The sequence below is a fragment of the Trematomus bernacchii genome, unplaced genomic scaffold, assembly GCF_902827165.1.
Source record: "Trematomus bernacchii unplaced genomic scaffold, fTreBer1.1, whole genome shotgun sequence".
NCBI classification, from domain to species: domain Eukaryota; kingdom Metazoa; phylum Chordata; class Actinopteri; order Perciformes; family Nototheniidae; genus Trematomus; species Trematomus bernacchii.
In genome coordinates, this window is record NW_022987720.1 from 22,959,859 (window position 1) to 23,018,500 (window position 58,642).

The following is a 58,642-nucleotide window of genomic DNA, read 5'->3' on the forward strand; positions in this document are numbered from 1 at the left end:
TCTCTCCTCTCCTCACTCAGTATCAGGGTTAGTCAAAATGATGGACACGTTCGATTCCTGTTTTGGCTAGTGTGCCGTAGATGGGTTTCATTCCATTTCAAAGTGCTGTTTGACGCCGCACACTGCCACTCCAACATCCAATCACAGAGCTTGAGGACTAATCACGGGGTATGTCAAGCAAAGCACATGGTGTAGTCCCAAACGATAGCTGAGGATTCTGGGTAGTGTAGTGTCTTCTGCCATCCTAAACTCCGAAAAAATATTTGTTTCTCCGAATCGAAGGGGAAAATACAAAAGCATTGTACACAATTTAAACCAATCAATGTTGTGTAATTAACAAGGATAATCTGGTGTTTTTGAGTTGATGAGTAGTGCAGATATCACTGTAAAATCAATCGACAGTAAAGAGAATACTTACTTCCGGGTGTAAAATCCTCCGTTATCCAATGGGAATGGACGCTCACATTGCCTTTAACTGCCGCCGACATGGACCGATGCGGTGCTTCCCTGAGCGTCAAATACCGCCGCCGATGGGAATACATTGCAATCAGTTGAAAGCTCTTGCGTCCGTTTATGAAGCTGAAGGAGACTCGGCGCGTCACTACTGCACGCCATAGGACCCTGACCAAGCGTCGATCCTGGACGTTTAGGGAGTGAGAGTGTGTTGCAGCAGGAGGCCAGAGAAAGAGAGACTTATTTCAGATACAGACGAAGAAGATGCATCACATGTGCACTAAATGATGTGCAGGCCTGAGTAATCATGCAAGAAAAACAACAATGTACTTGTTTTGTTTAACAGTTACTGTAAGGTGCAGGCATCTTGCATCGAAAGGCCGGCAGTCAAATAGTCCGATTTCCTTTACTAAACACTTTTTTAAGATTTTTTATTTTTTTTTAAATAATTAGTAAGGACTAAGAAGAAGAAACCAAGACAATCAAATTCACCAACGAGATGGCGGATCGATGTATTATTTTATTATTAGGTTTGTTAATAGAAAATGAGTAGGTTAACTCAATGCTGTATAGTTCTAGTAATCTTCCCTGTCCCAAACTCACCTCTAAAGAAGTACGTTTTAACACATCATGGTGAACATTTAAGTTAATTATGTGATGGATTTTTCTTTGGAGAGGCAATGTTATGTTATGTATAATAGGCAAATAATAACATTTTTAGTTAAATCCTTTCTTTTATTTACATGATTTAATCGAAATCTTAATCGTTTAAGTTGTGGGTTTCTACTCAATCTGCTTTTTGCACAAAACACAAACTCTTAGGAACCCTGACTCTGTAATTGGTATAGTCCGCCCCTCTGCCTAATACACAACTCTCAAACATATCCTGCAATGATTCAGAGAAATAATTGTCCTCCACCGGCAAACAGGTATATGTGTGGGCTGACATTTGAAGGCTCAGCGCTGTAATACCATGTGGCAGGTTGTGGAGTCAGAGTCAGCAGTGAGCTGGCTAAGTCCCCAGCGGGAGGCAGTCTTTATCGAAGTCAATGGCTGGGCTGTCTGAGGAAAAAAGGTTTCATTAGCATAACCCTGCAGGGGTCTGTGCTACAGGTAAGAAACAGAGGAGGGAAGAAGAAGAGAGTGCAGAGAGGAAAATTGGAAAAGCAGATTAAGTAGAACGATCGTGTGTTGTTTGAAATATGCAGATGACGACAATGACAGTGATGATGATGATGATGCAGGTGACAGCTATGATCACAGTGGTTATCTAGGTGACTAGGATGACATTGTCAATGAGTAATTTCAAAAAGCCATGCTGATTGCTGCATGACATGAACACTAAGATGAAACAGCATTTCAGTGAGCCTCCACTTTGTTTTGGAGAGTTAGTTTAAAGGGGACTTCTCAGGAAAAACACTCACTTGTTCCGTTTTTAAACTCATACATCTGGGTATCTGGAGTGTCCACCAACCCACAAGCTGTGAAATAAGAAAGCCTACTCAAGTTTTGTGGGCTGCCCCAGTCAGAAAACATGATTCTGCGGGCCAATGGATTTGGCTCCACTTCCTATATGTCGCACGCAAGTTCATTAAATACCTTCCCTTAGCTGAGCATGTCCAACACTTTTTTAGTGACCCAGGCTTAAAGACACAGCCATGAAAACGTATTGTTTCATACCAAGGGAAAATACAAGTATATTCATACAGACAGTATGAAGATATATGTGTTTTCTGAACCTTTAAGCTTGTAAACATGTTCTAGTAGAAACCTATAATATAAGTTTGGACCCAAAAACGAATAGGTAGTAGGTCCCCTTGACCACTGAATTTTGAGGGGGGGGCTTTAATTTAGCTTTTGCAGGCACTAAATGTATACAAATGTTATATTATGTGTGGCCTGGACAGTGCATACAAGTGTGCTTCATAAAGCAATAGTCAGATTGGTCAAAAAATCAGTTTAGAAGCTGTAATGAAACATCACGTTTTTTTTTTTTAAATCTCTCTTTCAGACTGGACTTGAGGATGTAAATGCTGTTGTCAAGCCAGAGATGAAAATGTAATGTTGTCGCCAAGCCAGAAGATGTTGGGTTCTTCCTTCCACCCTGCAATTGAAACTCCAGTCGTATTCATGGTGGCTTGACAGCAGCACACAATAGACATGGTAATGGCTGGGTACATTCTGACGCACACACACTCACCCTCACAAAATAGGAACGTATACAGACTTACAATGAGACCACAGGCTTTCAGTGAACCACAACATAAAGATCATCATTTTGACTCTGCCTTCCCTTCCACAGGAAACTGCAGACACTGATTATATGCCATTTGCTTGTGTATGTACTGTGTGTGTGTGGCGGGACCAGTGAAGAATTTATAGATTACATTTCTGAGGTTAACATATCAAAACCTTTTGATTTTGACTACCCGTTCTCCATTGGTTCCCATATCACCCAGACACACTGGGTAACTGGTAAAGGGATCTTCATTTGTAAACTCATTGGAGTTACATTTAATATAATGCTATTGTCATCTGAAGAAAGTTTGGATATTGCTTGTTTGTTGAAGTTTATAATACTCTATATATTCTGTTGTGAAATGTGTGAACAATAAAATGGTTCCATAAGAAGTCCTTTATATTAAATTATGGGTACCACTTTACAATAAGAGTACCCTTATAAAGGGTTTACAAATAGTTTGTTATTCATTTATTAATTAGGTTGTGAACACTTTATAAATCATGAATAAGCTTTATAAGACATGAGATAAACAGGGCAACTGTGACCGGTTGCTTGCTAAATAGTGAGCCCACATTTATCTGTACTGCTAAGCCTTATATTGGCAACTTAGCATACTTCGTCTTCTTCATCAGCCAGCATCCTTGGTATCTGTTGCTCACCGAGTTGATTCTCGCTAAGTAGCCAATATAAAGCTTAGTCATCTTGCCAAATAGTGAGCCTGTGTTGACGTATGAAAACTATGTTAGAACTGGTTTATAAATGGTTCTTAATAATTAATAAAGTGTTTACAACCTAATTCATAACCTAATTATAAACCCTTTATGAATCCTTTATAAGGGTAGTCATATTGTAAAGTGGTACCAAATTATCAATACTGCATTCACACGCCACCACAAGCAACATATGAGCCTGCGTTACCATTCATTATTAGTCCTCTGTGTTATCGCTCTGAAACTTTTTTTTTAGAATTTACCGCCGCAGTCATTGAGCAGAAACCCTTCTGTTTATATTCCCTGAAATGATAACATCACCTATTCATGACGGTTCCCTTGAGAAACATGCAGCACACAAAAAAAGGTAGAACAGTCTGTAAATTACAATGGAGGAGAGTCTTCCCAGAGGAGTATCTTTACTTCACACGGTGTCAGAGCATGTGCAGGAAGAGATACGATTGAAATACAGTCATTTTAAAGACTCCTTTTATGAATTATAAATCAATTGCTGAGATGACATTCATTTCTTGTGAAAGCTTTAGACTACTCTTATTGAAGTAGCAAGTGTATTCTGATGGGAGTAATTAAGTGTGACATTTGATTCTGATTAGATATTTATTTCTATTCTGATCATTAGTGAAACTAAAAGCTCCAGCACAGCTAATGAGGCGAATTGTGCTTTTGCTCTCAAACTCCTGGTCTCTCTGGTATGATTAGAGAAAGCATACGATTTCTTCAATTCATATTATACTTTAATTTGAATATTCTCAATATTCAGGAATGGGTGAGTAGACAGCTGTTTGCCCTCAAAATGATCCGACACCATACTGAAAAAGCCCCAGAATATATAATAAAAAACAAATGGTTGTCATGTGTCATAATCTCAGCATCATGGGACTTCTATTTCAGTTATACGCTTCTGCAACAAATCCTTTAGTTAGAGATGCGTGTTTTGAAATAAAGAAACAAAATCTAATTTGAAATGGACCTCCTTATATTAGACTGAGACATGCCGTAGTTATTCGAGTGCCAGACAAGAGACACAGTTTGTCGTCAACCACTAATATCCCACTCCTGTTCCACTAATAGAAGCTGCAGAGTGCCGTCACATGATTGAAACTCATCTTAAAAGATTTATTCCCATCAGTATGGGATATCCTAGATATTTAAAGTTGACACCTGATGAAGCTGTTGACACACTGCCGTAGCACAGCAGGGGCTTGAACCATAGTCATGTTATTGTGAATTTAACCATGTGATCACTGAATTCAGGCAAAATATGTTTAGCACAGGGGAAATACATATTATTTATTCATGGTATTGATAACAGGGATGTATATAGAGAAACAGAATGGATATAGATAGAGATTGGAAGACCAGAAGGTGACCTAAAGGGACAAATTGTTTTATTATGTCAGCTGAGTTAGCCCGAAGCCTCAAAGTCATCAGATTGGAATCCCCAGCCAAATGTTATCGATGTGAAGCTTCCTGATAAAATGCAGATCTCTTCAGTGTTAATGAGGTTTGAGAGCCTCAGGTCCTCACTCACAAAGGGGATATTGATTTGAGTATATATTGAGTCAGAGAGTTTGACGGAGAATATAAATCTTGATAATAGATGTGGCCAAGTAGCTAAGGCGCTAGACTAGCAATCCTTTGGGGTGGGTTTCACTGGTGGGTTCAGATTCTGCCCAACAAAGATAACATATGCATTTTTTAATGTGTTTTTTTTTACATTGTCTATTGTTGTACAGATTAAACCAATATGATAAAACATGTTTTATAGTGAGCTTTTTTAGAGGTGCAGGTAGGTGGATTTTTGTCCATCTTTGGACTTGGCCAGGCCAACTGTTTCCAGTCGCTTTGTTGAGCTAAGCTAACTAGCTGTAGCTTTATATTTAGCATACACTTGGTATTAATCTTCACATTTAACTCTAAGCCAGAAAGACATATTAGCAGGTTTTCTCCAAAATATCAACATGTTCCTTTAATATGTGTAGCAAAGAGCTGAGTTAGCTGAGCCACATTTAGCGTCTCAGCCTGTTTTATTTGTGATTTGTAATTGTGAACTAATAAATCCTTTATTCAAACCCTTTCTTTGTTAATTCCCAAATGTAGTTTAATTATTTATCCCTGTTGTGTTTTACATATAAACAGTGAAAGTAAATACAATCCAACAGAGGTGTTGGTTGGTTTGAAAGTGTGAAAGCCTTCCCACTAACCGTAGGTTTGTCCTTATAGGACTGAAATAGATAGTGCACCAGCCAAACTAAGAGGACATTTGATGCAGCGCGCTAAGAATAAGGACATGAGTCAACAGCACTGTTCCTAATGCGAGGGACAACGGGACCCATTTAACCAGAGACCAGATCAAAGTTGGAAAAGAGGGAGGACGGCTTTAATACATCATCATATACCTGTTTATTTGTATAATTAGCAGCAAATATGTTAAAGAGGATATATATTGATGTTTTGCACTGCATAAATATATTGGATCGTTGACCATTATATCGATATGAAGCGATCCAGATAAATGATTGATAGAGCCCTGGCTAAAAGCCTTTTTACATACTTCCTGTTCTCTAGTTTTAACAATTCCCAGTGTCTAGGGAATTTTAAAAATAAGAAAGTCAATCTGTTTATCACCCTTAACATCTTAAATGAGTTTAACCTGTGCTATTCTTTCCAAAGCTGTCTTTAAAGCCCAGGCTGAGGTTATTGGTGATCTTTGAGAAGCAAGTCTCTGTGTTTGGCGCATATTTCATGAGGCATTGCACAACAATCTCTTTTAAAAAGCAGGTCAGGCTCATCTGAGAACATCCACACACCCTGAAGACACACATACACATACACACACATACACATAAACACACCACACACTGGAGCACCACCACACCCACCTTCTCACAGCTCATCTCCTCTCCCCAGTTTCAGGTCTCCCTTTACAGTCACTGATAGGTCAGCGGAGCGCATGTTCCACTAAAGATAGTAACACACAAATCACTTAGCAATCTTATTGTCAGAGAGGCTGTGTGAAACACTGGCCTCACAGGTTTTCTAACAGACAGTGGAAATGTGGAAAAAGTCGCATTAACAAACTCACACACACAGGAATGCTTCTTAAACACACAACAGTCCACAAACACACAATCATAAAAAGCAAACACTCATAAACAATGTTTTCTCTAGTGAACTGTCTACTCCTCACTCATTCTCAAGCTCTTGCTGTGTGTCTATTCTCAAATGTGTTTGACCGTCTCTACTCGTGGTCAGCTTAAGTTTTGGGTTGAGGCTTGAGAGAAAAACAAAGGTCAATGTAAGCAGACTGTGTCCTTATAAGTCTGGATGTGGGCTGTTTGCACATAATCAGCCTCCTACAACACACACACAAAAGGTAAAACCGTTTAAGGCGCCCCTGCTTGTGTGTATGGGTGTTATTTTTGGATTGGTAAAGAAACTTGTATACGAGTATATGCCTTTCCTTTTAGTTTCCATAATAACAAACTAAGTAAAATGAGTGCCAGTGTAACTAACACTGTGGAGCAACAGAGAAGATGTGACAGTGTTATTATGTATATGTGGGAAAGTGATGTTCAGTCACGTCGTGCTTTTCCAACCGTTTTTTTTTTTTTTACCATTGTAGAGTGCTTTGGCCTTTGAGAAGCGTGAACCTAATCCGCATTGCATTGTTTCACCACTACCTTAAAGAACCAGTATGTAGTGGTTAAGTGAACTACAGTAAAGCATAAATTGAATATAATATGCATAACTATGTGTGTAATAGTATATAATCATCTGAAGCAATTTGGTGTTCATTACCTTAGAATGAGCCCTTAAGATTTATATACAGTATGTATTGGTTCCTGTCCACTGAGTTCTCTACGTTGCACCGTCATGTTTCTATAGGGAGGGTATTGAGGTTACTAAAAGGCACCGTAGTTAATTTGTCATGCTTTTAAATCTGCGTTGACGACAGGTGCTGCCGAATTTGTGTCGCTTCTAAGGTAAGGATCTGAGCAAGGCAATTTCCTGAAAGGGTTAGAAGACGGTGCAACAGTTATCTTGTTACGGCAAGTTTCTGGAGGGGTATTCAGTTGTTTGCGATGTGCAACCCCAGTGCTTAATGCTGCAAAATCCTATACACTTTCCCTCTAGACAACAAGCTTCCAGCAGTCACACGGGCACAATTTTAACCTTATTCTTTACTTACACAGTGCGCAGAATGGGGCGCAACATTAACTAGGAAATGTCTTTGTTTGTAACAAGGTTTTACATGTCTTGAACAGTATCTTGTAAACAGCAGTATGAGGATACAGCATACACCTAAATACGATTTTCCTCCTTATCCTTAATTTCTCCCAACAACCTTGTTTATCTTGTAAGTGTAGTCTGTGACTCACTACCATTGCACCTGCTGCCACATTAATCTCACAGCTACACCATCAGATTTTGGGAACACATATTTCAACACCTCCCCCGCTCGGTCACTATTCCCACTCTGTGCCCTCTGTCATGAGCCTCGCCGTGTTCTTGCCGTCTGCCTCGCTCTCTCCCTCTCTCTCAAATGACATGCTGTGCCAAGTGTAAGTGATTCAGCTGACTCACAGGCAGTGTGCGTTGCCAACCAACACCCTCCTCACTCCCAATACAGAGGGTTAGAATACAGAACAAGGCAGGGAAAAAGACTGAAAAGATGGACGAGATATATTTATTTGATAGAAACCTTCATATAGCATAACGCATCATATACAGTACATCCCAGGAGAAGACCAGACCCAGGGATCCATCAGTATGAAACATGTGAAATCATATAAATGTAAAATACAATGAAGAACTTTATATTACTTTTTCCTATCTCTAAGCCTCTGTTTTCATACTGAAACTGCAGTCTGACAGAAATGGCGACAACTTAATAATTTGCTCCCAGAGAACACCAGACTGAGTCACTCCTCCAATTACAACTGGTTAGAAAGTAAAACACAGGAGCACATCAAGGTAGGAGAGAGCTCCCGTGGGGTATACCACCGCCCCGCTTTTTACACAAAGACACACACGTATTTCACACGAGAATACACAACCTACCACCTGAACTAGAGACCAATTTCTGCAAGAGAAAACAGGGTCACCTTTTTGAGTTTGTTTTACCTTCCAGCTATTTAAGTGGATTTTGTTAAGCAAACTTTTCTGCATGAAATTGTGTGCTTTTGCCTTGAGTCTTTCTCAGGCTGTTTTTCAGTGTGCAAACAGTGGTTAGAATGGCTGCAGTCAGATGTATAATGTGTATTGTTATGATGAATACTTACTGGGGCAAATGAATGGTGTGCATTCTGTACTTAGCTAATGCCCTGGTATCAAGAACAGATCTAGCCAGCATGGGACACTGGTCGTCACAGGCCTCATTAGCTCCAGGGACAAGGTGGTCACCCCAAGAACACACGCATATTTACAACCTGTGTGTGTGTGTGTGTGTGTGAGAAATATTGAAGGTGGATATTAATCATTTCTATTATGCATAAGCGGTCATTTGGTCTGAGGTGACCCAAGGTTATCTGGGCTTCTCTGCTGTGGTAGGCCCACTTCAGCATCACACCTTTAAACAGACACTCACATTCATTCACACACATCTTGTCCCATTGTTACAGCACCTGCATTGAATTGCCTTTAAAATGTATATGATATCAGTAAGGGACATATTACCAAACTGTAGTAGTCATAATTAAAAATAAAAACTTTACCCCCCCTTGAACCCTAATATTGTAGGAGGCGGTTGACTGTCAGATACAGGTATACTAGGGGTATAATCACGTTTCATCACACAGCAATATTATTCTTTGGAAAAGACAAATGTCTGTGCAAAAAATAGACAATGCAACGATAAGATCTTAAGTCAGGTGCCTGTAAATGATATGAAAGTGTATCCTTATGCCAATTTGAAACAGTCCGTCACATTTATATTTACTCCAAACCTAATGTGATTTGATAATCCAATTACTTGGCTTGGAAAGAAGGGCAATTTGCCATAAGGAATTTAAAAAAATAATGGTGTATCTTAAAGGTAATAATATAATATGTATCAATGTATTAATACTGCATTGAGGATATTTAATCATTCATTCATCGTTATACCCCCAATTCATACAGTGTGCAGGTGTTGGTAAAGGTCAAATACCTTCAATAAATTGAGTGAAATCATCAAAGAGGCCTTTGTTTTACTGATGTTCTAGCAGATTCAATTAATAGTCTGATAGATTTGGATATCTTGCTTCTCAATTTACAGACATCTCTGAAAATGTTAGCATATAATATATTTATATATGTCCTTTATTATTTATAGAGAGGAATGTTAATTTCAATCTCATACTTGAATGGGTTTTTTTATTGCACATGCAGATCAGATCACAAATTGCAAACTCCATGCCCTTAACTATCCAGCTCAGCCAATACCAACCCAGACAACCCACAAACTGGAAGCTTACCATCAAACCGATACCAGCCCTAAACTTCACCACCCCTGATCCACCCAAGCTCCACCACTCCCCCGCCCCAAACGTCCCTCCCCACCCTCTCGGTTTATAATCAGAGTTGCCTAGCTAAGCAGAGTGAAAGCACAGGAAAGACAGTGGGGGCCGGTGCTCGTCCCCCATTCAGCGCAGTCGGAGGGCCGGGCCGGGCCCCCAAAAGCTCAGATTACATCCCACATAATGAGAGACCTGGCTCAGCAGGCTCTGCCTCTCTTTCTCTCTCTCTCTCACTCACACAGAGAGAGACAGACCCACTGTGGCATTATTGCTGAAGTCCTGTTCTGCTCTGTTCTTCTCTCTGGTTACTACACTGACAACTGCCAGCACAGCTGCTTTACTTGTCACTGTATGGCCCAGGGAAATAGACGCAAACCTGGTCTGTGTGTGTGTGAGAGTCTGAGTGTGTTTTGGTAGAGAGAGTCTGGTGCTTATTACTAAGGCCACATGCACACCAATGTGGCTAAATTGCAAACTCCATCTTTTGTTTTTAGTCTTTACCCTCAATCCACACTAAGCCAGCAGTTTCCACTTTCCAAACAACAAAGCTTTGCAAATGTTCCAAGAGTTGCTTATTTTTTTCACAATGACCTTAAACACAATACAGGTGATAGAATAATTGTGATTTGATTCACTGCCTCAGCAGTTACTCTTCCGCTTGGTTAGCAGGTAGCTGACAGGTCAATAATAGATATTTGTAGAGAACCAAAAGCTATAAAATAAAGAACACCTTAACTGACATTGGCTTTGAAATAAATACAAGAACCATTGAAGGGGACATTGGCTCTGCAGTAGGCCTAACCCAAGTAAAAGGTAAAAAAGAAGAACTTTAAACAGTCTCAAAATACAAGGCAAGCTAAATAAATGCAGTTCTTACAACCACTGCTGCACCCTTAATAGCATAGCATAGAACCACCTATAATCAAAAAGTATTCGTTAACCATATTATGGTTTGGTGATTCATTTCAATTTATTCTGAGGGTGACTTAAGTATCGGTTCCAAGTCGTAAATAGATGTTTAATTATTTTTTACTAGATTGGGGTGCTAGACCCTGAATGTCTCTACCAAAATGGAAGGCAATTAATTAAATCGTTATTGAGATATTTAAACCTGAACGAGGGCCATACAGACCAACATAGCTATGAAGAGGCCACACTGCTAACAAGGATAAAAAGACCAAAACAAGTAAATTAGACCTTATTGTTAAGTTTGTTTTAATGTTCAATTGTTTCATGGGTTCACAACAGCTGAGGGACAACAACAAAAAAACACACAGATAAATCTAAAAAACAATTTGAATTTGGCTGAAAAGTGAATAGTCTGTCCTCTTTGAACCCCGTTAGCTAGGGTCCTTACAAAACCATGCTTGAAACATGGCCTTCTCTGGAAGCTTCAGTATGTGGAGTGCTGTGACAAAGCCTGGCTCCTTCGCAAAACACACACATCATTCAGTACACAAATCACAGCCTACTCACCCACATGACGTGTGGGCCGGCATTGTGTTTATTGCTCGGTGCTTTGGTAGCACCAAGGCCATTAGCATTGTGAGGAGCTGCATTGGGGCACAGTGAGCTTGTGTGAGTGTCCGGGCGTGTCGGTGCTTCAGTGTATGTGCCTATATGTGCCGAGGGGCAGGAGCTTATGTTTGTAAATAGAACAATATCACATCTCAGCGAGTGGATGTGTGTTTTTTCAAAGCATCCACCTCCATGTGTTATCCCTCAGGAGCTGTGTCAGTGTTTATGTGTACGTGTAATAAAGGAGTGAGTGAGGTCACAGACTTTCGCTACACAGGCTCCCAGCCCAAGGTTTACTAGAGTACAAGCAGCCTTTGTAAAGGCCATGTGTGGACTGCTCTGTGCTGCACTTACAATGGATCTGAGAGAGAGAGAGGCTTGGAGAGAAAGAAAGAGAGAGAGGCTTTAACAACTTTATCGATTAGCAGAAAAGGGTTCCACCTCATGCCCCGACAGGAAAACAACAGCACCTAGAGGACATCCATCTTATTCTTTTGAGATAATGATTTTCTTTGAACGCCACATAATGTGACATGCGTTTGCACGGTTCTGTTACCCCAGGGTTGCTTATTTCTACACTTGTTTTCACTGTGTATGTTTGTTTTATGTTGAAGTTACAAGTGTTGCTGTGTGTCTTATCATTTTGTTACATCTGTACATCTTTGTGCACGTGAATATATCTCAGCAATGAGCCTTTGTTGTTGTGTGCATAAATATGAGTAGGTGTGTGTGTTCGTGCTTTGTCTCGTTTCAACCACGCCGCAGGAAAGGAAACGTCAAGCGTATGCCGAGCAGGAGATATGCACAGAGCCTGGTCAGGGTTTTGATATAACCTGCTCCAGGGGACCGCTCTCATGAATTGATAGGACAAAGCTACAGTATCAACAGCCCATAAGTCAGACTTACAGCAACCGTGTGAATGCAAATAGCACAGCAGGACCATTTTATGCCAGGGATTCACAGGGGTGGCTGAGTATATCACAATAAAGCCCGGCCGGTGGAAGTGTGCCCACGGGTTGAAGGACATGGTGTGTGTGTGCATGTTTATGTGTGCATGTATATGAGATTAATGTGAGGGGCAAATGAGGGTGAGGAAGTGGACTAATCTATTGGAGGTAATGCTTTTGTGTGATTCATGTTTTGTCTGTAGCGTGTTTCTATATAAAGTATCTGTATGCGTAAGTGTTTTCTCCCACATAACAAGTATCCAATGAATGTGTGGGGGGACAAAGGTCAGCCACCCCCTCTCTCTTTAAATGTTTAGAACAGTCTGATGGACAGAATGACTCGCCAACCCAATAATACACTCCGCACCTGCCACTAAGGGTGTCACACGCAAATGGCTTTTAAAAAAAAAAAAAATACAAAAATTATTCCTGCTAAAATGAGGTGAATTACGTAAATGTTTACAATCACATGACAGTTTGCAGGGTTTTGATGTGGATATCATTTTTTAAATTTATTTTAGGAAATACATTTTGGGGTCAAGTAAACCTGTAAATTACTTGGGTAATGCCAAACAAGCTCCAACACGATTTCCTTGCTTTTTTTCCTTGGCAATCCCACATTTTAATCTCTGTTATCCAAAAATGCAAGGACATTAAATACTTAAGGTTACATTATGGCCTTACAGACTTTTAAATACCTGGTGGTGAGGCCATTATAGGAGACGTTTCGTGGACATCTCTACTTTCAGACAGAAAGCCTATCAAAGTCAACCAAGGCCATTTCATCAAAATGCAGTAAATAATTGAGGAATATGCAATATAAAACATATTTATTTATTTATTGGTAGAGGCCGGGATTGAAAGCAACATGTAAAAACTGACTGAAAGGGATTGCATCACTGCAGACAGTCATGTCAAAATAGGCAGACAGCTCGACGGGTTTTTAAAGAAAAATAAATGAAAGGATGCCCGCTTTGTCATCTTTTATAACTGTTGCAAGATTCCTCGTCTGTCTATAATTTAATCCACAAACTTTTTCACCCTTTGCTCAAAGTGGAGCTCCAGTTGTCATGGAAACAGATCTTACGTAGCGGTATATCCGCGAGGAAAACTTTCGATTGTGATCCCCCTCCGGCCTGCTGCGGCCTATTCAAGCAGCCCATTAATGGCCACTTGGCAGGTGCTGTCCACTTTGGGACATCATTAAGAAGTGTCACATCATACCTCCGGAGGCGTGTGGTGCAGTGGGTTGTGCGTCGGTGTTCGGATCAGGGGGTCACAGGTTCAAACCCCACTGCAGTCAGCATGTCGTTGTGTCCCTGGGCAAGACACTTCACCCCAAAATTGCTCCTGTGGGGATTGTCCACAGTATTGAGTATGTAAGTCGCTTTGGATAAAAGCGTCTAACAAGTAACATGCAATGTAATGTAAATACCTCATTGGTACAGAACTGCACTTTCTATCAGTCTTACCCAATTATTATACTCCAGTCTGTCTTCATTGTGCTCCCAGTTTCTCTTACCCAACACACACAGGCTCACTCTGAGCTTGTGTCTTGGTGCAGGACGCGCCGAGGTCAGAAGTCAAGTGTCATGTGATTCGGATGTTTAATACACACTGACATGCTGCCTAAGCTGCTCAGGACGAAGCATGGGGTCATGGGAACTGACACCATACAAGCCTTCATTAGAGGTGAGCTGCACGTGAGGATTTCAGCTATAGCCAGATTAGAGGTATTTGCCTTGCAGCCACACACCCATATATATATATACACCATATATATATATATATATTATATATATATTATATATATATATGTGGTATATTATATATATACACATATATATATATCTATATATCTCTCTATATATATATATATATATCTCTATATATCTATATATGTGTCTCTCTATCTCTCTCTATCTATCTCTATATATCATGTGTGTCTATCTCTATATCTCTCTCTCTCTCTGTGTCTCTCTCTCTTCTCTATCTCTCTCTCCTCTCTATCTATATCTATCTATCCTCTCTTCTCCATCTCTCTCTCTCTCTCTATCTCTCCTCCTATCTCCTCTATCTCTATCTTATCTCTCTCTCCCTCATATACATATATATATATATATATATATATATATATATATATATATATGTAAACACACACATATCCCTTACAATGGGCCATCTGTAGAGAACGTCATTGATCGTCCCTGTTACCTGATTTCTAATAAAGCCCCTCTCTAAACAAATCTGAAAGGACAAATTATTTACGAGCTTCTCTTCCACACAGCTGCTTATATGTTCAAAGCAAGTTCCTATCTGTGCTCTCTTTCTGCACGAAATGCTTTCGACTCATATGGTAATACAGCAACTGGCAAAAGGGGTTTATAGCTTTCCTGTCATCAAACACAGAGGGAGCCTTTCCATACCAAACAATAAAAGCAATGATTAATATTCATACTCTCTCATGGCGGGGAGGCACAAACTGTGGGGAAAAGGACTGCCTGCAATCCAAAAATAGTTAGACTGCAACTTCTATCTCGCTCTCTGTCTGTGACAGGCCCAGGCATTTCAAGTTGTGAACACTCATGCAATGCTTCTCTACAAATAAGATCAGACACCCAAAGCGTATTAGTTATGATATGCATTACGTTGTGTGAATGCGTGTGCGGAAAAGGAACAACCCTGTTTTAAATGTACTAAATTGAAGCTCAATGTTGCATTAAAAACCCCACATGAGATGAATCAAAGGTCATGATGTTATGCTTTAGGCTAATAGATTATGTTCTGATTATAAAACAGTATTGTAAACTGTGTACAATATGATGCAAAGTATCTATTCATGGAATAGTCTAGGTGCAATGACTAACCTAGGCAACCTATCTGACGCAAGTATTTCCACCCCATGCCCCCCCATTTGCCTAAACTAGGGTCTCAATGAGTCATGTATTATGTAAGGGCCAGCATTACTCAGATTCATAGAATGCTAAGATGGTAACGAACATTCGGTAGGTATAAGATAACTTCCCCCTCCCACAGAGTTGTGTTAAAGTTTATTTTGAAAGCACTTTAAACAACAGCTTGATGTTATCTTCCAGAGCAGGCAGCTGTTTTTTGTTTGTTTTTTTTTAAGCTATGAAAACTCACCGTACCCTATCTTCTCAGCACCAAATGGGAATGCATTTAAACTAACCAATAACATATTTTACCTGCATTCCTCTCACCCCATTAAAAAGCCCCTTTAGTTTGCCACATTCAGTATCTTTGGAAACTGTCGCTTAGCTTTCAAAATAAAAAAACTGACCATAGATCAACCACTCGGAAGTCAAACTGACTTTCTCTGTCGTCAACTCATCATGATCGACAGTAGTGTAGCACTCCCTCCAGTGTCTGCAAAGCCTAATAGCATTTCAGTGTAGACTAACATCCGCTGGCCTCTCCGCGGTTGCCACAGCAACAGGCTGTGAGGTCATTGTGACTGTGAGCAGAGAGAGGGCTATTTAAAGGGACTGAATAGCCATGTGGACTGTGTCAATGAGGAAGGGTCTGGTATATTTCTACATGAACAAAAACAGGCTGGGTTATGTTGTGAATTTACCAGTGCATGGGCTCAGAAAATCATTTGATGATCATTTTATTTCTATGTAAAGTATAATTAAGCAATAGAGTAATAACACTGGGCTACGAGGTCCATGTGAGGTGTACACAGTTATGTTGGTCAACAACCAACCTGATGCTTTTTACAATGTTACTGTGCATGTCATACGCCATCCAGTGTCAGGACTGTGTAACAGTGACTAATGTTTTGTTTACAAGTCGGAGAAAATGTAAAGTTTTTATTTGGTCGATTTTGTTGCATAGAAAATGATTATAAATAGATAATTGTTATTTTATCCAATAATGATTTTGCTTATTCATTCAAGTGATGAAGGCTGAGAAAGAAAATATTTTTGACACATTCTTGGACTGGGTCTTTGACATTGTCTATGAAACAGGACAAGAGGTGGCATCTTGCTTTGTGTGACAAACCACTCGCATATTTAAGTATATGTGTTTCCAAAAGGTTGATTTATAGTAGTACAGTATGTAGGCTGTACACAGAGCCTACGCCGTAGCCCGCAAGAGCGAAATGTAAACCTTTATACTACTGTTAACTGAATTAAGCTGCTCCTATACTGTCACATATTAAGCAGTAATGTGTTTGTGGTAAACACTTGTAACGTAATGTGTGTTTGCTGTGCAAATCATCACAAGCAATGAATGAGACAGTCATTATGAGTTCATTTGCAAGCTACAATAACAGTGAGAAGGTCATTTCTCTCTATGTCTCTCAAGGTCCTTTGTCACATAACATCATCCATTTTTATTTTAAAACACTCATAGAAGTATTGAATAGATGCTTTGTCCTTCCATTCGTCTCCCAGAGGACTCTCTTTATTTTTTCCCCCATCTAGCTGCAGATAATTCAAATCAGTCACAGCAACAGTAGACTGATATTTCTTGTTCCACTCCTGACAGCAGCTGATCCCTACTGCCATTCTCCTGGGTCACACTAGGGCAACAGTCCTCATCCAAAATCAGAAACAAAGTGAAGTCCCAGAGTGCATCTATGTTCTGTTGGTTTGGGATTAGAACATTTTGTGCCAAGCATCCCTTTATCCCGACCCCCTCCCTCTCTCTGTGTCTTTTTTTGGCCACTCCTGGCCCTGTATTTCATGCTGTGTCACTTCAGTTTGGATGTTCTAGTTTTTTGTGTCTCTCATTCTTGTTTATAAATAATGCCTCGAGTGTAAAACGAGTGTCTTCATTTGCTCCTGCGGGCTAAAACCAAATATCTGTATTTTAATTTCTGTCTAAATTCAAACTGATTTGTTCACAAACAGAGGAAACGAACAAGGAAAAGGTGTGTGCATAATACATTTAGTATTTGCATGACATGAATCAAGACCAGGCTGGTGGGCGACATCTTATTAAAGAGACTGTCTGCCTGCATACATTGGCAGCACATCTATATTCCACAAACAGAAAGGCATAGTTTGGGGGTGGGGAGCCATTTCAATGCATTGTTTTACTCAATGCATACAGGCCCCTGTGTGTTTATGTGATATGTGCATATGCAAGCATGTATGTTGTGGTTGATGGTGGCTAGGAGCCTGTGGCTATTTTTCAATCATATTTTACAATCTACAATTCACTGTTCACACAAATATGGTAATTAAGGGTGGTGTGTTTTAGTTAATATTAAGCTGTCTTTGGCTCTTTTCCTGCTGTAACCAATGCAAATGTCCCCCTCTGTGGGACAAATAAAGGTATTGTGAGTCAATATTTTTGGAACAATGTCCTATTCTATTGGCAGCTGTGGTTTGGTTTTAGTTTAACTCACTATGAACAAATCTGAGCACCCTTATCCTGTTTTGTACTGGTTGTCAGTATTTCTATGAATGTAGGCCTACTTATTGGTGTTGATTTGCATGTAGGTGCATGTACAATTACATGTTTAATTTCAAATGGTAACATATTTACTAGCCCCTTCTTCTTAGTCCTTAGAGGGCACAGGTTTGTTCAGCGCATCATGCAAGAGTGAAACCTAATAGAGAACATTTCCATTCTTCTTCAATGACATGGTCATTGTTCGTGCTAGAGAGGGTGCGTGGAGGATGTTATAAGTGAATCTCCTCGGTGATTGAATTGAGGCTGCCGCCTGATTACTTCTGATTCTTATCAGAAAAAAACATGCTTTGAAATGGTTAAGCAGCTTTGTCTCACTCCAAATGCGTTTTCAATGTTACGATCTCAGACCGGTTTGTTTTCATTGTGCATGGGTGTGTCTTTGACACATGAATATGTTACACATCGTTTATTGCTGATGTCTGTCAAAAACCCCTCTTGGTGTTAAACATCCAATTATGGCAATGCAAATCGGGATATTTAATGCAATCCTTCATCAACGTAGACCCACATTCTGCAATCTTAAAGTAGAATTGATAAAACTCTGACTTGTCAACCTAAAAGGACAGAAGACAAACGTGGTTTTATTTTTTTAATGTTCATCTCCATCGAAATCCCTAAAGTCCTAGAATCCAATGACAGCAGAACCTTTAGGAATTGACACGTGCAAACTACAAGCATCTCTCTATCCATCGATCCCTATGTGATAAGGTAAAGGTAGAAAAGAGAAGATATGTGAGAGGTAACAGTGTCCTAGTTCCCCCTACATTGAGCAAGTACTATTTTTAGAAAGCAGAAAGATAAGGGGGAAAAGAAACCCCTAGAGTCGACAGAAGCAGTTTTATGTTCTGGACAATTTACACCCTCCTTATGCAACGATGACCTTTCTGCCTTCACCGTTCACTCATCCCAGCCCCCCCTCATGCCCTCTGCACCTCAATGTCCTCCCTCTGTCCTCTTGTCCTTTCTCCTGTGTTCTTACCTTTCTTGATTTCCCTCTCTTGGCCTCCCTCTCTTGGCCTCCCCCTCCTCCATTTTTATCTGTTCCCCTCTTTCCCATATTCACATTTCCTCTTTCAGGCTCCACTATGTCCCCTGCTTCTCCTCTTCTGTCACCAAAAGCTGCCACATTCAATGCATACATTCCCCTTGAACTGTCCTCAATAGAAATAAAGTGAGAGCTACTGCAAATGTAAAATTGTGTATAAGATTTCTGTGATAAAAAAAACACCAAGCTTGAACTTTGTGTGGGCCCCCTTTTTAACCATGTTATGCAAGAATGTGTGATTTGTTTTCTCAAATATGAAACCACCTCACTTTCCTCCCCTAATGCCATCAACATTATTCCACTGCACTCGTGTTCTTACTTTGTGGGCACATGCATGAATTTATAAAGTAAATTAATTTAGTGTGCTGATAGTCCACATTTTATCTTTGTAATTTAGGACTTTCTGCCCCCTTCTCTCTATCCCTTCCCATCTGGCAAATCTTTAGTCTAACCCAACACACAGACCAGCTGTGCCCTGGAGAGCTGCTATTGACAGTGTGTGGTGTGTGTGTGTGTGTGTGTGTGTGTGTGTGTGTGTGTGTGTGTGTGTGTGTGCAATCCACCAGCCCATCTGGCTAACTGCTTGTGGAGGCATTCATCGGGCAAGTGTGAAAGTGTGTCATAGACGGAAAATTACAATATGCTTTTCATCTGAGATGCACTCTAAAAAGACAAAAACAGTTAACTGCACTAATTATTATGTCTAGTTTAGTTCTTAAAAGTTAAACTAATCTTAACTTTAGTTTAAATCAGTATTGTAACCTCTTTACAATACAAACTGTTTCCTTGAGATAGTGCTCCGATCTCCATTCTTCCACCATATTTCATTTTTAAAAGATTCCTAAAATGTACATTTTACTTGCATTAGCTGGAATTATTGGAAGATTTTTTTTTTTTGTGGAAAAATAAACGATTGATTACGAGTTTGAATTAAACATTAAGATTACTTTTTTTTGTGTACATTTGCTCATAAATTTACTTTGAATGCAAGAATTTGACACATCTCAAACAGATAAGCAACAGTTATGCTTAGGCCATTTCATACTGTGTTGTGCTGCCACCCAGTGGAAAACTTCAATAATTGCACAACATATATAATGCGATGTAGTAAATATGGTTTTTCCTAATATCTATATATAAATTGAAGTCTCCTACATATATGACACATGATACTTAAACCAACTGCAGCACAAGCTTTAACAAATGGAATCAGCACATTAGTCCCTGTATTGTTGTTTCCAGTCTTCCAGTATTTTATTCTGTACTGTTACTTTAAGGAAATGTTACTCAAATAGACCTACACAAAAAAAAGGTCCACCAACTAGTACCGACTTATATAAAAATAATAATAAAATGCTAAATTAACGTACATTACAGTCGAAGCCCTTCATGCCACCGTGTCCTCTATGGTCAGATACGTCCAATGTCGATGGATGGCACGTTTGAGCCTGTTTGAGTGCAGCTTCACTAGAATCAAGCAACAACAGAAGAAAATAAATCAAAAGTACATGCAATATACAATTCCCTACATCGATTAAATAGCCTGCCACTTTAACAAGGAGGTTTTACATCCACAACAGCTGCAGCCACAAACAAATAACAAACAAATACAACAGCAAACACAGTAAGCTCAATCACACGTTTTGCACATAATAGCTACACACAATGCTAGCAGCGTTTACGTTCTCCTCGGGAGGGTCACATCCATGCAAGTTACTCACCTAGGCTATGAACGTATTTATGTGAGTCTTGCTTGCATCTCGAAGTCTTCCACCGTCTGCTCCAGGTTCTTCAAACATAGTTCACTTAGTCTCTGTCCCACTACAGAAAGTCCTCACACACCTTACTGAACATAAAGCTCCTAGATCAAACCAAATCACCTGGAGGATCCACCATGTTAGCATTTAGCATGTTAGCTGGACCCAGCACACCTGTCGGTAATTGGGGGGGTGTGGTTGATTACAGTATCTGGATTACACTGAGGTGCTCCCTGGGTGGTGCTTTGTTGTAGATAGGCAACATTCTTATTAATTAAGCTTACAACGTCTCCCAAAATCTAAACCATAATGAAGTATCGTTATTTTTTAATTGAATTGTGCATTGTTGTACATCTAACTAACTTCTAGCCCCACCTCTACCCCCTTGACACTCCTGCCAGTCAATCTCGGGAGTGCTGCCCTCCTGCGGACATTACACTAGTTTTTTTTCTTCCATCACAGTTTATCATGACTTTTTTTTATGTAGTCTTGTTAGGGATGTGATAGGGGGAAAAAACACAGTATAGACTGGAGCAATTGACCACAGGGGACTGACACATATCTGATTCTTTGATCTTGGTTTATCTCAAGGGAAAGCTTGAAGCTAAATTAACCACTACTATCACAAACCACCCAAATCTCCACTAATCTGTCAGTGGTTGATTTGCATTGTGGGTAATTATTAGAATAATGCATACAATACTAAAATCATATTCTTGCTTTTGCACATCAATTTTGATCCTCTTCATTTAGCTAAAAAGTCTATACAGTCTATTGTGTCCGACCCTATTTTATGAGTTTAATGCTAAATTGGTGGAGTAGTGTTTTCAATAAGTTAAATCTGTTAAAGGTCCCATGTCATGACCATTTCTACTGATCATAATTCCATTGTTGAGGTATACTAGAATAGATTTAACTGTGCAATTTTCCAAAATCACATTGGTTTCTCATACAGCATCTCTGTATAGTATGTGTATTCACTCTCTGTCCTAAACGGCTTGTTGGAGCTCCTGCCCCCCCCCCCCCCCCCCCCCCTCCCTCCCTGTGAGCCCACTGTGCTCTGATTGGTCAGCTCGACGACTCTGTTCTGATGAGTCTACCACCGTTACAGCGGAACATCAGTGATTATGTGTTACAATGGCGTTAGCAACCAGAAAATGACACCAGTAAGGACAAAACAGATGAGATTGCTGCGTGGGATCTGCGAGACAGCGAGACATCGCGAATGGATCGCGGGAAGGGGGGGGTGCTGAGGGGGCTGCAGCACCCCCATCTGCGAGGCTCCACTAGCACCCCCAAACGCGGCGCACCTACAGTGTAAGCGCGCCACAGTTTCGCCGCCTGAGAGAGTGTGTGTGTGTGAGGAGCTCCACGGATTGGTCCATTTGGACCAATGGGTCCATTTGGGTATGGTCACGTCACGTACCCAGGAAGAAAAAGAGAAAATCTCCAACAAGGAGTTCTGGGGCAGCATAGACAGGTCTTTTCTGTGTTAGAGTTTTACTCCCTACAGGGTGTACTTTGAGGGTTTGTGACAGACCGTTTATATGCATAAAAACCTTCATAACACACAAGGGGACGGGTAATAACCGGAAAAGCATGACATGGGACCTTTAAGGCTTTCTCTAAAAAAAAAACATAACTTGGTCATCCAAGATTGTGTAATGTTATACAGTTGTTGTATATGATTTTGCTACATTATGTGGTAATTTATACAAATGTATCTGTATTAGTTATCTGGAAATAAAGTCGACCATCCCTCTGAACACCATCAAGTTCCTCACTGATACTGTGTCACTGAGGGCATTGCAGCCCCATCCTTTCTTTATGCCTGTGGCTGTCTGGCTTATTATTATGGTCTGTCTGGGAAGCTGCCTGGCTGGGGTCTCTCTAGTGAACTGATACTGAAATCAGCAGCCGGCTGTGATGTGTGGAGCATCAAGGGGCCTGTGCGGAGTAGTCTGGAGCTCAGCCAGTCACTTAACACTTGTCAACAGTTACTTAATGAAAATGGCCTTTTATTTGGTGGCCTCTTTTTCATTATCAGGGTCAGAGGTCGTCACTCAAGGCTGGCTGTCTGTCAGTGTGAATGAGCAGACAGATGAGGAAGAGAGCTGAGGAAGGGGGTTAGCTAGAGAAGGGGATATAAGGGCAAGAGGGTGGAAGGGGAAAAACATTAACTTGCTATTTGGTTCCTTATGTTCTGTTTCCTAAATGCATGCTGAGCCAGGTGGATCATTTTGTATCAGACCGCTCTAGTGTCAATCCGAGTTGATTCTCCCCTCACCTTGTGTTTGTGTTGCAACTTTATTCTCATGCATGTTGGATTTTTTCAATGTTTATAATCTCTTCACACCAGGATCCAGCCACAAGATACACCACAAACAGTTATGTTGTCTTTTAGTGATAATTAAAGCATCAAGCTATATGCTAACTTAAGGGAATACAATCCTTAAATTGTACTTGGACCTTTACTCTCCTTCCATTCCTCTCACTTTTTAATATAAAGTCTCTTTAACACAGATGTGGCTAACTGAGTGAGTGAGAGAGAATCAGCCGACATCCCTCTCCTCCTCCTCACCCTCCCCCTCCCTCCTACTCCCCCCTTCACCCCGGCCTCTTGCACATGAAAGGGGCCGCGCCAGGCGAAATAGATGGCCGGTGGCGTGTGTGTGCTATGCAAGGGCCCCAGACCCCAGACACAACACAACACACAGCTCTGCGGGCCACCACAGCTGGGCTGGAATGTGACCTGCTTCAGACTCGGCCCTGTGTGTGTGAAATACAAGTGGAAGGAGGAGGACATGGATGACGGGGATGCACTGCATGCATGAAACTTTTCTGATAAGTTGTTAGCATGAATATTTGGCCTTAAACACAGGGAACAGAACAACATCACAAGGCACAGACACTCTGTATTTTCTAAATCATCTTTATTTGTTTTGCCATCATATTCCATACAAAATAATGGACACTAATATATCATAGATAACATAAAATGTGTCTGCTCTCTGTGTAATTAGATTCACAGAGAGACTTTCTGTCTATATATATATATATATATATATATTTATATCAAAAGCCCTATAGGAATAAATCAAGATAAATAAATACAGAGTACAGAAGTCCACATATATATTCTGTATTGTAAATTAAAAACTTATCAAAACAGACTCCCACAAATGTGGAACCCAAGAGCTTATTTGATTCTGGTAGATAAACTGAGGCTTCGCATTGCATTATTGTGAGCTCAAGTGCTCCGGACAGATGTTACACAATGTCCATTTTGGGATAGCCCACGAAAACATAAAGCAAACTTACCAGTGATAATAAAACATACCCAACAATGAACGTTATTATTGTTATTTCAAATAATATTTGAGAGGAAAGCTATAATGAAGTTATAGTCAAAGGCTGCCAAAGATAACAAATACTTTGTACAGGGGTATATGCTTGTGACTAATACTATTTCTACCTGTCCTTATCATACAGTGTGCCCTACAGTACATGCAACATCAAATGTCTGCTAAGCTTGCTTCTAATAAAAAATAGCTTTTAAGACAGTTTTGACTCAGCACCTGAATAAAAAACTAACAAAAAGGATCAGTGAGTGATTTTCTGAGATCTGTTAATCAATATTGATCAAAGTAGGAAAAGAAGAAACATCAGGCAACAAAACCCTCCAAATGTTACAGATAGGTTTTACGCTTACTGGCAGTTGATCAGACTGGTGAGGTCACAGCTTGTAATAATCAGAAAACAAAACTGTTTAACAGTGATTGAGACTTAGAAGACTACTGGACAGCAGAGAAATCTTTAATAAAATCACAGGTTTTCTTGTGGATAACCTCACGAAGCTTCCTGATTCTACGAGTGCTGGAAGAGCCTACAAAGCTGTCGGGCTGCAGGACGGCCATCCCGTTCTGAACATCCCCCATGATGAGGAGCTGCCCGTCGGCTGTAGTGATATTGGGGCAGGGGCAGTTCCAGTCCATGTTCAGTAGAGTCACCTCCAGCGGCTCTTTGCCAAAGAACCTCAGACCCATCTTCTCATCTTTCAAGATCTCCACCACTGTCACCAAAGCGTGTCCTGACTCTTGCTCCTCCATCAGCTCGGTCACACGCCCCAGGATCACAAAGTCAGCCTTGCAGAAGCTGGTGACCATCTTTGCTCGGGGTTTACATATCTTGCAGTTGTGGTTCTTCGGAAAGGGACACATCTCTTCGCAGGCTTCTTTAGACTCAAAGTTGTTCTCGTTGCCACCGCAGCCTCCGTACACAAAGGACTGGCACTTTTTGAGCCCACTGCTGTAAGCCCAGCGAGGCTCGTAGGCCTTGCACGGCCCTTGAAGGCTCGGTAAGCTGCAGGGGGCTGAAAGCTCTCCTCCACATGACAGCATGCACGCGTCGTAGGTGTCCGAAATGGTTACGGTTTTTATTGCACTGACTGTAGGTGAAGGTGAAGCAATTGTTCCTCTTTGGTTCGTAGTACCAGCTCATGCTCTCTTCTCCACAGTCGTCTGTGTCGGGTCTCTTAAGACACTCTTCAGCTGGAAATGGCAGGTTTGTAATATTCCCTTCTGCCTTCTTGCCTTTTGCCTCCTTCCTGATCACTACCAAAGGAAAGTGTACTGACACACTCCCCCAACGTTTTTGGCTGTACATGTATAGATCCCGGCATCCTGAAGTTTCGCGTTGTATATGACCAGCTGGCCAATGTTAGTGACCACCACGTTCCCTCGGACATGGTTGGGTTTCATCACGGTGTTCTCTTTGCCCTTCAGTGTTTTCTCCCAGGTGATTTTTGGATGTGGCTTCCCAGAGACCTCACACAGGAAGCTGGCTGTCTCACCCACAAAAACAGCCTGTTGGGTGGGGCCGCTGTGTATGGTGGGGAGCTGGATGTCAGCTGGGAGGGTGGTCTGGAGGGCAGTGGTTGGATGTAAGGTGGTCTCTGCTGGGATTGGACTGGTGTTTGGCCATGTCAGATGGTATCTGTAGGTAGGTTTTGAAAAGAAAGGAATTAATCAGAGCAAGACAATGTAAAAGATTCTTCTTTGAAAGGGCTAAATACAACATTCAGAGCACGTTTGCGGTGCTAGCAGCTAATGTTTGTTACCAGAGCGGAAAGTGCTAACATAGACAAAAGGCCTGACAGAGCTAACATAACAGGGTTAATCTTGGGGGGAGTTTGAGGTTTGTTGGAGGCATTATCTTGCGCAACAATGACATCCAGCCACTGTGGGCGGGAGGCGTTATCAGCTGTTACTACCATATGAGCGCATTATAAAGCAATGGCCATGAGCAATTCAGTGAGTACACACAAAAGGACTGGCATGGACTAACACTGCAGGCACAACTACCAAAATAAAAAGCTTGGATAACAACACGCAGAAATCGACTTCTCTGCTGAGGACGTCACTCAAACCATATCTTTACTTAAATAGTTGTTGCTGTTATATAATATGTTCTTAATGTTGTATTAACACCTTTATTTACAATGACATTTACACACAGAATATCTTTCTATGAGTTTTTCTAAATTTAATTTTGAACACTAATCAAAGACAACTTTACCTCATTACAAACCAAAAAACTAAATAGTAGATATGTAAAATACTTAACATGTTACCACCTGCAGGTGACCTCAGAGATAGAGATACCCTTGGGAACAGGCCTCTGCATCCATGTAGCACTTGTTATAGTACGTCATTGCCGTCAGAGGCGCATGTGAAGTGGGGTTCTCTCTCACAGCAGCGGTCCCCGGCACTTACACACAGGCTGGCTATCCCAGATGTCGCACTCGGACCCTTGCTGAGACACATGAACTTGTCGCAGGTGGCGCCCTCTGGCATTCCTATGGGGCCCTTGTTCCCCTTGACGTCTATATAGCGTGATGCCACACAGCTTTTGTTACCACATACATTAGGGCAGCACTTCTCAAATGTCTCACAGTCCTAAAATTGGAAAAGAAAACCACAGCTTTTGTATTACTGTTTTTATTAATTTTTTCAGTAAAAATTTAATTATGCATAAAACATAAAAATGGTTCAATTGCTGGTCTTTCTTTGACAAAATGTTACTTTCAGATTATGTCTATATGTTTTTCTGCGTTCATGACAGCATTAATAAATAAAAAAAATGTGTTTAAGAATGTCTAACATTACTTAACCATAAGTTTTACTTTGTTGAATTCTGTTTCTGCTTTACTTTTTATCCCTCATGCAGCAGCTCATGCACAGTGAAAAGGAAAATATTTTTGGTGATTTAATGATCTAGCTGTTTGACATTCAGGTTTCTTTTCCATCATACCCTTTGTCTAGACTCTAAGCCCTGTCTTCTACACATTTCACGTGCAGCACTCACCTGGTCAAATTCGCACTCGCGCATGCAGGTGCTCATCGCATCCACCCACAGGTTGGGGTTCAGGTCATTCGGGCACAGACCTGCGTGAGAGTACACCACTTTGACACAGACATGGGCATTGGCATTGCTCTCACGCGGCAGCTGTCCATAAAAAGGAGTAAAGCATAAAAGTGTCCCAGCATAAACCAAATCCATCGGGGAAACAGCATCCACCACATATCCGACGCGTAACAGAATGGACGGCTAAAAATCGTGAAAATGCAAGTTTCAATGTTGGAAAAAAACTCTCAAACTATCTTCAAACTTCACGGAAATCCACGAATCAGAAACGGAACAAAAGCAGAGAAACTATCGGAGCGTGCGGGACCAGTCTCGATGTAGAGAGCTCTCCAGGTTTGTCGCTCCACGTTTAAAAGCAGCGAGAGATTAGGGCTGCGGTGAGGAAACCCTCTTAAATTCTAACTACATGAATTACAGTGACCTGTCTAGTCGGACAGCACATCCCAGCTGAGTTACAGTTATGATCAACGTAATAAAAAAAAAAAAAAAAGGAAAAAGCCCACAGTCTGCAGGCGCTGTTTCATAAAGGACTGGCGAGACACCTGTGCGTAAAGGCGCTGGCTGCCTTAACCCTTAGCTTGCAGAGAAGTCCCAGATTTAGCAATGAAATAATTATAGTAGATAACATTTTTTCATTAAATTATCGCACACGTGCACACTGTATCTTCATGCATCAATATGAATATAAATGCTACTGATTATTTATTTAAAAAAAATGCTATTTTGTAGTAACATAAGTCAATGTATAATTTATATTAGCTTACAGTTACATGTTTGCTTATAGTTATTATTGGGTAGTATTTCATATTACAAAGATGCTTTGTTTGTTCTAAAAAAAACAAACATCTTCCGTCTGTAAATCTCTCCCCTTTAGCAGAACAAAATAAATCCAGGAGATGGCACCAAACTCAGTGGTCCCTAGACTTTTGAAGATCATGTTGTGGTTTAACTTCTGTACATATTGAAGTGTAGATGTGGTTACAATATGTATTCCATATATATATATATTTATTTTTTTGTAACATTAATGGCTAAACATGTTTGGGGTGGTGATTAAGTGAAACCACCTATATTCTAATCCTCTTCCTTTTCTCTAAAGGAGAAAAAAAAGAGAAGCTTTTTTTGTCATCCATAACAGGTGCAACCTAACATGATCAACATGTCTCCATACACCAAACATCCCAGTTAGCGTGTTTGATAATCCATCAAACAAATGGAATATTAAATTGTGTGAATTAAAAACCACAAAGATCCTGTTTGACCATTTCTTTAAAGGGCCCATGTCATGCTTTTCCGGTTATTACCCGTCCCCTTGTGTGTTAAGGTTTTTATGCATGTAAACGGTCTGCAGAGTCCAAAACCCTCAAAGTACACCCTGTAGGGAGTAAAACTCTAACACAGTCGCTTGCCCCAAAACGCCTCGTTGGAGATTTCTCATTTTCCATTGTTTACTTTCCTGTGTACTACTGACGTGTGGAATACCCAGAAGGCCACACCCTCTGCCAGCATTTCACGAAACAAAGCTTCACACAACCTTTCAGCGATTCATGCCGGATATGTACAGCGTAGGGCACTGAAGAACGATGCTGTTCCTACTTTGTTTGGACCAGCGGGAGATTCGTGTACACAACCTGTAAGTATCATTGTTGTTTGTGTATTTATGATGTTTAAAACAAACAAGGTATCTACCACGACTGTGTAAATGGGTAAACGTTTTTGGGCTACTAAGTTGGGATCCCGGAAGAAATGCTTTCTGCAGACCCCATTCTCACAGCGTTATAAACCTTTTTCTTACTCAATATCAAGCCACACTTATTGTTTTTACTTCGGCTGTGAGTGTTTGTGTTTGCTCAGGATGAGTTTCTTCGCTTGTGTCTCCGCTGTATCGCCGACCCGGAAGCCTGTCCGCTCCTTGCAGCAACGAGCCTCGCAAACGTCCCGACCAATCAGAGCACACTGGGCTCATAGGGAGGGGGGGGGGCAGGAGCTCCAACAAGCCGTTTAGGACAGAGAGTGAATACCGGTGAATACATACTTTACAGAGATGCTCTATGAGAAACCAATGTGAGTTTTGGAAAATTGCACAGTATAAATCTATTTTAGTAGACCTCAACAATGGAATTATGATCAGTAGAAATGGCCATGACATGGGCCTTTAACATTTTTAAATCCTTTTTACAAGATATTTTATATTTAAAGCATTTTCAAAGTTGTTAAATTGTTGTTATTGTTCAGTGATGCAGAGCATGAAACCACAGTGGGAATGCGATGAGGCTGTAAGAAGTCTCCTAACAGCTTGATCTCATGTTGTGAAAACCAGGTTTCTCAAAAGCAAATTCTAGGAAGTTTTTAGGGTTGAAAAGGGGCCTTAAAACAAAACAAACAGGATGGTGGTCTGTTTGGATGTGAAATTAACCGAAAAAATAATGACGCAACATCTCAGACCCACCAATAGTGATTTAAGAACATCCTTTCAACCCAATAAAACTGTTTTTGCTTATCTTAAAAATATGGTTATCTTTAGAAGAACAAAGGGTGTGTGTGTGTGTGTGTTAGTGTATGTATGGAGTCTGTGCATCCCTGCTGAGTCCAAAGAGGCCCACTGCTCTGCAGGCTGTGAGCAATGTCTCAAAAAACACACATAAGTGCACACACACCACCACACAATTAAAAGTCATACACATGCATGCACAACAAGTAACCAATTATAAAGTGGATATAGTTAAAAAACACGGATTATTTAGCTGTCAATACTAACATTCACTAAAAAGAAAATGGATGTGCACATTACACACCTACCCATTTCACATACATATGCATGCTTTCAATGTAATGCAAATGCACAAACACAGTCAAGCTGTGTTTTCAGGGTCTTCCCACCCTCTCACCCCTAACCTTCACACCCCTCCAAAGCCTGCATTCCCAGCATAGCCGACACTGGGGATGGGGGCATTTCCCATATTGAATAAAGCCTCTGACAACCCCATGTCAGGAGCTCTAGATTTTAAAAACGATTGATCTTCATTCAGACCTTGACTTTGAACCTTCTCTCACCTCGCTTTCTGGGGAGGATGAAGACAATGCTGCAACTCAAGTGATGTCTTCACTAATGTTTTTTTCTTCAGAATATGACAATATGTGGTTATGGTGACGTAAAGCTTGTAAATGGGTATACAAATTATACAACATATTCACTATTACAAGTTAGTCAATGAGCGAAAAGTGCTGGTCGCCAGATTTTGTTATCCAGACAGAACAAGATAGCTGTTTCCCATAGGAAATGAGTATGTTATAAGAACCTTTATGCTAAGCTAACAGGTTGGTGGCTGCAGCCTTATATTGAAAGGACAATATCCTATCTATCAATCTTCAGATCTAACTCTCCGCCAATAAGAACACTTTCCAAAACGTTTGAACAATTCCTTTTATCATTTGCTGTATGCGGGATTGCACTGCGAAGGCAATAATGAAATGCTTGTAACACTCCAGTCCATTTTCCGGATGACCCCTTCTTACAAGTGCCTCAGCTTTGTTCCAGAAGCCTAGCTCCACTCGGACAAATTACTCTGAGGGATAAATCGCTCACGGGGTTCCCCGGTTTGTGGGATGGAGGCCACTGTACTATACGGATATAAGCTACTGTACATCTTACCTCACCATTAATCTCTCTATGTTGTAATACATGCATTTTGTCGTTTTAAGTAGCCCTGTATATTGGCTTTGTGCATTATGCCTGTTAGAGATAGGCACATATCGCACCATGGGCCAGAGTCCAAGCTCATCGAGCAAGGCACGTACCTGTGAGTAACGTCGCCTTATGTCTCCATTTCTAAAATGCTCTTAAGGGTTCTGGACCATGTAGTTCCCTCACGTCTCTCGCCCATGGCTGAGTCCTGGGAAGCTGGTCAGAAACAATGAAAGTGTTATGACTGTTCATACTAAGCTTATTATGAGTGTCTCACTCCAGAACAAAGGAGAGAGACACATCCAGCCACAGCAGGGCCCTAAGCTGCTTCCTCAGCCTCAGTCTAGACACACAACACAACATGCCGATGGACAGACATGCAGCAATGGATTCACGGGCGTTCACTGAAATGTATACAACATGATCACCGTAAATTCCTTTATCCCTATTTAGATTGCACAGATACACACATTTAACTTTCTCAACACCATTCTGCTCAGATTATGCAATATTGTGCTGTCCGGATTGCACTGAACATCTGCTCGCCACATGAACACTATTGTATTCTTTTTCACTGAAGGAGGTTAGGATTCCAAAGACACCGAGTGTGTCAGTACGACCATTACTTAGGTGTTGTTTATGTGCTTTAAATCCCAAAGGGAACATAACAAAATGTCAGGGTTATTTAAGTTCAAAACAGAATGTACAACAATGGCTTGTTGTGCAATGAAGGTCAAAAGGAAACACTTGCAGCTGGACGGAAGAATACTGAACTTTGAAATATAAAACATTACTGGAAAGGCCTGTGATAATTATGGAACTAAGTAGTTGTAAACTGACAAGGTAAATTGAAGATTATATGAAGCCAATCAATGAAAATGTGTATTCAGGCAACAAATAGTTCATATTTTTCCTCACTTGAAATACTATATATCTAAGTAAATATTTCAGAAACATTTATTGAGGTTTATTAGAGTCAATGTGCAGATACACCTCAAAGTGTAAGTATTTGTGCTATTTTTCTGGTGTTTAATAATGAAATATTTCACACAATAGCTATATAGTCATACAAATGAAGATCATTTATTCGTTTTTGTGACATTAGTGACAGTTTTCATTTTCTACTTATGATAATTTTTCTTATGTATCATTGTCAATAAGCATTTGAATGCTGAGCCAAAAACAAGTTTGGTAACTTTCAACCTGTTACTCGCTATGAAGGAGTCTAATTATAAAATCTAGAGTATTGAAGATGCATTTCAGTACAGAGATAACAGCATGTTTTAAAATACTTTTATGAATTTAATTAAATTCAAGCAACAAAAAACCAAAACAAAGCGATCCTCTGATTATGAACTAAAGTGGCATACCTACCTATTAGGTTATTCTAATGTTAATGTTTGCACTTTTGCTCCCTCTAGTGGCTCTCTGTCGACACATACATTTCAATGGATTGTTGGGGAGTTTACCTCAACATCCAGAACACACACATGCAGGTAAAAAGAAATGATAACCTGCAACAAAAGCCAAACCAAACATGTAACTGGTCCCTTGATTTAAAGCGAGTATTAAGTTAAATACTCATTCAATCAGAATTACTTCAATCAGTCATGATAAACAATATGCAGAAAAAAAGGAAAGTAATTCACCATGCTTTATCAAAGAACAGATAACACACGTTTAACAGTGCCTAAAATCGTTTCAATAGGTACACGGGACGTACTGTATATAAAAATATCAGACTCTGAATGCATAGGTTAGGTCAAAATGTATTCTGCTTTTTCTAGAACAATAAGCAACCCCACAAATACAATGTTAGTTTATTTCAGTTCCCCAGAATCAAAGAAGATCCTATAAAAACCCCACTTCAGACATGCTGCTCCCCATTCAGCGACCCACTTTCTCAACCAAGCTCCTGGCCTTTAACGTGAGGGCACAGCTTCACTAAATAAAGCATGTGACAGGAACAGAAAAAATAGCACTCTTGGTAGTCCTTTCCTCCTCACAGCAACCTCCTTGAAACACATTCTCATCCCTCCACATTGCACTTAGCTTCAACAACAGCACTTTACTCCCCATTACTGAACTATGTCTTGCTCGATAGTAGAATTTCTTGACACAAAAAACAGGCCAAACTGGTTAAAAATAATAATAATTAAAAAATATCATAAAACATACAATTGACAGTAAGAGCTTCGGGTATACATTTTAAACAGTAAACAATTACCCACTGGGTTTTTGATTGTATGTATAATGTGTAGTGGCTGGCTACTGCACTGCTTAAATAAATGAGCCCCAGCATTTAGAATTAAAAGGAATATAAAGTGTTGATGAAAGCAGCATAAACATCATCCTCCGACACAACATGACTGTGTCTCGTAACCTTTTAAACTCTTACTGTACAGTATAGGGTTTCAGTGAAGATCGTCTTGTCAGTATACGTTTAATTAAAAGAGCCTCTGATTTAGCTACCCATAGAAACTTTACCTTTGAAAAATGTCCTTTGATAAAAGAAACGGTATATTAGCACTATGCTGGCCTCGACTACCGCCCTAAAGCCATACATATGTTTATGATATATTAAGTAAATATAGTTACCTTATAAATAAGATGTGACAGGTGGCATCAATACAAATGTTGATTAGTGCTGGAGGAAAAAAGAAGCACTCAATCATAAAACCAAGTGTCAAACTTATTTTTTCCTTCTTCACTTGGGGGAAAAGACATCTTTCACAGCTGCATTCTGATCTGAAGCAGCAATAGTTGAATCTACATTTAGTATCTTTGCTGGCTAGAATTAGTTTTTGGTTTAATTCTAATCACAGTTAAAACAAAAAGGAACAGCGACTGAAATGAACATACTATAAGTGAAGCCCTCAAACGCAACATTTACCGGGACTCAAGCCTCGCTACTCTAAAGCGCATGGTCTCGCTTCATCAGTAAGAATCAATATAATTAAAAGTTTTTTAAATAAATACTTCACAGTTGACAGTGTAAATGTTATGCTGACTGAACCTAATAGCACACCGGTCAAAGCAGAAGTGCTACTGACTGTACAAAATACAAATAAAATTAGTTGCCACACATTTATCTCAAAGATATCAGTTTTTTGTACCGCATGAAAAGAAACAGAAGAGAGCATTTGAAACTGATTATTTCTCTTTCCACAATGTATGCCTAAATGATTTAAATGTATGTAGGGAAACAGGTACTCAGATGTGTCCCATACTTTTGTTCGTTTAGATTAAAGCGTATTGAATGTGTGCTCCGCAAATAGAAGTACTTTTAGTCCGGAGAGATATCGTTGTCGTCGCCTGGTGTGAGATTACCCTCCACTTTAGGAATCGAAGCCAGTAATCGATGCGCTCTGCAGGAAGACACTAAGGGTTATGCCTCAGCATGTATGAAAGTGTGTACGCCAGCTAGAACATCTGATACCACTCTAATTGTCATTTCTGAGAACTTCAAGTCTCTGTGTGCAGCGTGTCCCATTCTGTGGACTGATGATGAATGTATTGGTAAGAGTAATGCAAATCCTTTGTTTTATCATAGTCCACACTGACGTAGACCACCGCTAGGGATGTGTCCAAATAAGGCTATAACTGAGTCCAGTTCAAGTCCAGTCTGTAAGGAAGACAGGCCAATGTCTCCCTCTGTAGATCCCACTGGAGCCTTGGCACAAAGTGCAGTGGGAGGAGAGAAAGAGATAAGAGAGGAGGGAAGGGGGGGGCCCAAATACTTTCGCTCATAATCTAGGACACCATGCATCAGTAATTGCTTACAACTGGTTGGGTACACTAAAGCGGCAGAGGGCCCGAGGAGGACAAGAGGAGGACAATAGCTACGGAACTTGAAAAAACAAATCCCAGTTAGTAAATTGGCGCAACATCAAAGCCGGGAAAGCTGTAACAAGCAACTTGGGCGGGCAACTAGTAAAGGTTGCTTGAGGGTAGCTACAGAAGCCCAGCGTTAGCTTTGTGTGGCTCTAGTAGGTGAGGCGGGGAGGCCTTCATGTTGTAGCAGGGCCGGTCTGTCAGGCTCCCACCAGCGAACAGAGACAAGCCCTCGGATTTCTCCAACACAACCTCCAGCTCCTGAAAGTCCTGCAGCCGAGCCACGTCTTTGTCCTGGACAGAGAAGGATTACATTCAAATTAATAACACAATCACCTACTAACAATTCATTTAGTAGATGAAACAGACTAGAGGACCATTAGGAATTCATAATTTCACAGCAAGTACCTTACTGTTGCCATACTGTATTTTTCTTTCCCGTACCCTTTCTCAACATGGTGTTGGGCAGCTTTCGGATCTTCTCCACATGTTCCATGCCGATGTCCAACTCGCGACAACAGACCCTCAGAAGAAGAACGGTAGGTGAGCTCCTGGCGGTCCACCTCTACCTCGATGAAGTCGTTCTCCCGAGTGTTGGGGTTCTGGATACGCACCTTCAGCACCAGCTCTATAGAAAAACACCAGAGTGATACCTCTCTATTAACAAAGATATTGTGCTTTTAATAAGAAGATGAACAGAGCCCATGGTGAGAGTCACTGCGGAACAGGGACCCCCAACTTGCTTTTTCCAGGGGCCAGAAACATAATTATTTTTTTCTGGGGGAAATACATTTAATAAATAAAAGCCCCATAAATAATCTCTCTTTGAAACTTTTTAATTTTAGCTGACTCATTTATTTAACTTTTCCACTAAATTAACTTGGCTAAAGATTGACACCACCCTACCTCCCAAATAATCAATATGAACGTAAACATAGTATTACATGTATAAACAGAAACAACAAACACTGCAGAGCGCCACAGTTTGCACGTCCAATCATAATAATAATAATAATCGTGCCAAATTTGCAGGTGTGTTAAGGCAGCCACATGCAATTACTCATTGTAGTGTCTGCTGGTTGCCTGGCAACGTCATGGTAATTTAAAAACCTTCAGGAAGTCAAAACTACCTGCCAAGAAATTAACTCGTCCAGTTACATAAAAACACAACGCTGACATGTTTCCATCTTCCGTTTGTCCAAAAATGCGTATATGTCAATTAACAAGTTGTAAATGTTATCAAGCGGTGCTGGTTGGCGTTTCACTTTAGGGGCAGAGCCAGAGTCATCTACTACTTAAAGTACTTATGCCATGATAGGTTGTGATCTGTATGTGTGGACGGACATTAACACACGATGAGTCTCTCACCTTGCACGTTGACAGGGAAGGTGCTGGTGAAGAAGAACGGCTGGAAGGCTGGCATGGGCCCCACCGGCCTGGCTGTAGTTGAGCTGCTGAGAGATGGACTGCTGTCTGCTCATAGAGGGGGTTAGAGCCGGGCACCGGGGCCTGGACCTGGCTCCCACTGCTGCTGGCCTGGCTGGGGCTGGGGGAGGCCAAAGGAGGAGAGCACATGGTGCCATTGTGTGCCACTGCGTGTGGGTACTCTGCATGGTTAACCAGGTGCGGCTCAACTGACAGGTCCATGGGCACTGTGCAGTTTACTACAGTGTGGTTGTGGGACGAGGCCGAGTTGGGTGAAATGCCATTCTGCTCAGTCACAGGTATGAACTCCCCAGTCACAGGTAGGAACTCCCCAGGCAGGGCTTGGTTGTGGTTGATGGGGATTGGTGGAGGACTGGGCTCATCAGATAGCATGTACTGGGGTTGGTCAAGCACCGGAGTTGGGGAAAGGGAGGATGAATCGCTGTGCGTGTCCTCGGTGTGTTCTGCTGAACCATTCTGTGCAAGGTGCTGTGCCAGGAGGATCTCTGACTTGTTGTCAAGATTTGAAAACATGAAAGGCCGGGCTAGACAGGTAATTTGGGATGATTGGCAGCTCAGACTCCTTGACCTCCAGCTCCTCCTCCACTTCAACTGTGGAAAATAATGTGCATAGAAAAAAGGTTATTAATAACCAAACCTAGACAACCTATATCAGGTGTAATAACCTGTACATTACATCAAGGTATCAAAAGGACTGTGTATGCAGCTGATAAACCCCAGGCAAGTAACAACTGGAAACGTTCATAATGGTGTGGGAAGAACAGGGAACAAGACTGTAAAACAGGTGTAGTTTACCTCCTAAAAGTCGCTTGATCTCTGGTTTGGATGTAAGTTGCGAGGCCAACTCATCTTTAGCCGTGAGGATTTCCTGGTCTGCCCCATAACTGAGTAAGTAGGACACTATGTGCTTATGGTTCCTCTTGCATGCCCAGTGCAGACATGTCCTGGTGGGGAAATTGGATAGAGAGATAACAGTTTAATAAACCAAAACAACAAAAAAAATGCTGATTAAATGACAAAGTTTATAAGAGGATTAATACTGGAGACATTGGGAGAATTACATTTATAGAGCTTCATTTATCATCACATAAGCAAGTTGGAATCTCGAATGAACTGAAGAGCAGATTCCACATGTTTTTAAATGTATTTATGTCCTGACAAAATGTGCACTGCATGTGAAATATTTTATAATGATTTATAATAATATAGTTTGGATCTCACATAAACAAGTCAACTGTATTATGTTGGTAATATGTTATTGAAGTCAATAAACCTATTTACTAACAATCTGAAATCAGAAGAGGCTTGGCAATTTCATGACTGGAGCAAGCAATGTGCCAATTTACCTTTCGTTCAAATGTACTTAGTAAAGTACATAGTTACTGTTGTTTGAGATTATTAGAATAATGTCAATTTATAATTCACAGCATTCCAAAACACTAGCTCACAAGGCACGTATTTACTGTTTGAATAAGCAGGATAAAGGTTGCATGTCTGGCTTCCTGACAAGCCTTTCTCTGCCTAATAAGATAACACTGAGCAGCGTTAATCCCTGTAACAACACACTTGTCCGCACTGAACTCCAGATTATCATCAAAAAGTATTACAAATGTGTGAATTAAACCTTACACCTTAACTTAACGTATTCAAGAGCACATCTTCCAACACTCACCAGCCATTTATTTCATTCTGTGAGTTAACATTCACTCCACTCTCCACCAGTACCCCGCACTTCGTCGATGTCCCCGATGGCATACGCCTCTCTCAGTCGCTCCTGTAACTCTTTATCCAACGAAATAGTGGACATTTTGGAACAGACAACTAACGCTGCGAGATCAAAGGAAACACAAAACCCTGGCGGATTTAGTTGACAAAACGAATTGCCAATGGATTTCCCCACTAATGGCAAAGAGCTCCACTAAAAATAGACGTGCAAGCTAGCACTAGCCACCCGGCTAACAGGAGCTAGCAGTCTTTAGTGCTAGCTTGTGGCAGCACGTCGGATAAATGCAACTTTATGTTAGGTCTTTGGCGTTTACACTGCAGGTCCCGTCCTCATCCATTTATCCTCGTTGTTATTTCACATTAAAACACCATTGCCAACACGCATGCATTCATCAGTGGGTGTCAGAGCTCCGTCAGTGGGCTGGCAGAAAGCATCACCGCCTCATCGGGGGGCATGTTTAGATGTAACAACTGTAAGCACAAACACTTTAGTTCCGCTCTGAATACTCTCAATTATCTAACACATGTAATGCCACTTAACTTTATGTAAAATAGTTGATAGTATCCAGCCTGAGTTCTCGTCATTGAGTAAATAACTGAGACATCAGAGATTAAAATCACTGCTATTAACACCAGGGCTGGGGTCTGGGCTGTCAATAGCAATGCAAAATTGTTTAAAGAAAAATGTTGGAACTTTTTCACTGAAGCAGAGTGTCTAATTATGTTTATATCATATGAATGATATGTACCCCACTGCTTTTTAAAATGTAATTATATTTTATATGATAATTTTATGTTCTACATGTGTTATGTGCTGCTATACTTTCTTAAGTTTTTTCTGTTATATCAGAAAGACAAAAGATACATTCAATTGGTATACTAATATCCAAATGTTGCATTATTAGATCCACTAAAAAACCCAACAACGTGTTGCTTATCTAATATATTATGGACCATGTACGCAGAAGACGCATGACATTATATTTATATCTATATTATTACCGTGGAAGAATGTAGAGTCGTGAAGTCCCTAATTGCGACCACTTAATTGAGAGAAAAAATAACACGATCAATCGTGTTAATGTATTTCAGATTTATTCGGCTTTGTGGGTTTATTTTGAAAATAATCCCCGGAAGTACTAATAGTACACAGCGATGCTCTCTTTAAGTACACGTACTGACTGTGGTGGAGTGTTCACTGCTATCCTGTGACCACATCAAGGAACTGCAACACATACCATTTGTCAAGCCTCACTCTCGGATCAATCTCTATCGTATAGTCTATGGGAAATGAAGACATGATGTAATATAGACTATATTCATATTTACAGTAAATAGTTTCAAAATACAGTTCTCCAAAAAAATAATTAACATATTAGTTTGCAATGGTCTTCCAGCTAAACTCAATCAAGAAAGGGTTGAAAGAAATATGAATGCTAAAATAAAACTCAGTAAAGCTAGCACTAGTGCAGTTCCACAATTTGACCACCGTAAACTTTGGAAATGTATTGTAATCGTGACCGCCATCTAGTGGCCACACGGTTGAACTGCAAGTAATTCAATTCGTCAAGAAAGCATCAATGCAGGCATAATGGCAAACCATCACTTCCGTCACACTTTCAAAATATATTTATTGGAACTTGTACTTATAGTGACTATTGTATACTATAAATATTTCTAATTAGAGATATATGGTACGTTTACACATATGAAATTGCTGATTGTGAACTATCCATTTAAGTTAAAAACAATTGAAAAAGGAGGATTTGCTCAATTTGCTCATGAAATATTAACGTTTGTTCCATTAAAACATTAAACATGTACTTCCGGTTCATATACCGCAGGGCTTCTGTTCTGCCGGACTACCGTTAGATGAACCCAGATGAACCATAAACGGGCCGGCGTTGTTACAGCGTCTGCCATTTGATTAGAATTAAGTTAAAGCTACTTCACGAGATATTGTAGTAGCCTTCTTTAAATCAAGGCTACAGTCTTGTGTGCAAAATGCTTTCCGCGGGCCCAGTTACTCGATGAGTTAATGGGCCGAGATAGAAACTTGGCCCCTGACGAGAAGCGATCCAACGTGCGATGGGACGATGAGACCGTAAGTTAGCATATTGGCTAGCGCTAGCCTAGCAAGTTGGATAAGCTAGCAAACCGTTTGTAGTAAAATAAATCCGTTAATCTTATTATATCGGAGTTAGCTTGATTTGGCAAGGTGTGGTTAGTCCATATTTTTACGATAACATACGATTTGATTGCGTTAACTGGCATTTTGAGTGTTGGCCAGGCACTCGTAAAATTAGCAGCAGAGTTGGCTAATGCTAACTGCATTTCATTGCTTCACAATGCGGCATCAAAACGTTGTAGATAACGTGATTGTAACTACTGTTTTGCTGTTGCCACCTTTAGCTCTGAGTTAGTTATTGTTTTACTCATTATTATCGATATGCCCTGCTTTAGTCAGTGTATCTTACTGGTAATTTGAGACATAGTAAGAACGTGTTAAATCCACGTAATGACAGCCTTGCAGGGCTAATTTCTTCCTTGTTAGCACAAGTAAAACGTCATGACCTGATCAGATTTAACTCTAACGTAAGCGAGATTTTAAGAATAATTTTGTATGTAATAACAAAAATGTGTTTCTCCTTCAAGAAGGTATGCAGATACTACCTATGCGGCTTCTGCCCGGCTGAGCTATTCACTAAACACCCGCTCTGACCTGGGTAAGTTAACGTTTTAACATGTATCCATTATATATGCGTGTGTTGTAATGTAGCAATAGCTGCATCTGACATATTGGAAGATAACACTTTGCTATTATTTTTTTTCAGGCCCTTGTGAAAAAATCCATGATGAAAATCTTAGAATCACGTAAGTTTTGATCATGCTTCTCTCAACACAAGTGCTGTGTGTCTTTGTATTTCCTTTTAATAATCTACTTCTATCACACTGTGTTCAGGTATGAGAAAAGCTCTAGGTTCATGAAGGAGGGCTATGAGCGGGACTTCCTACGCTATTTGCAGTCCCTCTTGGCAGAGGTGGAACGCCGGATTCGTAGAGGGCACGCCCGCCTTGCACTTTCGCAGGCTCAGCAGAATGCAGGGGTGTGTGTACGTTTTGTTTTTGCATATTATGTAACCCATGCTTATCACTTTATTGTGTCGTTGTGGCCCCGGTCTCATAAACATAGGCACATGTTATGCACATTGTACCTAGTACAGCTTTCTGTCATCTTGCAGTGCAGTGGATATATTCGGATGTGTTTTTTAACCTGAGATACATTGTATTCATCTCTTCAGGGTCCTGGTCCAACAGGAAAGAATGATGAGAAGGGTCAGGTTCTTACAGAAAAAATTGAAGACCTAGTTTTGCAGGTTTGTAACAAATATGTAGAAATACCTATACCTATAATTGATTAGTAAATATTAATCATAGATAGTCATTTGAAAATGTAAATAGGATGCATATCTCGCATATCACCTTAAACAAACTGTTTTTCTTTGGCTCAGATTGAGGAGCTGGGGTCGGAGGGCAGAGTGGAGGAGGCCCAGGGAATGATGAAGCTGGTGGAGCAGCTAAAGGACGAGAGGGAGCTGATCACCTCCACCCCCTCGGTGAGTCAGCAAATCGGCCCACAGATAGTGGGCACTGGTCATGTAATGATGTCTGTTGGCAAACATCTTTCTTTCTTATATAGGTGATCAAATCTGTGCAAAATAAGACGAGCAGTTTTGATTCTAGACCTATCACAGTCCATATAACGTAATGTTTGTATTTTCTATCCAGACCATCGAGAGCTTTGCAGCCCAAGAGAAACAGATGGAGGTGTGTGAGGTGTGCGGGGCCTTCCTCATTGTGGGCGACGCACAGTCCAGGGTAGACGACCACTTGATGGGCAAGCAACACATGGGCTACGCCAAGATCAAATCCACTGTGGAAGAGCTCAAGGTAACAGGATAACATGTCATAAGCAATACAAACATAATGTAATGCATGATGTGCAGTACACATGTTTGGGTCCATGTTATTACAACAAGAACAAGTGGTCAGTTTGAAAATGATATCAAACCCAAGTGAATGATGTCAAATACATGATGCTTTGATTCTTCTCTCTCAGGAGAAACTTCGCCGTCGCTCAGAGGAACCCCAAGATGAAAAACCCAGCGCTAAAGAAGGACAGAGAAGACAGAGAGCATGAGAGGGAGGAAAGGGAGAAAAAGCGCAAAGAGGAGGAAGAGAAGGAAAAAGAGCGAGAGAAAGAGCGTGAAAAGGAGAAGGAAAAAGAGAAGGAGCGCGAGAAGGAGCGAGACAAGGAGCGCGACAAGGAGCGAGATAGAGACAAGGACAGAGAGAGGGACCGGAGGACACGCCGAAGCAACTCCAACAGTCGCAACTCCAGCCGAGCATCGGACAGGAAGCGGAGCAGGTCCCGAGATCGCCGGCGCTCCAGGAGCAGAGACAAGGAGAGGGAGAGGGAACGCAAGCGCAGCAGGTATGGCTGACTATCGCTTGACTAATAGTAACGCCTCTCCTATTTTATATCTACAATTTTAAATGTAAATGGTCATATAAAGGCATCTTTTTCACCAGTAGTGAGGTGAAAAAAAAGAAAAGGTTCCTATGTATTAATGAGATGCCTCTACTATGAAACGTATTATAAACTGATATTTGCAATCATTGACCATAGACAACTTTGTGTGCCATTTTGATGAGACATTCTATCACCTGTTGCCTTAATAACCTATTCCTCTGCCTCATCTTTTAGGAGCCGGGACAGGGAGAGGAAACGCAGTCGTGAGCGCTCCGACAGAAAGCGTCGCTCCCGCAGTCGTGACAGGAAGAGGTCACGCAGCGCAGAGCGCAAAACTCACCGCCATCGCAGCCGCAGCAAGGACAAGGACAGGGAGGAGAAGAAAGACAGGGACAAAGAGCGGTCATCGAAAGACAAAGGTGAGGACGTGTTTTTTATTTGACTACATGCCACGTTGCCCTCTTAGTCCCACTGTAGGGATGGGTATCGTTAAGGTTTTAACGGTACTACTACTTTTATGGATACCGCTTATCGATCCGGTCTTTTAACGGTACTCTTATCGGTTCTTTTGGAGAGAAAAAACTAATTGTGAACAAAAATTAACATTATTTAATTTAAATTAAATACATAATATTTCACATCAAAAGAAACAACAGTGTTTTAACAAATCGTATTAAATAATCTGATGACAGAATGTAAACAGAATAGCTGAAACTTTAACAAAATAAATAACTCAGTTACCTAATCATTAACCCATGTTTGTATCATTGAGTTAACTCAGTGTGTTGCTGCTAGCATACATAACATACCTGATGTGGAAACGTTACTCGTGGATGGGGCTACAGCGCTACTAGAAAGACAGTCGAACCCGGTGCATTTCTCCGTCTGAATGTGGTGCACTTTTGCTAAATGTTTCGACAGATTGCTCGTGTTACCGCCCTGACATGCTAAACTCTTATTGCACTTTTGGTAACGAGCATTGTCCACATCGAGACGGGTAAAGTGTAACCACACCTCGGAGCGCGTTCTCTCCGCCATCTCCTCCGTGTGTGTGTGTGTGTGTGTGTTGCTGCATGTAGCAGCCGCGTGTGTGTAAACTGCCCCGCCCCCTCGCACACAGACGGGGGAGAGAGATTTCTCATCTGGATTGAAAAGATCGAAAATACTCAAAATAATCATAGACGCATTTTGCAGTATTTTTGCGTATTAGAAACGGAGTTGGCGACACTAACTGCAATATAATGTTTGTGTAGCAATAATACATATGAGATATTTTTTAGATGTCTCCAGTACCGATAAAAAGACCGATAACGTCGGAGCTTAACGGTACCACGGTCTTCAATAATTCAGCCCCGGGGCCCGTTTTATACCGGGGCTCGGTACCCATCCTTACTGTAGTGTGCAGATTTCTGATAGACCTGTACAATGTTTTCTCAGACCGTAAGGTGACAGAGGAGAGGAGCAGCTCTAAGAAAGAGAAGCACTCTGACGGCAATGCAGCTGCCATTAAGGCTTCGTCCGAACCAGAACCGATGGAGAAAAAGGCGGCGGCCCCCGCCCCCCCTCAGATTAACGGCCAGCAAGAGCTCCTCCATTCTGAAGGTGACACTCAGTCCAATTAAAACTGATCTGATAGGACCTCAGATCAGGCTCAGGTAAGTGCGTCCTCCTCCTCGCTCCCCCCTGGCTCTAAAACCCTCCTCCACCTTCCCACCTGTCCCATCTCCCCTACCCACCCCCACCCTACCTTTCCCACCCTGTTTACGTTCAGTTCAATTCCTATGATTTTGTCTTATGTACATATATCTTTATCCTGTTTTTGAATTGTGCATCATAAGTATGCACTGAAGATGAAGAAGTAGGCCCGATGAATGAGAAGAAAGTAACAGAAAACATTCACACAAAGCCCAGAGGGAAAGGCCAGTGTAGCCCTGAGCAAACATGCCCGAAGGTACCCCTTGTTTTGTATATCGGTTTTTGATCCTTATAGATGTTTATTTGTCTCTGTGGACAAACGGCAGCATCACTATTAACCAGTCAAATCCAATTTTCCTGCCTGTATTTACCTGTTTTTGTTTAATTTTTTACTTTTCAGTAGAGAAATGTAGTCATTTTGAAGAGAAATTCAGAAATAAGTAAACACACACATACTTTCAGCTATAGCCAAGTATTATGTTAAAACACAAACCATTTATTTTGCCGTAGTCATACCTCAAATGCCATGGATCTGTTGTCCAGCTTACTGTGCCTGATAATGCCATGCAGTGTGTGTTTGGGGGGTGTTATAGCACCGGGGGCCTTACTTAACTTACTAACTGGAGGGTAGGGTTTATCAAATGAATTGCAGCTGACTTCCATACCTCACACAGCGTTGGTGTTGTGAGCGAGACCACATGAGAAAAGGGCAAATTAAAAATCATGGATACTCTCTGACTGTCAAACTGTGCAGGTACTCACCCCAGGTACTCCTTTCTCTACCCACATCCATTTCTGAATGCTGTTGCCTGTCAGAAAAAAAACAATTCTGTACTTCTCCAGAACATGAACTTGAAAGCTTGAATGTGTATATAAGTTTTATTGTGTTTCTTTGCTACCTTTCAAATATGTTTGGTGAAAAGGGCTCTATATAGAAATGTCAGAGGGACACTTTTTTAATGCTTAGATGCACTCACAGCCTGCTTGATATACCTATGCCAACTGCTAAAATGGTCACTTTAGACTTCCCTGTGATGTTCAGGAATACTAAGCTTTTCTTAGGATATACTTTTGTTTGTTGTTAAGATGTGTTTGTCAACTTGCATTGGCGTTAGAAATATCACACAGGTCTGTCTCTGTTTTTAAAACATTGGGGTATAAGGTGCGATCAAATGTTTAATTTTTTAGATTAAGTTATTTTAAGTGCAAACGTATAATCCTAACAATACTTCAAAAAAACACATGCAAAATCACAATATTCTGGCAGCAATTCTACTGTTGTGATAGTAATAGTGCATTATTAGCAGTGTCCCTTTTCATGATCTACTCTCCTCTGTGGCTAAGTTGAGGGATATGTACCTCTGTCTGTAGATAGTGTTGTTGCTTAAGTGGCAGCAGTTGTTGCTACAAGCCCTTGTTGTGGGACCTTTACTGACATTGCACTTTGTGGACATTTTTACTCAACAGGGGACTCTGGGATATTTGTTGGAGGAAGAAGTGGAAGAGCGCACGCATCCTTTCCCTGACACCTCGCTGCTTAAAAACAAGGTGAACCACAAATGTGTAGTGGCTTATTTAAAATCACGAACGTACATGTGTAAATGAGAGGGGGGGGGGAATTAATTTTCATGTTCCATCTGTCTTATCTTTTGGCCGGATGAGGGTAGTCGTGGTTCATCTGATGTATTTCTTGGTCTAGATGTCAGGCAGGCATCTTAATGAATACCAAACTTAGAGAAGTTCGTTATGGGTTTTTGTGTTCCTATTTTAAAAGCCTTTACACATCATCCTTGTTTCTTGGCATTTAGTGAAATTGAAATAAATAAAAAATTGCTTGTGGTTTGTTTTGGTTTGTCAGGTTCCACTTCAATCCCTGAACTTTTTATAGTCAGTTAAAAGCGTATGTACAATGTTAGTCCTATGACAGGGCGTTTCTTTTTTCTCTTCCACTTAGAGCTCACGTTGATTGCTCTTGTCCCCTTACTGTAAAAAAAGGATTATTTTGATCAAAACATTCGAGGACTGAAGATTTGTTTAATTTTGCTCTGCTTTTAATGTCCATGTTGTCTCGATGAATAAAAAGTAAAAACTTGTCAATGTTGTTGTGTTTTATTTAACGCCATTAGGACTGTTCACATGTTGTCCTAGCAAAAGCAGGTTAGCGCAGCGAATGGCAGAATGGGGTATAATAGTCTTTTTATCTAAGGAAAGATCCTAAACTATTCTTAAAATGTTTTGCAGCCATGGCAAGCTGTTCCAATTTTCGAAACTCGAAGGAAAGGCGCTTCGATGCTTCTTTTCTTATCTCCTTTAGCATCGGGAACACTGGAGCATCTTTTACAAAAGGAAAGGAGATGACTACACACAATTCTTTGTGGTGGCAACATTTAAAATGTTAAAATTAATTACTTGGCTAATTGTATTTATTTATTTTAACTGTAGATGTCCACCCTAACAGTTACTCACAATGTGCCTCATTCAGCCAGCCTCTTATTCCTCTCCGTGTAATGCAGTGAGAAAACACTGCAGAATTGTCCAGTTACTGCCAACGTAGCAAGTGAGACATGGATGCAAATGGTGAATTGTATCCTGGCTTAAAGCCACCTGCTTTGATTACACTTTCATTAATCAGCAATTGCACAATCTTCTTGCTCATTAATGCTAGACCCCGACTTGAATGTGCTGACATGCTATAAAAAGTATTATTATTGAACATTGTCATACTGGAGTTCTCTTTATCCCACACAATAAGTGCCAACATATCAGGGCTGATGTTTTTCCTTGGCACTGACCTTTCCAAACCAGGAGCCTGTGGAGAAAGCAGCAGGATCTTTTCAGTTCTTCATTTGAGTGTAATTAATAGCTACTGCAGGGAGTGCAGGCTACTCCACAAGCAGGGTTCTGCTAACACACTGACCATCTGAAATGAAGCAGAGTAAAACCAGTTTGCAGGAAAAATGACTACTTTTGACAGACTATTTTAAATCAAGCAATATCCCTTATAGAACAACTGTATAGCCTGCAGGAGTTTACACCTAGTAGATGGTAATATTGTGTATCTATAGATTTGTGACCAGTTACAGTAATGCAGTTATGAATGACCATTTTCATTACAAACTCAGCCTACCCTTCTTGATTTGAGAGTTTCCTCCCTTACTGAAAAGGCTTGAAATTCAAATCTCTTCCTGTCTTTTGGCAACATTTTTTGTTTTGCCCCATTATTGTCATTGTCTCAATGGAGTTCCATTAGTGTAAATCATTAGGTATGGTCGTTAGTGAACCCCACAAGCACATTTTCCATCAATTACACATAACCATGCTGGATTGTGCAGGTGGACTGGCTGTGGCCTCCCTGTCTCTCTCTAGCAACGGCTCAGTCTTCTGCCAAGTCATCGCCAGAGCCTCCAGCCCCTAGATTCACTTAAATTCAAAGACTTGAGGCCCCTTCTCATCTCTTTCTGTCCCAGAACGACAAAGTAGCAGGTGTGCTTCAGATGCTCTGTTAACTTCTGGGACTGATGCTGACAATTGGAAGGACATTGGGCTCATTTGGGGGAAATGGAGTCCTGTGTCAATGCCAAATGTAGGTGGATTTATGAGGCAGGTTGGACTGATTCACTTCCCACATATTTCTGCAATATGTTTTGTAAGAATTATGGTAAATCACGTTGAATCGTAGGAGTAGTTTTACTGGACAGCAGGTGGCAGTATGCACTTGTGTTTTAAGGAAAGACCAAAACAGTGCAGTGGCCGCTCAGCAGTGCAGATACTGTATTTTCTGGATACATATTATGCCTATTATTGCATGCTCATTCACACAAGAGCAGTGAGTTAGTTTCATTTTAAACAGTGTCACACTCAGGCAACATCAACATCCAATTCTCTCTGCAACAAACAACTCGTTCATGTCATTAGGAAAGCAGAATTTCCCCGGGGTAAGAGTCGCAGCTAGTGGAGGGAACAGAGGGAAGAAACAACAGGAAGATAGTGATCTGAAATGGCAGGGGGAATGAAAAAGTGATAGAGCAGGAAACAAGGGGGAAGATGGAGGTCGTGAGCCTGATGTGATGCTAAACAACCAGGGTGAAAAAAGGATTAATGGAGATAGATCGTCTTCTCCTTTCTCTACTTTTACTTTTTTCACATAGACATGCAGTCAATCTCCAGTGAAGGTCGAGAGGGGGGGCCGCGTGTAGATTATGCAGCAGAGGAAGCAATTCATCAGTGCTGTCGACGTGCTCTCTGATTAAAGATCTAAACTCCAACACACACTCACAGCTTATGTCAGCTGTCAGTTAGGAACTCATGGGGGAATATATCATTTCCCCTAAAGCCTTCTGTCATTTGTGCTGAGCTAGAAGCTAGTGCCGTACTCTGTGCACAGCGGAAGCGCTTTTATTTTTACAAGTGATTGAGTGATACTCGTCACAGGCAGACTGTCGGCTTTGAAGAAATAGTGAAACTGCAGCATTGTTTTTGACATATGCCACAAGGTTCTTTTTTATATCTTCCAACTTATTTCAATCTTTTAGGCGCAGCAAGCACTGATCAGGCTATTTGGCTAAAGCAACCTACTCCATATACTAAGTACTCAACTATCACCATGAATAAAAGGCTGAATGTTAGAACATCCATTACAAGATCAACATCACTAACTAATCACTTTGTTAATAAATAGGAATATATATAAGAGAAAAGTGAGCAAGTAATCTGAGCAAAATCTGCAGCTCTGCTTTGAGTCAAAATAGAACCACATGTATGTATATAACCGCACATACACATGTATATGCCTACCTGGAGATGCATTCATTGTGCATCACAGGAGGTTAAATCACTAAAAATGTAATGTTATTATCTTGTCTCAAGCTTTTTCATGCAGTATTCATTATTCAGTATGACACAGAGGAAGCATACTGGCAGCTTAAGGGACACATTTCTGCCTGATCCAAGTCCCCATGTGGAAACAAATACATATGTCAGTATAATACTACCCAGTGCAACACACCACTAATTAAACCTCTAAATGCACCTTATCTCTTCTCTAACACTCTCAATAAAACTGAACATAACACTATCACCTTCACAAAGGTAACATTGCAGTGCTGATCTGCATTGTACAGGAGCTTCTTCTGTTCTGGTGTTCAGTTGTAATGGAACCAGGGTGGATCATGCTTTAGTGTTTGCACTGCACTTCGCATCTCTCCCTCCCTCAGCAGATGGCTCCACCACAGGAATGGGCTCCGAATCAACGAATAACAGCCCAGCATCTTTCCTTTCGCTCTGACTATCTCTTGCTTTATTTTCTCCCTCTTTCGTTTCCCTCTTTTTTCCTGCAGTGTTAGCAGTTCTGGCCCCAGAGATGAGCCACCCATAGCCAGGAACCAGGGTGGCAGCCGGTGAGACTTTTCAGTCCTCCCACCTGAGCATCAAAGCCCTTTTGTGGGTGTTGGAGCGAGGACAAGCCTGTCCCCTGCGCTGTCTCCTCCTCTGCTCAAGAAGGGATAGTTGGACAGCGAGAATGACAAGAGAGTAAAACGGGAGGGAGATTTCTTTTCTCCTGCAGGATGACTTGCTTTCTTTTTTAGAAGATGAATAACACCAAGCATAGACAGAGAAACTGGACTTTGGAATATGTTCAGAGAAAAACAAATTGAGAATGAGACACGTTTTTATGCACTGAATCACGTCAAATCAGAAATTTAGATTAATAGCAAACTTTTTAATATGGTAGGACTCAGACAGAGAGGCTTGCAAATAGGTGATTGAGAAAGCAAACAGAGTTAATTAATAGATATCTGCATCTTGAAATATATTTCACTTACTCAATCTCATTAGATAGAGACACAAGGCAATATCAAATCCTCCCTTGATGTAACCCTGTCTCCACGGCAACAGCTCAAGCTGACCTTGCCTAATTTGTACCATAACAACCGACGGTCACACCGCGCTCCGAAATATGCACCAGGTGAAATGAAAATAATTCGGCACACAGGGCGAGCAGACCTGCCTTTGTGTCTCTCCACAGAGCCAGCAGGGGAGAGAAACCTGGAGCAGAACAAATCACAATTACCACCAAAGCCTGGCTGACTAATGTAAAACAACCAAAAGAGCATCATTACAGAAGATGGCTGTTTCCCTGACTATGTAAATGTCTCTTCTGTTTTTTTTTTTAAAAAGCCGAAAATGACAAAGGTTACCAAACAAAATTGTGCTTCATTTGAATTGCATAATCAACAAGGGTGTTTTTCTTAGCTCCGCGATGAGCTCCAGCTTCATTAGCGTCCCCTATATTTAGTTATTGATCTCCGGCGGCAGTACTGAAAGGCTTCCCGTAGCAGGTCGAATCCATGACGCTCTTTTTTTGAATCACTGTCACTCATGTGCGATCACTATTCCTTAGGTTAATTGGGATTGACCTGTTCAATGTCTGCGGTCAATTTCCATCAGCATGGAAGTCACATTAATCTCACTCTTATGGCTGTCTGTCTTTGTAATTTACATTTAAGCCATTATTTCACATTATATACAGGTTACAGATTTTTAGACAATGAAGTTAATGGACGGATATGTTAAAGGGGTGTTTGGATGTTATGAATTGGGGTTGTATACTTCTACAAAGCCAGTGTATATAGATGGCTGGATGAGTTTGGAGACAGCTGCTGCAAGACACAATGCAATGAGCTGCTGTTGATCTGGGAAGCGACAAAATCTATTTTAGCCACCTAAAAGTGGAAAAGTGGAAAGTCCTACCTTAAAAAAAATCTATATCAGTTGAAGTGTGCGCTATATATAGAACATTTTCACCACTTCATCTTGCTGTTAGACAGCCCTTACCGACTGGAAACTGAAGCCGTTGAATCCACCAAGCTTCCGTCAAAGCCCACTTGACAAAACCAATAATTTTACCTCGCAGAACACTGGTGGTGCTGAGACAGCCGTGGAATATCAACCCCTGTGGTCTCGGAGGTAAAATGACTGTTTTTGTCAAGGAAAAAGGGTGGCATTCGCATCGGTAATACACCTTATAGAGCCTGAACTGATTTATCCCTAAAAAGGTCAATCACAGATTCACTTTGAAACCAGTGAGAGGTGATCGTACATTTCAGAGGACAGGAGGAGTTTAAAAATAATACAGAAAATTAGATAATTCAACTTTGCAACCATTGATATGTAAAGGAAAAAATACTGTATTTGCTAGAGGATGATTGTAATTAAGTTCTGTTCAGTCACGTTTTTGTATATGTTTGCAAATAGTATTTTTCAGGAAAAGGACATGGTTGTTTTTTATACATAGTACTAATGGGGGTCTATCAGTCACTGACCAATAAGTGACCATTTTCAGACAGCCAACAATTAATATAGCTTCTATTACTGGTGACAAGTTGTGAGTTTTAATTTTGAAGAGCTGGCACTGCAGCTCACACACGTCAGCCCCTTGCTTTCTGTTTTCACCCGTCTATTGTCCTACTAGGTCAAAGTAAAGCTCTTGACATTTCATTTTCATTTCATTAGTCAAACTCTTGGCATAATGGCATTTGTGTTAGTCAAACACTTACACGACATGTTTGAAGAACACAAACACACACTCCAGTGTTCCCCTCCATCCCCTCCTCTCCTCTCCAGGAATCTGCTGATGGTGCAGTCTTTCCTTCTCCCTCTCCCACCCCTTCTCTTTCACCACACACTTTTCCGTCTCATGAATTATGTATCTGATTAATTAGGCTCATCATTACAGTATATGGTCAACTGGAAACTCCCCTTTGTTCTAGTTCAAACATAAAATGGACCTTTTTCCCCCCGTTCTTCTTCGCCTCGCTCCTGCCGTCATTGTCGGCCGTGTGTTATGGATGAGAGGGAGGGCCCTGGGTATTTGTTGTACCCCTCGGGATGATGCACGGCACTGCGCAGGGGAATACAATGAAACAAGATAACAAGATAAAAGCCTCGTGTCGGACTTCAAAGCGGCACGGCTGCTTGAATAGAAGCCAAAGGAAAGCGCCTTGGTGATTTCAAAAGAACAAGTGTGAGCATACACGGTAGGTAGGGGCTCCAACAGGATATGCACGACATGGGATGCTGCATATAAAAAGACACACAGATGGACATGTGATTGTGTTAAATTAATATATAAACACTTTCCTGGACCTCAAATCACCTTTGAATCCCGCTGAATACTTTAATTGCAGCGAGCCTCTTAGTGTTCCTGTCATTTCTTTATTAATACGGCACTGTAGCTTATCCTCACTGGAACGATAAAGTTAAGCCATATTAATCCAAGCATACTGCACTGCCTATATTACCCTCTTCCTTTACAATGTCACAGGCGTGTTCAGCACTAAGTAACCTAAGGGTGTAAATCTCACAAACCTGTAATTCCTGGCAGACCACAAGTCTCCCAGCTCAAGGTGCCGCCTGTGCAATACATTTGCTCTGCACTTATTGATCCGTGCTGTGCTCACAAAGGTGGGCTGCCCTGGCACCTCAGAGACAGTAAAACACACACACACACACAAATGCTCATACTCTCCTATGACAGGAGGGAGGGTATACTCCGGCATATTTCTCTGCAGATGCCACATGCAAAGCTCTATTTGTCTCTCTCTGTCACACTCTCACATTTTACAAGCTTTAATGTACTGCTTTCACACCACGAAGCAATGGGAGGGTGTTGGGAGGTGGCCTCTGCATTGTGAATCCTTTGGCCTTTCATCGACCCGGGGCTTCAATAGCTCCGTATTGATCGTCCCTCTTTCCTTGTACAGAGATCAGTCATGCACCTGTCTGCTGGTCTCTGTGGCCAGCAGCAATGTCTGATATGCTTGCACAGCAGTGAGACATTTACTGGGCAAGGTTTAACATGCAAGGGGCTCCTTATGGTAAATGAGAATGAGGCTCTAAGCCCTTGAAAAAAGATGGAAGCATCCCTTAAAGGTCACCTAATATGCAAAATCCACTTTTTCATGTCTTTTATACATAAACATGTGTCCCCACTGTGTAAAGAGATTCTGAAAGATTTAGGAAAAAAGATTCGCTCTCTTTTTGTCCTGATCCATTTTTATAAGAACCTGTCTGAAAATGAGCTGATCAGATTTTGGCCGCTTTATGATGTCATAACGATTTTTTGGCTTGTGTAACCATTAGCCAATAACCAACCAAGGTAACCCCCCCTCCACCTTATCACCTGAATCTCCTCCTAGAGCACCATTGTGTTCTTTTTAACCAAATATCTCTCAGAGGGGCGTGGGGAGGGGCTCCTTATTTTCATCTAAAGTAACAGACAGAGAATCAGCACTTTTGAAACAGGGCTGAAACAGAGGGGTTTATGGGATGCTGCAATGAAGGATCTGTTTGGTATTTCGAGCCAAACACTTCAGAGACATGTTTTGTATATATCTGAGACCTATAATATATTGACGAAAAACAGTATAATAGGGGACCTTTAACACAATCTTTGAGACAATGTGTGTGAATTCTTGCCACGGCTCGGCTTGAACAGTGTCAGACGGCGTTACTCTGATGTACAGTGTGTGCGCATGTTGGTCTCGGTGTTGGGTGTTTACGCCTGCATTTATGTGCTTGTGGCTTCACTCACTTTCCCGCAATCTTCCTGTGTGCGTGTGGGGGTGAGTAATGAAGCGCTGGCTGTCTGGCGGATGCTGTGTAATCATGCAAATCAGCACCACGCTCATCCGCGGCAAGGCGTTTATTACAGGCGATGCCGGACACCGAGCAAGGGCGACCTCGTCCTGGCTGATTGACTCTGTACTACTGTCCCTGTGGAGGATAACCTGGAACTGTTGTAAAAAATGATAGAGAAGGAGAGATACATAAACAAGAATGGGGAAGCAGAGAGGAGATTCAGGAGAAATTAACACATAAAATGTACAGCAGGTGGAGGAAACAACAAAGAAATAGTGGATGCTGTAAGATTTTGTGTCTTCACTGAATTCTCTGTACGCATTTAGATTATCTCGCAAACACTCATTTGCATCAGCTTTCAGACAAACATGATTCCCACCCATCTTGTCCACTCATCATGTAGCATATTGCGTGTGGAGTGGAAAGACATAAAAGGGAAATCGTGATGTACGTTGAAGGCAAAAGTGCTTTCATGATAAGAGTATTTTGGTTCATGGGTGTGCACACAGGGGAGTTGCAAGTCTGTTATGTCTAAGTGTGTGCATGTGTGTGTGTTTTTAGGGTTGAAGTCAATGAGATATGACATTTGCACTGATGTGCACTGAAATGGAAATTACAGTGCGGACTGACGACACCTGACTCTCACCTCAAAACGAAGGACAGGTCCACTCTGCAGCTCCACAGCAAACACACACAAACATACATTCATGTCTCATATATGTTTTACACATCCACAGTTTAAGCTCGTTGGTGCTCCATTGGATGTTTGACAGAAAAACAGAGTTAAGCTAGGAGGGGATTTAGGCATTTGGAGGCACTTTGGGCAACTCAACTAATTCTTTAATGTCAATATCTTAAATATCACTCAGACAGCATAAACCCCTTCTATGCCTAATTGGAGAAAACACTAATCACAGGGATTTGCATTGAAAATGTTTGGAGAAGAGTTTCGTGTATTGTGTTCTCATCTAAATACTCCCAGCTGATGCTCCGACACATTTGTTTCAGGTTCAATTGATTCTGTGGATGCATCTTAGAAATAAAGTCAATAGCAGAGATTGATCATGTTAAATGTTGTCTGACTTTACAAGGCTTAAATCCAGTAATATATATTTGTTAAAGTCATATATACGTATGTTTTGGTCCCCTCCAAAACAAATAGCATAAAAAATAGTAAAATAATTATTTTGATTATGAATATTTAATTTGAATTCCTCAGGTTTGTTTAGCTCCAAAGTTTTCTTGCTTAATATTTGATCAACATAACATTATTAAATTAACTTAATTAGGTTGTATGCAGTACTGTCAGTACAAAATATTATATATATATACATGATATACAGAAGAGCCTTGGGAGATTGATGATACATCACTGCATAGGTGAGTGTGTACTCAAACACTCAATTCAGGGTAAGACAACCACTATAAAGATTTTAACACATGTTATAAAAAAAGTTATTCTAGTTGTTAATGTCTAAAATGTGTAATGTAGCATCTGATCACACCCAAAGAAACAATATACAAATATGCAAACACATCATTTGATTACTTGATACTATAACCTACTACTACTTCTGAATGTGTTTACACGACATTTAAAACTTCATACAACATATAGATGCAAAGGGTTGGCTGGGCCATGGCACTTGCCTCCATTTAAAATAACACATGCACACCAAAACCCCCCTGTCCTTTTTCATCATCATCTCCTGAGCATTCAGAGCAGCGAACAGCGAGTGGACATGTACTTTACTCTTTTTTAGTTGACTGCATACCATATGTGCGCGAGAGAGAACATCTGCCACATAACAGGGAGGATACATAAACAAGAACAACAGATCTGTAACGAGATAAATCGGAGAGAGCAGAACAGGGTCACGCTGCACATTTAGAGCTCTTGCAAAACTAATAAACCGAGGAAATTAGCCTACGGTGTCAATTGTGACCACGCGGCTAATAAAATGCCAGTTGAAACACCATCTTTCACCCACTGTGCCGTACCTAAATAAGAATAGCTCATTTGGAAAGCTATATTGGATTTTATTTAGAGTGTAATGAATTTAAATCAAAGTAAAGCAGGCCTTATTGCGTGTCAGTGGTACATTTGTGACTGTCTTGTTTATTTGTCCTACCGAAGACACATCTGCTTTATTATTATGTTAAATAAATCAACAACAGCATTAAGAAGACAATTTGAGATAAGTAATTACCTGCAGACTAAGTCCTTTATCATCTGAGCTTACCAAATCGTATAAGAAAAATGTATTTGTATTCCTTCTAGTTATTATTTCTAACAATGAGAGATCCTTGTTGAAGCTCACAGTTAGAGGTGTTTAAACATATCTTTTTCCAATTCACAGCGTTTGAATGACAAAAAGTTGCATGAAAGATGGATACTTTTACACATTTCTTATCAACATAAGCTACATTTAATGTCCTGGTATTTTGCAATTTTGTTTTTAGTCCCATTCAGCGACTAAGAATGACATATATTGATCAGAATACTCAAATGGCCATTTGATGATTTGAGATGGTTGTGGTTGTTTCCTAATAGCAGACTTCCGAATCTTCAGTAGTTGTTCCCAAGAGACCAACATTTTCTTCGGACTGACAGGACCCATTATATTTAAACGTTTTTTTTCATTACAATCTGTTTTTCGTTATCCCCTTATGACGCGCCATCAATAACTGTTATAATATCAGTTTTAGTTTAAGTGAAAAACATCTTGCACTTAGCATTTTCCCGTTCTGTCAACCATATCCCATTGTCTCCATAAACAGATGCAGTTTGCTGACTTTGTTCAAGCTACAGGTTTGTCAAGCAACTATTCCCAGGGCCAGGCATAAACTTGACTGTTTTATGTTTATAGTATTCTTTCACACTTGAGATAATCAGAGATATTATTTTTCCTCTTGGCATGAAATAATGTTCCCAGCGAGGTGTAAAAAAAAGGAAAGGTGAAGCAATTTCGATGACTACTCCCTGGTTTCTTGACTTGCTCTCTCTTGTCCTCAGTATTGACAGCTCATTATTGACCTATCTAAGTCCAGCAAACCAAATATAGCCTGGTGTCCTTTGACGTCCCTGTGATCACACTGAGGTCGGTTTGGTGATCCGTACGGAGCCAAGAACACAGATGTGAGACTGAGGTAAGATCTTTTTTTTTTTTTATCTCCTCCAATAATCTGTGCAGCCTTTCCTCCGTGGGTTTCTGATACATAATGTTGTCGGCTATCCTTTATCCACTTCTTGTTAATTAGTTGAACTTATAGTATCCTACAAACTGTGATGTACTAAAATGAACAGAATCGCATGAAAAAAGGAAACCCTCTGGCCTTATGTTACAAGCTCCATCATTGATCTTCCTTCTGCTCTCCCAATCATGTAATAAATGTATATCCCCTGCACCAGCTTGCCCCCCCCTGCCCATTAGTTTCTGCCCCCTCCTCATCCCCATGAGCATCAAAGCCACCGACATCAAAAGTGTTACACAGCCACTCATTTGAATGCAATTACCCCTGCACTCATGGGGGTTGCCCAATTTTCAAGTATGTCTTAAAACAATAATCATGTTGTCATATGAACAGGTGTGTCATACTGGGCAAGCTTAATTAATGGGGACACAATCTGCAGTAGTTGTACTGAATAAAAATGTTTTATTCAAAAATTGAAGACTGTGGATTTCACTTGAATTGTAAAGGGATTTCTGCACAGCTAACTGCAAAATGTGATATATATTGATCATAAGACAACACCATTTAGTTATAAAAGGGATACAAAACTGATCCAAAAGTCATCTACAGAGAAATGCCAAGGAAGTATACACAGAAAACAACTATTGGATTGCTCAGATGCCTGTATTCTGGGAGTTAGGCATCTGTGTGATTCACGTCAATATGCAATTAGGCATCTGCTATTTTGTCATTTGTAAACTTGCAAACTACTTATTTCATTTTTCTTTATTCCAACTAATTTCATCTCTATCTTTTTCTGATGTCCGACTATTTATATCTCAGTATTTGTTGCCTCGCCTCTCGTCCCCATCTTATTCTCTCTCAGTCGTCTATTCTTTGCTCACTTCCCTGATCTGCTTCCTCTTCCCTCTATCTTGTTCACTTTCCCTCACAATTGTGTTGTCAATGCAGACAGTGCAGAGTGTGATGTCACTGCGTACATCCTGTGCACGAACTGTTGGCTTTAGTTTCACTTCCTGGGCTCCCCTGGATCTGCAACATTATGTTCAAGAGCTAAATATGGAATCATTTTCTACTGCTGTTGGATTTTGTTTTAATGCGAGACACTCTGCTTTTCTTTACCTGATATTTCCTAAATGTGTTTGGCATCTTTCTTCTTTGCATACTCCATTATGTTTCAGCCTCATTCATCTTTCCACCTGTTTTATGCTTTTCATTCTTTTGCCTGCAGCATTGTTTCTCTGTCTCCTTCTCTCCTTGTGTTTATTTTGCCCTCTAAGCTAGGTCTGTCTGACAACGATATTGTCACTGAGTACAGACACAGACACAGCAAGAACAAAAGAAAACATTTGCTACAAAGGAAGCCCTGATGGCTTCTTGATCCACGCTGCAACAAAAAGGCAGGAGCTCTTGACAACCGACTGGTGCTCAAAAGTCCGTTTGCAACAAAGACAGAAAGATTCACGCACACGCACACGCACACGCACACACACACACACACACACACACACACACACACACACACACACACACACACACACACACACACACACACACACACACACACACACACACACACACACACACACACACACACACACACACACACACACACACACACACACACACACACACACACACACACACACACACACACACACACACACAGCGGGCTCTAAGGTAGACGGGGCAGACAGGCTCTCCAGTGGAGGAGAGATGCTTGCCCAGTGTGGGCCTACACGCTCAGCTGAGCGCCTAATTGCAGTGATAAATACGAGATCATGGAGATGGGAGACACAGGCTTGAAGGAACTCTCCTCACA

General features: G+C 40.8%; 3 protein-coding genes and 1 long non-coding RNA gene across 6 annotated transcripts; 1 reads left to right on the forward strand and 3 right to left on the reverse strand.

Moving 5' to 3' along the window:
* Positions 1 to 1,251: 1,251 nt before the first annotated feature.
* LOC117493031 lies at positions 1,252 to 20,741 on the reverse strand. Of its 3 annotated transcripts, none has more exons than XR_004556922.1 (3): positions 20,606 to 20,741; positions 20,255 to 20,351; positions 1,252 to 1,515 (listed from the first exon to the last, which is right to left on the reverse strand). It is a non-coding gene; the product is annotated as an uncharacterized LOC117493031 (long non-coding RNA). The 3 variants fall into 3 exon arrangements; XR_004556923.1 differs by lacking the exon at positions 1,252 to 1,515 and adding an exon at positions 6,314 to 6,387; XR_004556921.1 differs by lacking the exon at positions 1,252 to 1,515 and adding an exon at positions 18,440 to 18,535.
* A 3,694-nt stretch (positions 20,742 to 24,435) lies between these two features.
* On the reverse strand, positions 24,436 to 27,319 carry LOC117492935 (WAP, Kazal, immunoglobulin, Kunitz and NTR domain-containing protein 2-like). Its single transcript, XM_034143366.1, is given in 9 exon segments — positions 24,436 to 25,059; positions 25,061 to 25,272; positions 25,275 to 25,636; positions 26,277 to 26,308; positions 26,310 to 26,354; positions 26,356 to 26,403; positions 26,405 to 26,460; positions 26,463 to 26,598; positions 27,008 to 27,319. Coding segments are annotated over 9 exon segments (1,710 nt in total). The 5' UTR covers positions 27,203 to 27,319.
* A 7,387-nt stretch (positions 27,320 to 34,706) lies between these two features.
* On the reverse strand, positions 34,707 to 38,193 carry ankrd40 (ankyrin repeat domain 40). The gene is given in 10 exon segments (XM_034142248.1): positions 34,707 to 34,880; positions 35,011 to 35,118; positions 35,120 to 35,214; positions 35,955 to 36,015; positions 36,017 to 36,073; positions 36,075 to 36,548; positions 36,550 to 36,623; positions 36,828 to 36,976; positions 37,705 to 37,757; positions 37,759 to 38,193. Coding segments are annotated over 10 exon segments (1,326 nt in total). The 5' UTR covers positions 37,840 to 38,193.
* Positions 38,194 to 39,735: 1,542 nt separating this feature from the next.
* On the forward strand, positions 39,736 to 46,079 carry LOC117492946 (luc7-like protein 3; the record flags this gene model as incomplete). The annotated part of the gene is given in 13 exon segments (XM_034143381.1): positions 39,736 to 39,861; positions 40,413 to 40,463; positions 40,465 to 40,483; positions 40,592 to 40,631; positions 40,720 to 40,864; positions 41,060 to 41,134; positions 41,270 to 41,374; positions 41,547 to 41,708; positions 41,878 to 41,916; positions 41,918 to 42,252; positions 42,526 to 42,710; positions 43,729 to 43,946; positions 45,454 to 46,079. Coding segments are annotated over 12 exon segments (1,467 nt in total), but the record flags the coding sequence as incomplete, so codon positions are not given.
* Between the last annotated feature and the right edge of the window lie 12,563 nt (positions 46,080 to 58,642).